The following is a 72,089-nucleotide window of genomic DNA, read 5'->3' on the forward strand; positions in this document are numbered from 1 at the left end:
ACTCATCCTTGACCGCTGGCCATGTCCCTTCCGTCTTCAAGAGAGCGAGAGTTGCTCCCCCTTCTCAAAAAACCAACACTCGATCCCACTGATGTCAACAACTACAGACCAGTATCCCTTCTTTCTTTTCTTTCCAAAACTATTGAGCGTGCCGTCTTTAGCCAACTCTCTTGCTATCTCTCTCAGAATGACCTTCTTGATCCAAACCAGTCAGGTTTCAGGACTGGTCATTCAACTGAGACTGCTCTTCTCTGTGTCACAGAGACTCTCCGCACTGCTAAAGCTAACTCTCTCTCCTCTGCTCTTGTCCTTCTAGACCTGTCTGCTGCCTTTGATACTGTGAACCATCAGATCCTCCTCTCCACCCTCTCCGAGCTGGGCATCTCCGGCGCGGCTCACTCCTGGATTGCGTCCTACCTGACCGTTCGCTCCTACCAAGTGGCGTGGCGAGAAGCTGTCTCCGCACCACGTGCTCTCACCACTGGTGTCCCCCAGGGCTCAGTTCTAGGCCCTCTCCTTTTCTCCCTATACACCAAGTCACTTGGCTCTGTCATATCCTCACATGGCCTCTCCTATCATTGCTACGCTGACGATACACAACTAATCTTCTCCTTTCCCCCTTCTGATAACCAGGTGGCGAATCGCATCTCTGCATGTCTGGCAGACATATCAGTATGGATGACGGATCACCACCTCAAGCTGAACCCTGGCAAGACGGAGCTGCTCTTCCTCCCGGGGAAGGACTGCCCGTTCCATGATCTCGCCATCACGGTTGACAACTCCGCTGTGTCCTCCTCCCAGAGTGCGAAGAGCCTAGGCGTGACCCTGGACAACACCCTGTCGTTCTCCGCCAACATCAAGGCGGTGACCCGCTCCTGCAGGTTCATGCTCTACAACATTCGGAGAGTACGACCCTGCCTTACACAGGAAGCGGCACAGGTCCTAATCCAGGCACTTGTCATCTCCCGTCTGGACTACTGCAACTCGCTGTTGGCTGGCCTCCCTGCCTGTGCCATTAAACCCCTACAACTCATCCAGAATGCCGCAGCCCATCTGGTGTTCAACCTTCCCAAGTTCTCTCACGTCACCCCCTCCTCCGCACACTCCACTGGCTTCCAGTTGAAGCTCGCATCCGCTACAAGACCATGGTGCTTGCCTATGGAGCAGTGAGGGGAACGGCACCTCTGTACCTTCGGGCTCTGATCAGTCCCTACACCCAAACGAGGGCATTGCGCTCATCCACCTCTGGCCTGCTGGCTCCCCTTCCTCTGCGGAAGCACAGCTCCCGCTCAGCCCAGTCAAAACTGTTCGCTGCTCTGGCACCCCAATGGTGGAACAAGCTCCCTCACGACGCCAGGACAGCGGAGTCACTCACCACCTTCCGGAGACATTTGAAACCCCACCTCTTTAAGGATTACCTGGGATAGGATAAAGTAATCCTTCTCCCCCAAAATTGTAAAGTGGTTATCCCACTGGCTATAGGGTGAACGCACCAATTGGTGAGTCGTTCTGGATAAGAGCGTCTGCTAAATGACGTAAATGTGCCCTTGAGCAAGGCACTTAACCCTAATTGCTCCTGTAAGTCGCTCTGGTTAAGAGCGTCTGCTAAATGACTAAAATGTAAAATGTAAATGTAAACTAACGTAGCAGGCGTAAAAGCCACTTGTTTAGTAACCTAACGTAGCAGGCGTAAAAGACACTTGTTTAGTAACCTAACGTAGCAGGCGTAAAAGCCACTTGTTTAGTAACCTAACGTAGCAGGCGTAAAAGACACTTGTTTAGTAACCTAACGTAGCAGGCGTAAAAGACACTTGTTTAGTAACCTAACGTAGCAGGCATAAAAGCCACTTGTTTAGTAACCTAACGTAGCAGGCGTAAAAGCCACTTGTTTAGTAACCTAACGTAGCAGGCGTAAAAGCCACTTGTTTAGTAACCTAACTGTCACGCCCTGACCTGTAAATGCCTGTTGTTTCTCGTTGGTTTGGTCAGGGTGTTCATTTCTATGTGTATATCTATGTGTATGATCTAGTATGTGTAGATCTATGTTGGCCGGGTGTGGTTCCCAATCAGAGGCAGCTGTCGATCGTTGTCTCTGATTGGGGACCATACTTAGGCAGCCATTTTGCCTACCTTAGTTGTGGGATCTTGACTCTTGTTGGCTTGTTTGTGTGTAGCCATTGTGAGCTTCACGTTACGTTGCTTTTGTTGTTTTGTCGTGTGTTAACTTAGTGAATAAACATGTATGCATTCCACGCTGCACCTTGGTCCAATCCTGTACTCAACGAACGTGACAGAAGATCCCACCACCAACGGACCAAGCAGCGTGAACAGGAAAAGCAAGAAACCTGGACAGGGGAGGAGATACTGGAAAGAAAAGGATCATGGACGTGGGAAGAGATCCAGGATGGTATGGATCGCCTTCCTTGGGAGCAAACAGAGGCAGCGAGGGAGAAAAGACGGCGACTCCAAAATGCGAAACGACGAAGGAGACCCGAGAGGCAACCCCAAGAAAAAAAAATTGGGGGGCACACGGGGTGGTCGACGAAGCAGCAGGAGGCCATGAAAGGGCTGACTGTAGAGGAGGAGGCCGCTATTTTAGAGGTCCTCCAAGACCTGCGGATCAGCAGTTTGAGAGAGGAGGCCACCACATTACGGGGGCTGATAGCGAGGATAGAGCAGGAGAGCTCCCTTCAAAAGGAGGCGCTGCAGGAGGCCCTTAGGGAGAAGGAATTAGTGGATACACGGAGAGAGGAGCTGGCCAGGCAACAGAAGGAGCGTGTGGTCATTGAGGAACCAAGTTATGCGGAGATACATCCAGCCAGGACGGGTTGTGCCAGCTTTACACTCCAGACCTCCAGTACGCTTCCACGGTCCATTATATCCTGCTCCGGTTCTACGCACTGTGTCACCAGTGCGCCTCCCCAGCCTGGTACGTCCCGTACCTGCTCCCCGCACCAAACCAGTGGTGCGCCTCCCCAGCCTGGTACGTCCCGTACCTGCTCCCTGCACCAAACCAGTGGTGCGTGTATCCAGTCCGATACGGCCCGTACCTGCTCCCCGCACCAAACCAGTGGTGCGTGTTGCCAGCCCGGTACGCCCCGTACCTGCTCCCCGCACCAAACCAGTGGTGCGTGTCGCCAGCCCGGTACGCCCCGTACCTGCTCCCTGCACCAAACCAGTGGTGCGTGTATCCAGTCCGGTACGGCCCGTACCTGCTCCTCGCACAAAACCAGTGGTGCGTGTCGCCAGCCCGGTACGCCCCGTACCTGCTCCCCGCACCAAACTAGTGGTGCGTGTATCCAGTCCGGTACGACCCGTACCTGCTCCTCGCACCAAACCAGTGGTGCGTTTCGCCAGCCCGGTACGCCCCGTACCTGCTCCTCGCACCAAACCAGTGGTGCGTGTTCCCAGTCCGGCACGGCCCATGCCTGCTCCTCGCACCAGACCAGTGGTGCGTGTTCCCAGTCCGGCACGGCCCGTGCCTGCTCCTCGCACCAGACCAGTGGTGCGTGTTCCCAGTCCGGCATGGCCCGTGCTTGCTCCTCGCACCAGACCAGTGGTGCGTGTATCCAGTCCGGTACGGCCCGTATCTGCTCCTCGCACCAAACCAGTGGTGCGTGTCGCCAGCCCGGTACGCCCCGTAACTGCTCCCCGCACCAAACTAGTGGTGCGTGTATCCAGTCCGGCACGGCCCATGCCTGCTCCTCGCACCAGACCAGTGGTGCGTGTTCCCAGTCCGGCACGGCCCGTGCCTGCTCCTCGCACCAGACCAGTGGTGCGTGTTCCCAGTCCGGCACGGCCCGTGCCTGCTCCTTGCTCCAGACCAGTGGTGCGTGTTCCCAGCCCGGTGCGGCCCATGCCTGTTCCTCACACCAGCCCAGTGGTGCGTGTCCCCAGCCCGGTACGGCTGGTGCCAGAGCAGTCCGCTCCACCGGTGCCTAGTCCAGCTCCGGTCAGCGGCTCCACTCCAGAACCAGACGTCAACCCCTCTCCAGGGTCGGGGCCTCCCACACCAGGGTCCAGACAGGGCTTGGTGCATCGCGGGGGGATTGCCGGTCCAGGCCCAGACATCGGCCCCTCTCCAGGGTCCAGACAGGGCTTGGTGCATCGTGGGAGGACTGAGAGGGGAAGCATCGCGCCGAGGTCCAGACCAGACCAGGGGTGCAACGGGGAGGCAGTAAGGGAGAGGACGTCACGCCCGGAGTTGGAGCCGGTCACCAAGGCTAGATGCCCACCCGGACCCTCCCCTGTTAAGTTAGGTTTTGCGGCCGGAGTCCGCACCTTTGGGTGGGGGTACTGTCACGCCCTGACCTGTAAATGCCTGTTGTTTCTCATTGGTTTGGTCAGGGTGTTAATTTCTATGTGTATGATCTAGTATGTGTAGATCTATGTTGGCCGGGTGTGGTTCCCAATTAGAGGCAGCTGTCGATCGTTGTCTCTGATTGGGGATCATACTTAGGCAGCCATTTTGCCTACCTTAGTTGTGTGATCTTGACTCTTGTTGGCTTGTTTGTGTGTAGCCATTGTGAGCTTCAGTTATGTTGCTTTTGTTGTTTTGTCGTGTGTTAATTTAGTGAATAAACATGTATGCATTCCACGCTGCACCTTGGTCCAATCCTGTACTCAACGAATGTGACACTAACATATCAGGCGTAAAATACACTTGTTTAGTAACCTAACGTAGCAGGCGTAAAATACACTTGTTTAGTAACCTAACGTAGCAGGCGTAAAATACACTTGTTTAGTAACCTTACGTGGCAGGCGTAAAAGCCACTTGTTTAGTAACCTAACGTAGCAGGCATAAAAGCCACTTGTTTATTATCCTAACGTAGCAGGCGTAAAATACACTTGTTTAGTAACCTAACGTAGCAGGCGTAAAAGCCACTTGTTTAGTAACCTAACGTAGCAGGCGTAAAATACCCTTGTTTAGTAACCTAACGTAGCAGATGTAAAAGCCACTTGTTTTGAGCATTGGTCCTTACCGCTGGCATTTTGTTTGGGGACGCATGGAGAGGCCAGAGATAGCCAGACTTGGGAATTGAACTAAGGAACAGAAGTTGGGTTTTGGAGGAAGGCCATCATTGCGTGGTCTGCAAGCAGTACAGTGGATGAAGGCGTGGCAAGAGCGTGGTGAACAGATAGACGTGGTTATGGACAGCGAGGAAGAAGGAGAAGAGCCCAGTGTAGTGGGAAGAGTTGTGTTTTGGAAGAATGGCGCCAAATATAAATCATATTCAGCTGTTTCCGATGGATCAGAAATTAAACCTGACGAGAGTGAGGATGAATGACCTGTTGTGGCAGGCATGGTGAGGACCTCCGAGTCTGAGACTCGCCCCAATGGTCATGCAAATGACTCGCCCCGATGGTCATGCGAACGACTCGCCCCGATGGTCATGCAAACGACTCGCCCCGATGGTCATGCAAACGACTCGCCCCGATGGTCATGCAAACGACTCGCCCCGATGGTCATGCAAATGACTCGCCCCGATGGTCATGCAAACGACTCGCCCCGATGGTCATGCAAATGATGATTCGGACCCAGTGGGAGTGACATTTTTTGGAGAAAGTGAATCCCTGACTTTTGGCTGATCCATATGTAGTCTCAGGCTGGGTAGAAAATAAGTTGTATACTGTTAAATCGGTGAAGGTAGCTGGAAGTGGACTTGTGATGATTATCTGTATTTCTTCTATCCAGAGGGAGCGGGCGCTTCGTGTCACGCGACTAGGGATGAGATCTTTGACTTGCTTTGCTCTCCGGAGCAGGGCACCTTTGAAAGGAGTGATACTGGGATGGCGTTAAGTGTTGAGGTGGAGCAACTGAAATGGAAAATTCCCTGTGTCTGTGACTCCCGCCATTTGTTGCGACGCAGACCCGGTGGCGAGCGTGGTGAACCTGAGAAGACGTTGCCTGTCCTTTTGAGTTTTGAAGCAGAGTCTTTACGTAATAAAGTCATGTTAGGATATGTCACTTATCCAGTGAGCGCTTTTGTGCCGAACCCACTAAGGTGTTTCAGATGCCAAGCTTATGGTCATGTTGCAGCAGTGTGTAGGAGGGAGATTCCAAGATGTGAGAAGTGTGCAGGAGGGCATGGGACAAAGGAATGTGTAGTATCGGAGGAAAAAACTGTGTGTGTCAATTGTGGGGGTGCCCATGTTGCTGGGGATCAGAAGTGTCTGGTGTGAGAGAGACAGGTTGAGGTTGCCAAGGTCAGAGTAGGACAAAATATGTCTTATGCTGAGGGAGTGAAGAGAGAAGAGGATAATGGGTCAAGGTTGAGTAGTAGGCCAAGGCCAATACAGAGTGACACGAATTTGTGCTTCAGTAAGGTTGGATTCTTAGCATTCATTGCCATGGTTATCAACTGTACCACAGAAATTGAACGTAAATCACAGAAAATAGATGTTTTGGTGGCAGCTGCGGAGAAGTACTTGGGTGTACGAGGTTTTCCTGCAGAAGAGTTACAAGGTGTGTTGAATGAAAGAGTCCCGTCCTCCCAGGCCGTCAGCGTGGTGTAGGATCAGTTAGGGTCAATAATAATAATAATAATAATAATAATAATAATAATAATAAGCACCAAGGGTTGTCCTCTGTTACTGCAGGCCGGAGCAGGATTCTGATGGGCTTCAGCTTAAAATACTTTGACTGGTGCGAACGAAGCACTCCACAGGAAAAACTGAAAATGTATCACTCAGACTACACTGGCTCTGACGCTCGTCGGATGTGGCAGGGCTTGAAAACTATTACAGACTACAAAGGGAAGCACAGCCGCGAGCTGCCCAGTGACACAAGCCTACCAGACGAGCTAAACCACTTCTATGCTCGCTTCGAGGCAAGCAACACTGAAGCATGCATGAGAGCACCAGCTGTTCCGGATGACTATGTGATCACGCTCTCCGTAGCCGATGTGAGTAAGACTTTTAAGCAGGTCAACATTCACAAGGCCGCAGGGCCAGACGGATTACCAGGACGTGTACTCCGAGCATGTGCTGACCAACTGGCAAGTGTCTTCACTGACATTTTCAACATGTCCCTGACTGAGTCTGTAATACCAACATGTTTCAAGCAGACCACCATAGTCCCCGTGCCCAAGAACTCTAAGATAACCTGCCTAAATGACTACCGACCCGTAGCACTGACGTCTGTAGCCATGAAGTGCTTTGAAAGACTGGTCATGGCTCACATCAACAGCATAATCCCAGAAACCCTAGACCCACTCCAATTTGCATACCGCCCCAACAGATCCACAGATGATGCAATCTCTATCGCACTCCACACTGCCCTTTCCCACCTGGACAAGAGGAACACCTACGTGAGAATGCTATTCATTGACTACAGCTCAGCATTCAACACCATAGTGCCCTCTAAGCTCATCACTAAGCTAAGGATCCTGGGACTAAACACCTCCCTCTGCAACTGGATCCTGGACTTCCTGACGGGCCGCCCCCAGGTGGTAAGGGTAGGTAACAACACATCTGCCACACTGATCCTCAACACGGGGGCCCCTCAGGGGTGCGTGCTCAGTCCCCTCCTGTACTCTCTGTTCACCCATGACTGCATGGCCAGGCACGACTCCAACACCATCATTAAGTTTGCCGACGACACAACAGTGGTAGGCCTGATCACCGACAACGATGAGACAGCCTATAGGGAGGAGGTCAGAGATCTGGCCGTGTGGTGCCAGGACAACAACCTCTCCCTCAACGTGACCAAGACAAAGGAGATGATTGTGGACTACAGGAAAAAAAAGAGGACTGAGCACGCCCCCATTCTCATCGACGGGGCTGTAGTGGAACAGGTTGAGAGCTTCAAGTTCCTTGGTGTCCTCATCACCAACGAACTATCATGGTCCAAACACACCAAGACAGTCGTGAAGAGGGCACGACAAAGCCTATTCCCCCTCAGGAGACTAAAAAGATTTGGCATGGGTCCTCAGATCCTCAAAAAATTCTACAGCTGCACCATCGAGAGCATCCTGACTGGTTGCATCACCGCCTGGTATGGCAACTGCTTGGCCTCTGACCGCAAGGCACTACAGAGGGTAGTGCGTACGGCCCAGTACATCACTGGGGCAAAGCTCCCTGCCATTCAGGACCTCTATACCAGGCGGTGTCAGAGGAAGGACCTCAAAATTGTCAAAGACTCCAGCCACCCTAGTCATAGACTGTTCTCTCTGCTACCGCACGGCAAGCGGTACCGGAGTGCCAAGTCTAGGTCCAAAAGACTTCTCAACAGCTTCTACCCCCAAGCCATAAGACTCCTGAACAGCTAATCATGGCTACCCGGACTATTTGCACTGCCCCCCCACCCCATCCTTTTTACGCTGCTGCTACTCTGTTAAGTATTTATGCATAGTCACTTTAACTCTACCCACATGTACATATTACCTCAACTACCTCAACTAGCCGGTGCCCCTGCACATTGACTCTGCAACGGTACCCCCCTGTATATATAGCCTCCCTACTGTCACTTTATTTTACTGTATATATAGCCTCCCTACTGTCACTTTATTTTACTTCTGCTCTTTTTTTCTCAACACTTTTTTTGTTGTTGTTTTATTCTTACTTTTTTTGTTTAAAATAAATGCACTGTTGGTTAAGGGCTGTAAGTAAGCATTTCACTGTAATGTCTGCACCTGTTGTATTCGGCGCATGTGACCAATAAAATTTGATTTGATTTGATTTGATTTGAGTTCCTCTTACGGCATCCGTACTTCAGTGTCATAAACTGAGATGAAATCTGATGGACTCCATTCAAGACTATGTGTCACTCTGATGACCTGATGCACAGAGCATATTGGAGTGACTATATGTTGAATCAGAATAAGGTCGATGTACGTACCATTGTTGACAGTTGATGTCTTATGTTCTATTTTGTCTTCATTTTATTGGACTTTAAATAACATGTGGGGATTGAAATTGAAAATGATATTGCAAAATTCCCCGTTAGAAAAGACATTAAAAGACTAGGTAAAATCCAAGGGAGGAAAGGTTTGACAATGTGAGGCATGTAGAATGGATCGGGTAATGGACAGGTATAGGCTAGTGCTAGTTTCTGCACTTATACTGGCAGTAGTGGTGAATAGCTGGTTTGACTTGCATATCCAGCACACTGGCATGTGTAGCAGGATAGCAGTAGTATAGATGTTGGTCAGTGAAATGTTGTTAGTTGTGAGATTTTGTAGTGAGAAAAGGCAGGTGGATCTGTCGGATTCAGAGGAGGTTGAACATTGTACCTGCTTCATTTGGACTTAGTCTCTGAGGGTTACATAGAAACGTACAGTGGTTCATGTTGAAACACACAGCTGTTCTGTGTTAAGAAGGTTGTTTTAACAGTGATGCTCACCTTACTTATTATGCTCACATTGAGGAGCACTCCAATGCCATATTGATTCAATATGACTAGCTAGAGTGCGTTCAGACTTGCTCCCTCTGTGGGATTGGCTGAAAGCAAGTCAAGGTAAATAGAGTTTTGTTTGTTTGTAAAACTTCTTACTGCACAGTAATACATCTAGACCATAACTTTCACTCTGATATATCTAGTTCTGCTAACACACAAATACACTCAGGATCTTATTAGAAATCAAATCAGAAATCATTTGGACACACTGTGCACATTCATGATTAGACTGCATCAACTGTTTCAGTGGGATGATAATAATGCTATTACATGATTTTGATACTATACTCATATTACAGAATTCATGACTGTGTGAATCAAACTGCACGTCTGCTATGATATGTTTGATATCCTATGTGTTGTCAGTGTCAGGGCACACTTGGTTTAATCAATTCCTTTTTTTCTTTTTTTTTAAATGAAATTAATTTTGACTGAGCTCTCTCCATGTAGTTTGTTTGTTTGGTAGAGCACGGCGCTTGTAACGCCAAGGTAGTGGGTTCGATCCCCGGGACCACCCATACTGTCACAGTTCCCTCAGCCAGAACCCAAAAGCAGACCAGGACAAGGAGAGTTGAACGAAGGTGAGGGTTTATTAGATACGACAAAAAGGTGCAGTATAATCCAGGGACAGAGCGGGCGGCGTGGTTGAGTAGTTGGGGGTGCAGTCTGGGTCCAGTGATGGCTCGGCAGCCGCCGACCATCAGGCAGAGGTGGAGTGAAGGTTCCGGACGTGTGACTGCAGGTGGAACAAAAACGGAGGTAAGAACACAAAACTCAACAAAGTACAAAATAACAAAACTCACGCAAGATACTCTCGAACTGATACACAGTACACCTACTGTTCATGGCTAACGATCCGGCAGGAACTGGATGTTGGGCCAGAGCCTAAGAAAGGTGCTGATTAGGCCCAGGTGTGCAGATTGCTAATAGGAAGCAGGTGCGGAAACCAGAGCGCTCCCCGGAGCGTTCCCGAACCCTCGGGAAACTGGAGATTACGACCAGACCCCGACTCAGACAGCCGGGATCGTTACAGTACCCCCCCTCCGACGAACGCCACCGGGCGGACTCCCGGAGCGCCAGGATGGAGGCGGTAAAAGTCCCTGATGAGATCCGCATCTAGGACCTGTCGCCGCGGAATCCAACTCCTCTCCTCAGGACCATACCCCTCCCAGTCCACGAGATACTGGAAACCCCGGCCCCGCCGTCTGGAATCCATAATGCGACGCACCGTGTAGGCAGGACCACCTCCGATCATCCGAGGAGGAGGAGGAGGAGGCGGAGGAGGCAACAGAGGACTGAGGAAGACAGGCTTGAGGCAGGAGACATGAAAGGTGGGATGGACTCTGAGCGTCCTCGGTAGTTTGAGTCGCACTGCCACTGGATTGATCACCTTCTCCACCACAAACGGACCAATAAACTTCGGTAACAACTTCCTAGACTCAGTCCGTAACGGAAGATCCCGTGTGGCCAACCAAACCCTATCTCCGATGGTATAGGTGGGTGCGGGGGTCCGGCGACGATTCGCCTGGAGCTGATACCGGTCCGAACCTCTAAGGAGTGCCTTTCTGGCCCGATGCCAGGTCCGGTGGCAACGACGAATATGGGCCTGAACAGAGGGCACTGAGAGCTCCTTCTCCTGAGAAGGGAACAGGGGAGGTTGGTAGCCATACAGGCACTGGAAGGGAGACATCCCAGTGGCAGATGTAGGGAGAGTATTGTGGGCATACTCAACCCAAGGCAACTGAGAGGCCCAGGAGGTGGGGTTGGAAGAGACCAGACAGCGTAGCGTGGATTCCATCTTCTGGTTGGCTCTCTCCGCCTGACCATTGGATTGGGGGTGAAAACCAGATGTGAGACTGACTGTAGCTCCAATGGCCAAACAGAAGGACTTCCAGACAGCAGAGGTAAACTGAGGGCCACGGTCGGAAACGACATCACTGGGCAAACCGTGGACCCTGAAAACCTCCCTAACCAGGATCTCGGACGTCTCCGAGGCAGAGGGAAGCTTGGCAATAGGCACAAAGTGGGCGAACTTGCTGAATCTGTCCACGATAGTCAGAACGACCGTGTTCCCCTCAGAAGCGGGCAACCCCGTGACGAAGTCCAGGGCCAGATGCGACCATGGACGCCGGGGAATAGGAAGGGGGTGAAGTAGTCCAGAGCTGGGCCGATTGGTACTCTTATTCTGCGCACACACTGGACAGGCAGCAACAAAACCCCGAGTATCCTCGGCCATGGCAGGCCACCAAAACGTCTGCGAAGAAACGCCATAGTCCGAGCCACGCCGGGGTGACAAGCCATCTTGCTGGCGTGGGACCATTTGAGGACAGCAGGACGAACCGACTCAGGCACAAACAACCGACCCGGGTGGACCGTTACCGGGACCGGGCTGAGTCCGAAGGGGCCGCCAGCACCTCCTCCTCAATCTTCCACATCACTGCTCCCACGACGCAGTTCCGGGGGAGAATAGTCTCGGTCTTGGACCCACTCTCCTCCGTCTTGGAGAACATCCGGGACAAGGCGTCCGCCTTGCCGTTCTTAGATCCAGGTCGGAACGTCAGGGCAAACTTGAATCGTCCGAAAAACAACGCCCACCTGGCCTGACGGGAGTTGAGACGTTTAGCCGATTGCACGTAAGCAAGATTCTTGTGGTCAGTCCAGACAATAAACGGTTGCTCCGCCCCCTCCAACCAGTGGCGCCACTCCTCCAAGGCAAGTTTCACCGCGAGAAGCTCCCGGTTACCCACATCGTAATTCCTCTCTGCCGGCGAAAGGCGACGAGAGTAGTAGGCGCAGGGATGGAGTTTACTGTCCGTGGAGCATCGCTGCGACAGGATGGCGCCAACTCCCACATCAGACGCGTCCACTTCAACGACGAACTGACGGGCCGTGTCCGGTTGAGAGAGAATCGGTGCGTTGGTGAATCGCCTCTTCAAATCCAGAAACGCTCGATCCGCCTCCGGATTCCACTTGAAGGTCCTGATACTGGAAGTCAAGGCAGTTAAAGGAGCGGCCACACGGCTGTAATCCCCGGATGAATCTGCGGTAGAAATTCGCAAACCCCAAAAATCTCTGGAGTTGCAATCTCGTACCGGGCTGGACCCATTCCAGAACCGCTCTAACCTTCTCCTGATCCATCCTAATCTCACCCCTGGAGATGATGTACCCGAGAAAGGATGTAGTGTGGGCGTGAAACTTCGCACTTCTCGGCCTTCACGAACAGACGATTCTCCAACAATCGCTGCAGAACCTGCCGGACATGCTGGACGTGGTCGGAAGGTTCCTTCGAGAAGATCAGAATGTCATCCAGGTAAACAAACACGAAGAGACCGATCATATCTCTCAGGACGTCGTTCACCATACTCTGGAATACCGCTGGAGCATTGGTCAGTCCAAACGGCATCACCTGATACTCGAAGTGACCCATCGGTGTATTGAAACCCGTCAACCACTCGTCCCCCTCTCTGATCCGGACCAGGTGATACGCATTGCGTAGGTCTAGCTTGGTGAACACCGTAGCACCCTGTAAGGAGTCGAAGGCAGAACTCATCAAGGGCAGGGGATACTTGTTCTTGACCGTGATGTCATTCAACCCCCCGATAATCAATACACGGTCGAAGAGAGCCATCCTTCTTTCCCACAAAGAAGAATCCTGCCCCCAGGGGTGATGACGAGGGACGAACGAGACCAGCAGCTAGGGACTCCTTGATGTAGGTCTCCAACGCCTCACGTTCAGGTCGGGAGATACTGTATAACCTTCCCTTGGGGTAGACAGCTCCAGGAACCAGGTTGATGGCACAATCATATGGTCGGTGGGGAGGAAGTGACAGAGCCTTCTGCTTACTGAAAACTTCCCCAAATCGTGATATGTCTCGGGAACCAGGGACAAATCTGGGGGTTTAGCCTCAATCACCTGACTGGGAACCGAATGGGGGCAGGCAGTCTTGAGACAGTTAGCATGACAATCAAGGCTCCAACTCGTTACCTTGCCCGTCGCCCAATCGAACGTGGGATTGTGTTCCTTCAGCCAGGGGTATCCAAGGACCAGAGGAACATGGGAAGACGGCAGAATGAAAAATGAAATCATCTCCGAATGATTCCCCGACAACCGCATCTTAACCGGTTCAGTCCTCATCGTGATACGTGCCAGACTACTGCCGTTCAGAGTGGTCGCTTCAATGGCTTCCGGCAATTGCTCCTTGGAAAGCCCCAGCTGTTCCACCAACTCGGCATCAAGAAAGCTTCCATCGGCACCTGAATCGATAAACGCGTTAAGCGCTAAGCTCTGATTCCTGTTCTCAAGGGTAGCCGGGAAGCGGGGTCTGACAGAGGTACTGAGAGGTTGAAACTGGCTCGCTAAAAGTCCTCCCAACTTTAGCGAGCCGGGCAGTTTGACGACCGCCGGGAACAAGTGGAGATGTAATGTCCCGAGCGACCACAGTAGAGGCAGCAGCTGGTCTTACGTCTATGTTGACGCTCCTCCTTGGTTAACCCGTGCCGCCCCACTTGCATGGGTTCAGAATCGGGAGAGAGGTCCTCTCTACTAATCCTTAGTGGTGGAGAATGATCGACGTGTTCTGGTCCACCACCCGATCCGACTGGGAACTGAGAAGCTGATCGATTGGACGGACCCCATTGCTTCTCCCTCCTTCGCTCTCGGACTCGATTATCCACCCGAATAGACAAGGCTACCAAGCTGTCCAGGTCACTAGGCTCCGGATAGGAGATCAACTCATCCTTGAGCTGCTCCGACAGGCCCTGGTAAAAGGCCGCTTGCAAAGACTCCTCGTTCCACCCACTCTCCACAGCCAACGTCTTGAACTCGATCACGAAGTCGGCTACGCTGCGAGTTCCTTGGTGAAGAGAAAACAGACGCCTAGCTGCGTCCCTCCCTCGGACGGAATGGTCGAAGAGCTTCCCTCATCTCGGCCGTGAACCCCTGGTATGAAGCCATGCAGGGATCCTGTCGTTCCCAAACGGCTGAAGCCCACTCCAGCGCTCGACCACGCAGCAACTCAATCAAAAAGGCTATCCTAGCCTTGTCAGTGGCATAAGAGTAGGGCTGTAGATCGAACACTAATCCACACTGCATAAGGAAGGAACGGCATCTTCCCAGCTCCCCCTCATATTTATCCGGCGTCGGGACCTTGGGCTCACGGAGGGACACAACTTCAGAAGCGGCAGGCGAGATGGGTGAAACCGGTAGTGAGTCCTCCACCGGACACTGGCGTTGGTTCTGGACCTCCGTCAGGCCGGTAGAAAGGTTCCGAACTGACAACGCGATCTCCTGTAGTACCATGCTATGATGGCCCAACATCTTCTCCTGCTGGGTAATGGCATGGCGAACAGAGTCCAGGTCCGCTGGGTTCATAATTGGCCGGATCGTTCTGTCACAGTTCCCTCAGCCAGAACCCAAAAGCAGACCAGGACAAGGAGAGTTGAACGAAGGTGAGGGTTTATTAGATACGACAAAAAGGTGCAGTATAATCCAGGGACAGAGCGGGCGGCGTGGTTGAGTAGTTGGGGGTGCAGTCTGGGTCCAGTGATGGCTCGGCAGCCGCCGACCATCAGGCAGAGGTGGAGTGAAGGTTCCGGACGTGTGACTGCAGGTGGAACAAAAACGGAGGTAAGAACACAAAACTCAACAAAGTACAAAATAACAAAACTCACGCAAGATACTCTCGAACTGATACACAGTACACCTACTGTTCATGGCTAACGATCCGGCAGGAACTGGATGTTGGGCCAGAGCCTAAGAAAGGTGCTGATTAGGCCCAGGTGTGCAGATTGCTAATAGGAAGCAGGTGCGGAAACCAGAGCGCTCCCCGGAGCGTTCCCGAACCCTCGGGAAACTGGAGATTACGACCAGACCCCGACTCAGACAGCCGGGATCGTTACACATACACAAAAATGTATGCACGCATGACTGTAAGTCGCTTTGAATAAAAGCGTCTGCTAAATGGCATATTATTATTAGTTAGGGTCAAGGTAGTAGAATGGGGTGGTGATTTCTATTTTTGTGAAATATGGCATGTAATAGTGGTATATAGATGTTAGTTGGTGGTATGTAATAGTGGTATATAGATGTTAGTTGGTTGTATGTAATAGTTGTATATAGATGTTAGTTGGTGGTATGTAATAGTGGTATATAGATGTTAGTTGGTTGTATGTAATAGTGGTATATAGATGTTAGTTGGTGGTATGTAATAGTGGTATATAGATGTTAGTTGGTGGTATGTAATAGTTGTATATAGATGTTAGTTGGTTGTATGTAATAGTGGTATATAGATGTTAGTTGGTGGTATGTAATAGTGGTATATAGATGTTAGTTGGTGGTGTGTAATAGTGGTATATAGATGTTAGTTGGTGGTATGTAATAGTGGTATATAGATGTTAGTTGGTGGTATGTAATAGTGGTACATAGATGTTAGTTGGTGGTATGTAATAGTGGTATATAGATGTTAGTTGGTGGTATGTAATAGTGGTATATAGATGTTAGTTGGTGGTATGTAATAGTGATCTATAGATGCTAGTTGGTGGTGCAATTCTTTCCTTTCCCCTTTCTTTTTTATTTTTGTATCACAAAATGTAATGTGATCGAACACACACTACCGCACAGAAGGAGGCGGCATGCACAAACAAAATGTGTAAACGCCTTGCTACCAAAGAAGAAGAAGAAGAAGAACCTTACCGCTCTTTTTTTCTAAAGGGGGCGCGGTGTTGTCACGTGGCAGTCAGGAACATATTCACAACAATGTGGCAGAATCTTTGGAATTGAAAGGAACATCAGTCCTGTGAGTCGAAGTTTTTACTCTGCGTGTTGCTAAATATATGGGAAAATACAACACACATGGCAGAATTGCAATGCAGCGTTCAGTTGCTTGCTATAGCTAACGTTAGTTGTCTTGATTTAGCTGTATGTAGCTAGCTACCAGTAGCCCTTTCGACACTTCGCTAGTTAAATAAATACACAGGTAGCTGTTGGCTAACTAACTAACGTTATTCGTTTCGTTTGGCTGTCCCACCTGACTTGTCCATGTGTTGTTAACTAGATAGCTAACGTACGTAGCTTAAGCGATACCGTTTTTGTCTTGTTCTTTGTATAACAGTATGTGTAACGTTCGCTGGTTAGCCAACCCCAAAAGGGCTAAATGTCTAGATGGGTTAGATTTCTGTTTGTTTGCTAGTTGATTTAGCAAATCAAAAAAGAGCCCTTATGCCGTGACATTGTGAATTCGCAATGCCGTGACCCGGATTCGAACCGGGGTTGCTGCGGCCACAACGCAGAGTACTAACCACTATACGATCACGGCGAGCTACCAGGGCCGTGTGTATGAGGGGGATTTTGGGTTACTCAAACGTGCACACACTGCCACGCAGTGATGTGTACACGCTAGCTGAACGGGTTATTTTTTTCTTCAAACGCTCACTCACGGATGTTTAGGAACCGGTGTAATTTGCTCGTGTTTGCCAGTTCAAATCAACCAATGAAATTAAGAAATTTACAAATATTAGGATGAACAATGACGGAGTCCGGAGTATGTATGTATGTATGTGATGGGATGTATAATCATTATGGACAGTAACGTTTTGTGGCTAGAATATATAGTATATCTGAAGAATACGTGGATAGAATAGTATATGTACAGCAATAGTTGAATAGGATGGCCTTGACTAGAATACAGTGTGTATGTGTATATATATATATATATATATATATATATATATATATATATATATGAATGAAATGGGTACAACAGTATGTAAACATTATTAAATTGACCAGTGTTCCATGTACATAGGGCAGCAACCTCTAAGGTGCAGGGTTGAGTAACCGGTTAGGTACTGACTAAGTTTAGCTAACACACCTTTTTTTTAGTCAGGCTATAGTTATCTAGGAAAAAAAGAGCCCGTTTGCCGTGACATTGTGTATCGCAATGCCGTGACCCGGATTCGAACCGGGGTTGCTGCGGCCACAACGCAGAGTACTAACCACTATACGATCACGGCGAGCTACCAGGGCTATGCGTCATATTGTAAGAATGTGTTTTTTAACTGATGCCTGCAGTGACGTTGTCAAGCGCAGCCATTTCACTGAGAACGTATTCTTTGCTTTGGCTGTGCACGCAACTTATCACATTGTTAGCTGTCCAAGCCTTTGTAATATTTCACTCATTGTAATTCATTTAATTTTGAAATATATATTCACCTACTATGCAAACAGTGTAGTTTATTGACAAACTATACTGTTTGCATAGCTAGCTAGTACTATATATTTATATTTACGTCATTTAGCAGACGCTCTTATCCAGAGCGACTTACAAATTGGTGCATTCACCTTATAGCCAGTGGGATAACCACTTTACAATATTTTTGAATTTTTTTTTAGGGAGGGGGTGGGGTAAGGGGGTAGAAGGATTACTTTATCCTATCCCAGGTATTCCTTAAAGAGGTGGGGTTTCAAGTGTCTCCGGAAGGTGGTGAGTGACTCCGCTGTCCTGGCGTCGTGAGGGAACTTGTTCCACCATTGGGGTGCCAGAGCAGCGAACAGTTTTGACTGGGCTGAGCGGGAACTGTGCTTCCGCAGAGGTAGGGGGGCCAGCAGGCCAGAGGTGGATGAACGCAATGCCCTCGTTTGCAACCAGAAAGAAAACATGGTCATAAATGAACACACATTCATCAGTAATAAGGTCCTCAATCAGCTTTCTGAATTGCCCTACCAAAACTTCACACTTAAGAACCCTTAACAACTAAAAGCAGATTTATCTAACTCAATAGAGACCGAAGCAATTTCCAATTAGCCATCCCTGAGACCAGGTGTGGTCTTACATTTACATTTACATTTTAGTCATTTAGCAGACGCTCTTATCCAGAGCGACTTACAGGAGCAATTAGGGTTAAGTGCCTTGCTCAAGGGCACATTTACTTCATTTAGCAGACGCTCTTATCCAGAGCGACTCACCAATTGGTGCGTTCACCCTATAGCCAGTGGGATAACCACTTTACAATTTTTTTTTGGGGGGGGTAGAAGGATTACTTTATCCTATCCCAGGTATTCCTTAAAGAGGTGGGGTTTCAAATGTCTCCGGAAGGTGGTGAGTGACTCTGCTGTCCTGGCGTCGTGAGGGAGCTTGTTCCACCATTGGGGTGCCAGAGCAGCGAACAGTTTTGACTGGGCTGAGCGGGAACTATGCTTCCGCAGAGGAAGGGAGCCAGCAGGCCAGAGGTGGATGAACGCAATGCCCTCGTTTGGGTGTAGGGACTGATCAGAGCCCGAAGGTACAGAGGTGCCGTTCCCCTCACTGCTCCATAGGCAAGCACCATGGTCTTGTAGCGGATGCGAGCTTCAACTGGAAGACAGTGGAGTGTGCGGAGGAGGGGGGTGACGTGAGAGAACTTGGGAAGGTTGAACACCAGACGGGCTGCGGCATTCTGGATGAGTTGTAGGGGTTTAATGGCACAGGCAGGGAGGCCAGCCAACAGCGAGTTGCAGTAGTCCAGACGGGAGATGACAAGTGCCTGGATTAGGACCTGTGCCGCTTCCTGTGTAAGGCAGGGTCGTACTCTCCGAATGTTGTAGAGCATGAACCTGCAGGAGCGGGTCACCGCCTTGATGTTGGCGGAGAACGACAGGGTGTTGTCCAGGGTCACGCCTAGGCTCTTCGCACTCTGGGAGGAGGACACAGCGGAGTTGTCAACCGTGATGGCGAGATCATGGAACGGGCAGTCCTTCCCGGGAGGAAGAGCAGCTCCGTCTTGCCAGGGTTCAGCTTGAGGTGGTGATCCGTCATCCATACTGATATGTCTGCCAGACATGCAGAGATGCGATTCGCCACCTGGTTATCAGAAGGGGGAAAGGAGAAGATTAGTTGTGTATCGTCAGCGTAGCAATGATAGGAGAGGCCATGTGAGGATATGACATAGCCAAGTGACTTGGTGTATAGGGAGAAAAGGAGAGGGCCTAGAACTGAGCCCTGGGGGACACCAGTGGTGAGAGCACGTGGTGCGGAGACAGCTTCTCGCCACGCCACTTGGTAGGAGCGACCGGTCAGGTAGGACGCAATCCAGGAGTGAGCCGCGCCGGAGATGCCCAGCTCGGAGAGGGTGGAGAGGAGGATCTGATGGTTCACAGTATCAAAGGCAGCAGACAGGTCTAGAAGGACAAGAGCAGAGGAGAGAGAGTTAGCTTTAGCAGTGCGGAGAGCCTCCGTGACACAGAGAAGAGCAGTCTCAGTTGAATGACCAGTCCTGAAACCTGACTGGTTTGGATCAAGAAGGTCATTCTGAGAGAGATAGCAAGAGAGTTGGCTAAAGACGGCACGCTCAATAGTTTTGGAAAGAAAAGAAAGAAGGGATACTGGTCTGTAGTTGTTGACATCAGTGGGATCGAGTGTTGGTTTCTTGAGAAGGGGAGCAACTCTCGCTCTCTTGAAGACGGAAGGGACATGGCCAGCGGTCAAGGATGAGTTGATCAGCGAGGTGAGGTAGGGGAGAAGGTCACCGGAGATGGTCTGGAGAAGAGAGGAGGGGATGGGGTCAAGCGGGCAGGTTGTTGGGCGGCCTGCAGTCACAAGTCGCAGGATTTTATCTGGAGAGAGAGGGGAGAAAGAAGTCAAAGCATAGGGTAGGGTAGTGTGAGTAGGACCAGCAGTGTCATTAGACTTAACAAACGAGGATCGAATGTCGTCAACCTTCTTTTTCAAAGTGGTTGACGAAGTCATCCACAGAGAGAGAGGAGGGGGGCGGGGGGGGAGGATTCAGGAGGGAGGAAAATGTGGCAAAGAGCTTCCTAGGGTTAGAGGCAGATGCTTGGAATTTAGAGTGGTAGAAAGTGGCCTTAGCAGCAGAAACAGATGAAGAAAATGTAGAGAGGTGGGAGTGAAAAGATGCCAGGTCGGCAGGGAGTTTAGTTTTCTTCCATTTCCGCTCCGCTGCCCGGAGCTCTGTTCTGTGAGCTCGCAATGAGTCATCAAGCCACGGAGCTGGAGGGGGAGGACCGAGCCGGCCGGGAGGATAGGGGACACAGAGAGTCAAAGGATGCAGAAAGGGAGGAGAGGAGGGTTGAGGAGGCAGAATCAGGAGATTGGAGGGAGAAGGATTGAGCAGAGGGAAGAGATGATAGGATGGAAGAGGAGAGAGTAGTGGGAGAGAGAGAGCGAAGGTTGCGGCGGCGCATTACCATCTGTGTAGGGGCAGAGTGAGTAGTGTGGGAGGAGAGCGAGAGAGAAAAGGAAACAAAGTAGTGGTCGGAGACATGGAGGGGAGTTGCAGTGAGATTAGTAGAAGAGCAGCATCTAGTAAAGATGAGGTCAAGCGTATTGCCTGCCTTGTGAGTAGGGGGACGGTGAGAGGGTGAGGTCAAAAGAGGAGAGAAGTGGAAAGAAGGAGGCAGAGAGAAATGAGTCAAATGTGGACATAGGGAGGTTGAAATCCCCCAAAACTGTGAGGGGTGAGCCATCCTCAGGAAAGGAACTTATCAAGGCGTCAAGCTCATTGATGAACTCTCCAAGGGAACCTGGAGGGCGATAGATGACAAGGATATTAAGCTTAAATGGGCTAGTGACTGTGACAGCATGGAATTCAAATGAGGAGATAGACAGATGGGTTAGGGGAAAAATTGAGAATGTCCACTTGGGAGAGATGAGGATTCCTGTGCCACCACCCCTCTGACCAGATGCTCTCGGGGTATGCGAGAACACATGGTCAGACGAGGAGAGAGCAGTAGGAGTAGCAGTGTTTTCAGTGGTAATCCATGTTTCCGTCAGCGCCAGGAAGTCGAGGGACTGGAGATTAGCATAGGCTGGGATGAAGTCAGCTTTGTTGGCAGCAGAACGGCAGTTCCAGAGGCTGCCTGAGACCTGGAACTCCAGGTGTGGGGTGCGTGCAGGGACCACCAGGTTAGAGAGGCAGCAGCCACGCGGTGTGGGGGCGTTTGTGTAGCCTGTGCAGAGAGGAGAGAACAGGGATAGGCAGAGGCATAGTTGACAGGCTGTAGCAAATGGCTACAATAATGCAGAGGAGATCGGAATGAAATGAACTAAACATCTGGGACAGTAGAGAGCAGGGCCTCCCTCACCAAAAACTTCTACTTCTAACAACTAAAATTGTTTCACTGAACCACCCGAACAAAAACTCTACCAACTTCCACCTTTAGAAATCAGAATTGTTGTGAACCACAGCGGTTCAATGTTTAAAGGAATAGACTCAACCCACTTTATTCAGCTAGCTAACTATGACACCATAGCTAACTAGCATGCTAGCATCCAAAAACACACAGTTTAGCACCAACACTTGCATCCAAAAACACACAGTTTAGCGCCAACACTTGGTCACAACAAACCACCAATAGTGTGTTAACACACTAAGCAGATAATTCGTGTCCGTGTCTGTTGGCTAGCTAGCAATGGCCACTGTGTTGACCTTGTTTGAAGAACGGCTAGCTAGCTAGCTAGCTCGTGCTACCCCGGCACCGCCGAACAACAATGCCAACCCACAGTAACTAACCACAACAGCCCACGATGCCTAGCTATGACGCCATAGCTAACTAGCATGCTAGCATCCAATAACACACAGTTTAGCACCAATACTTGGTTACAACAAACCACCAAGAGTGTGTTAACACACTAAACAGATAATTCATGTCCGTGTCTAGTTTCTTTCGTAACGCAGCAAAAAAATTAAGCGTTGGTTAGCTAGCACATTAACATTGGAAACAACTCTCCACCGTTGCACTAAACAGATAATTACCAATAAACGTTACCAGTAGCTACCCGCTAGCTAGCTAGCATACCAAGAGTGTGTTAACACACAAAACAGATCATTCATGTCCGTGTCAAGTTCCTTTCATAACGCAGCAAAAATATTAAACGTTGGCTAGCTAGCTAGCACATTAGCTAGCACATTAACATTGGAAACCACTCTCCACCATTGCACTAAACAGATAATAACCAATAAACGTTACCAGTAGCTACCCGCTAGCTAGCTAGCCTCGTGCTTCGCCGGGCTCCGCCGTAACAATACTTAAACAATACGTAAACAATACTACCTACAATAATTGCCTACGGAAACCTACAATAACTACCTAAATAAACTACCTACCTACGATCTAAATACATGGTTTAAGCTTTACTCAACACCATATGAGAAGCCAAGCTTACCTCCTGCTAGAGAAAAACACAACCTCTCCCGACGAAGTCTATAGTACACATAATCACAACACAGTCAAAATACTTTCTAAATATACCCTAAATGGGTTAACTAAGTTCCCATACAATCACGTTGTTCTGCAATTTTATCCTGCTTTACATGCAGTCTGGTCTAGGCCAATTGAGGAAAGCCCCTGAATTAGCAGTGGATGATCAACATTATCGAAGTCCTTTGACAGGTCAATGAAGATGGCACATCATACAATTAACACATCATTTACATATTTCATAGCAACACTAGCGAATATATATATATATATATATATATATATATCAATGTTTGTTATATGCCAAATAGCTGTTTTATAGTAGTTTGAATGGCTAACCATGGCTTTTTCTCAGGAGGATACTCCAGAGCTGTGGTAATGAATGGAAAACTCATCCCCCATACTCCGCTGGCTGTGGACTTCTGGCAGGTTAGGAAGTGTCAGCATGTCCGCCTGTTCTTCCTGTCCCATATGCACAGTGACCATACTGTGGGCCTGACCTCGACCTGGTCCAACAGACCCATCTACTGCTCACCAGTCTCTGCGACACTGCTCAAACTTAAACTACAGGTGAGAAAGACAAAGTATCAATTATATTCTACACAAGGCAACATGAGGAATGTAGATATGGGATAATTGTTTAAACTATTTTTGCGTGCCATTACCAATTCTTGAGCTAGCTATTGAAATATGAATGGCTGTATACACCATAGCATCTCCTTTTTATTTGCAAAGTGCTGAATCGCTTTTAGGTGTTCTATACTTCAGTTTATGATAAGGCCTCCTCTCCTCTTTTCCATGTGTTCAGGTCAGAGAGCGATGGATCCATCCTCTGGAGGTGGGGGAACCCAACATGTTGCCTCTGGATGATATAGGAAAGGAGAGGTTGACCGTCACTCTCATGGACGCTAACCACTGTCCAGGAGCGGTCATGTTCCTGTTTCAAGGATACTTTGGCACCATACTCTACACTGGTGAGAACTCTACACACCATACTCTACACTGGTGAGAACTCTACACACCATACGCTACACTGGTGAGAACTCTACACTGGTGAGAACTCTACACACCATACGCTACACTGGTGAGAACTCTACACACCATACGCTACACTGGTGAGAACTCTACACACCATACGCTACACTGGTGAGAACTCTACACTGGTGAGAACTCTACACACCATACGCTACACTGGTGAGAACTCTACACACCATACTCTACACTGGTGAGAACTCTACACACCATACTCTACACTGGTGAGAACTCTACACTGGTGAGAACTCTACATACCATACTCCGGCACTGTACTTCACGGTCTCTCACTAACTAGTCAACTTTGGCATTTAGCCAGCTTGTCTTTCCCGCGCCCTACACACGGCCCTGGTAGCTCGCCGTGATCGTATCCAACCCCGGTTTGTATCCGGGTCATGGCATTGCGATTCACAATGTCATGGCATAAGGGCTCTTTTTGAGTAAGTAGCTAGTAGCTAACAATACTCTGTACATTATGGTGCCACTGGAGTATATTATGGTGCCACTGGAGTATATTATAGTGCCACTGGAGTAATTATAGTGCCACTGGAGTATATTATAGTGCCACTGGAGTATATTATGGTGCCACTGGAGTATATTATGGTGCCACTGGAGTATATTATAGTGCCACTGGAGTATATTATAGTGCCACTGGAGTATATTATAGTGCCACTGGAGTATATTATGGTGCCACTGGAGTATATTATGGTGCCACTGGAGTATATTATGGTGCCACTGGAGTATATTATGGTGCCACTGGAGTATATTATAGTGCCACTGGAGTATATTATGGTGCCACTGGAGTATATTATGGTGCCACTGGAGTATATTATGGTGCCACTGGAGTATATTATGGTGCCACTGGAGTATATTATGGTGCCACTGGAGTATATTATAGTGCCACTGGAGTACATTATGGTGCCACTGGAGTATATTATGGTGCCACTGGAGTATATTATGGTGCCACTGGAGTATATTATAGTGCCACTGGAGTATATTATAGTGCCACTGGAGTATATTATAGTGCCACTGGAGTATATTATGGTGCCACTGGAGTATATTATGGTGCCACTGGAGTATATTATGGTGCCACTGGAGTATATTATGGTGCCACTGGAGTATATTATGGTGCCACTGGAGTATATTATGGTGCCACTGGAGTATATTATGGTGCCACTGGAGTATATTATGGTGCCACTGGAGTATATTATGGTGCCACTGGAGTATATTATGGTGCCACTGGAGTATATTATGGTGCCACTGGAGTATATTATAGTGCCACTGGAGTATATTATGGTGCCACTGGAGTATATTATAGTGCCACTGGAGTATATTATGGTGCCACTGGACTCTGGCACTCTACTACAATACTCTAATCTCTGCTTATCAATCACATTTATTTTATAAAGCACTTTTTACATCAGCAGTTGTCCCAAAGTGTTTTATAGTTTCCCGGCCTAGAGCACGAAGAGCAAGCTAAGCAGAAGCACAGTGACCTGGAACAACTCCCTAGAAGGAGGAAACCTAGAGAGGAACCGGCTAAAAGGGGTGCTCCATCCTCTTATTCGTTCTTGTGATGAAAAAAAAGGCTAAACGGACACTCCTGACCTGCAAAACTATTTCATTTCAGAATTTGTTAGGGTTCAGTTTTAGATTTTGGTTTGTCGTTTATAGCCCCCTTATGATGAGGTATGGCAGGAGTTCCCCAAATTGTTTTACTCGGGGGGCCCCCCCTCCAGCATTCGGGAACATCCCACGCCCCCCAGCACGCAAAACATCTATTTCTATGGGGACAAGCACTGTTCATGTCACAAACTTGTTGGTGGAGAGAATTTTGCAGGTTTAAAGATTATTTCCTGCAATTCTACACATTTTGTCATGGGGTGCAAAGAAAATGTTGCAGTTTTAAAGCAAATGTTCTTGCAATTCTATACATTTTGCCATGTCTAATGTGTATTCATGTGATATTTGATTGACTAAAAACACGTTAGCTGACATGGGCTAGTTGATCTGGACATTTCTGACACATTATAAATATCTCTCTAAGGTATGCAATGACTACTAACATGACAAGAGGAACTGATGATGCACTGCCCAGTTTGAAAAGTACTTTCAAGAGTACGTTTTAAAGCCGGACTGAGATATCGGGATACTCACACATGCCGTCACTAGCTAGGTTTTCATCCAATTGGCAACAGATTTTCAAGCGAATATTCTAAAATCCGCATAAAAACAATATGCACATTTTCCCACCAGATGTGTTTTCATCAAACTGACTTGTTGCTGATAAAAGTGTGTGTGTGTTGAGGTAGTGCACATAAAAATAACTTTGCCGGTTAAATTAAAATGGATTTCCATCGCATTTTCAACTCAACTGATGGTTTTGTCACACAAAAAAAGCTGATATATAGACTATTATACTAACACATTCTTGTATTTGCACGTGCACTCTAGCCAACAGCTCGCAAATACAATGCGGGTATAGCCCACATTAGATAATTTTTTTATTTGTCGAACAGCAGCCAAGCATCGATCATCATGTCACCAGAATAAGACCGTAGATATTTATTGGAAAGGAGCATCAAGCTCATCAACTTGCACCTCACCACCCCGTGAAGTTCATCATAACTTATTTCATCTGTAGCCTAATAAACTGAATGCTTTCCCAAGAGGACCCCACAACATGTCATCGCGTGACTCCAAGTTGACTTTGATATGATGGTTATTATATCAAAATTTGCGCATGAAAGCGTTTCTGACATTTCTCGCATTATACATTTTACAGACACAAAAAACATCCCACCTTGTCTAGCGTATTTAGTTTTATCGACATTTGGAAAGTTTCCATCAGGCCTGTCGTGACATTTTTTCCTTTACTCGCATTTAAAAAGGTTGGTTGGAAACCTGGTTACAGTCACGTGGATGAGGTGGCTAAACGCCAAAGTCGGGTAGTTGGTCAGTTTAGTTAATGTTACAGTTTGATGCTAGTTAGATTACAGGTAGGGCTTTTGTGTTTATATTGGGTTACTCAGGCGTTCAGTACAATAATGTGGACAGGGAGAGTGCTGACCTTCTTACTTTCCACTCCAAGGGGCCTCCCACATCACCTGGTAGCTTGCTGTGACCTGGTAGTGCCCTCAAACTCGACTCTGGACCTCGAAGCCAGTTCCATTGCATTTTTTATTTTTATTGTTCCCCTCTAATCAGGGACTGATTTAGACCTGGGACACCAGGTGTGTGCAATTTAATTATCAGGTAGAACAGAAAACCAGCAGACTGAACCTCGTAGGGTAAGAGTTGAGTACCTCTGTGTTGAGATTACGGCAACCCCGGTTCAAATCTGGGTTACGGCAATGCAATACACAATGTCACGGCAAATGGGTTATTTTTTTCCTAGATAACTATAGTCTATACCATTTTTTTAAAAACATTTTTTTCTTCTTTTTAAGCATTTCATTGTACTGTGTACACTACGCTGTATCCGCAGTTAATTTTGATAAACTATTGATCCTCTGTGGCTAAATTATGCTCTCTGGTGTATTTTGAACATTGAGAGTGGGCTTCTGTGGTTGGATAAAGAAATCTTATAATATACCAAAAAACGTGATTTTGTATGTAAATAAATCTTTGCCTCTTGGGCCCAGCTCCTGACTCACATAATTGACCAGTCACATTTATTTATTATGCTGTTTTTTTAAATTTATTAATCAGTTACCAATCAAGGCAGAGCCCCCCAGTTACCCACGTGGGCGCCCCTACCTCCTCTTCTCCCCCATCTGATGATTAGCAGAGCGGCAGGAGGCAGCAGCAGGCTGAGAGCGGGTTCATGAGTCTTCCTTTGGTTGGCGGTTGCAGGGAAAAACTATTAAATATATACTACATATACACTATATATACACTACATTTCTGCTTTAACAGCCTCCACTCTTCTGGGAAGGCTTTCGACTAGATGTTGGAACATTGCTGCGGGGACTTGCTTCTATTCAGCCACAAGAGCATTAGTGAGGTCAGGCACTGATGTTGGGCGATTAGCCCTGGCTTGCAGTCGGCGTTCCAATTCATCCCAAAGGTGTTCGGTGGAGTTGAGGTCAGGGCTCTGTGCAGGCTAGTCAAGTTCTTCCACACCGATCTCGACAAACCATTTCTGTATGGCACTCGCTTTATGCACGGGGTCATTGTCATTCTGAAACAGGAAAGGGCTTTCCCCAAACTGTTGCCACCAAGTTGGAAGCACAGAATAATCTAGAATGTCATTGTATGCTGTAGCGTTAAGATTTCCCTTCACTGGAACTAAGGGGAACAGTTATTGAGCTGACGTTGCTTCCAGAGGCAGTTTGGAACTCGGTAGTGAGTGTTGCAACCGAGGACAGACCATTTTTACGCGCTACGTGCTTCAGCACTCGCCGGTCCCGTTCTGTGAGCTTGTGTGGTCTACCACTTCGTGGCTGAGCCGTTGTTGCTCCTAGACATTTCCACTTCACAATAACAGCACTTACAGTTGACCGGGGCAGCTCTAGCAGGGCAGAAATTTGACGAAGTGGCTTGTTGGAAAGGTGGCATCCTACGACGTTAAATGTCACTGAGCTCTTCTGTAAAGGCCATTTCTACTGCCAATGTTTGTCTATGGCGATTGCATGGCTGTGTGCTCGATTTTATACACCTATCAGCAACAGGTGTGGCTGGAATAGTCGAATCCACTAATGTGAAGGTGTGTCCACATACTACATACACTATATATACACAAAAGTATCTGTGTCTGAAATGTAATAAAACATATGTTGTTTTCTCACCTTAATTATAAAGAGTATGAACCTTTTCTCTATTCCAGGAGATTTCCGCTACACCCCGTCCATGCTGCGTGAGCCATGTCTAAGGACCAACACCACTATAGATGTCCTGTACCTGGACAACACGAACTGTGACCCCACACGCACACTGCCCTCCAGACAACGAGCCACTCAGCAGATCAAAGAGATCATCCGCAGCCAGCCCAAGCACAATGTTGTCATTGGTGAGACAGATGCTTAACCGTTACTCGTTTTGTGTAGCTGTCTGTGAACTGTAGTGGTGTAGGTACAGTGAGGGGAAAAAAGTATTTGATCCCCTGCTGATTTTGTATGTTTGCCCACTGACAAAGACATGATCAGTCTATATCTATCTTTTAATGGTAGGTTTATTTGAACAGTGAGAGACAGAATAACAAAACAAAAATCCAGAAAAACGCATGTCAAAAATGTTGGAATCAGCCCAGAACTACACGGGAGGATCTTGTCAATGATCTCAAGGCAGCTGGGACCATAGTCACCAAGAAAACAATTGGTAACACACTACGCCGTGAAGGACTGAAATCCTGCAGCGCCCGCAAGGTCCCCCTGCTCAAGAAAGCACATATACAGGGCCGTCTGAAGTTTGCCAATGAACATCTGAATGATTCAGAGGAGAACTGGGTGAAAGTGTTGTGGTCAGATGAGACCAAAATTGAGCTCTTTGGCATCAATTCAACTCGCCGTGTTTGGAGGAGGAGGAATGCTGCCTATGACCCCAAGAACACCATCCCCACCGTCAAACATGGAGGTGGAAACATTATGCTTTGGGGGTGTTTTTCTGCTAAGGGGACAGGACAACTTCACCGCATCAAAGGGACGATGGACGGGGCCATGTACCGTCAAATCTTGGGTGAGAACCTCCTTCCCTCAGCCAGGGCATTGAAAATGGGTTGTGGATGGGTATTCCAGCATGACAATGACCCAAAACACACGGCCAAGGCAACAAAGGAGTGGCTCAGGAAGAAGCACATTAAGGTCCTGGAGTGGCCTAGCCAGTCTCCAGACCTTAATCCCATAGAAAATCTGTGGAGGGAGCTGAAGGTTCGAGTTGCCAAACGTCAGCCTCGAAACCTTAATGACTTGGAGAAGATCTGCAAAGAGGAGTGGGACAAAATCCCTCCTGAGATGTGTGCAAACCTGGTGGCCAACTACAAGAAACGTCTGACCTCTGTTATTGCCAACAAGGGTTTTGCCACCAAGTACTAAGTCATGTTTTGCAGAGGGGTCAAATACTTATTTCCCTCATTAAAAATGCAAATCAATTTATAACATTTTTGACATACATTCTTCTGGATTTTTGTTGTTGTTATTCTGTCTCTCACTGTTCAAATAAACCTGCCATTAAAATTATAGACTGATCATTTCTTTGTCAGTGGGCAAACGTACAAAATCAGCAGGGGATCAAATACTTTTTTCCCTCACTGTATGAAACTGCTAGTCTTGTTGTCATTGGTGAGACAGATGCTTAACCGTTACTCGTTTTGTGTAGCTGTCTGTGAACTGTAGTGGTGTTGGTATGACACTGCTAGTCTTGCCTTGCTACAAGTCCTGGTAGCTCGCCGTCATCGTATAGTGGTTAGTACTCTAGGTTGTGGCCTCCGAAACTCTGAAATAGTTAGCTAGCTGTCATCATACTGTAACCAAAGATACTGATAACAATTATGTGCTTTAACTTGAACTGGCATCTTGCCAGCGCCATCGGACAGTGACGGCATGCTTGAGTATCTCGTTATATTTTCCCCATCACTCAAGTCCTGGTAGCTTGCTGTGATTGTGTAGTGGTTAGTACTCTGCATTGTGCCCGCAGCAACCCCCAGTTTGAATCCGGGTCACGGCATTGCGATACACAATGTCACCGCGCTTTTCAAATTATTTACTATGAGTAGTAGCTAACTAACTAACAAACTATCTAACTCTCTATAGTGTGTGTGTTTTTCTCATGTATAAATTGTTTTTAAAAGCTTCAATGGGTTAGAAAACAAATTAAATCCAGTTTCCTCGTGGCCAGGGGCATCAGTTGGGTATGGCAGGGGGTAAACCATGCATGGCTCAAGACCAAACATGTAAAAGTAGGCTACAAAAAAGTTGACTAAAATCATTCCAATCCTGTTTAGCTTATTGTTGGCTGGCTTTAGAACTATTGCGCAGAGAGAAGCTGCCGGCCTGCGCACCTTTCTCTCAGAGAGCAGAGACAGCCGGTCAGCTGTTTAGGGAGTGCGCCGATTGCTTTGAACTTGATGCTGGCATTTGTAAGCCTCGCGGCCAGCTGTTTTATGCACCGGTTACTTTCACACTTTCAAATTGATGACGTCATAGGTGGCGTGTCCAATAGGCTAGGGGAAGATTCCCCTAAAGTAAATTCATTTAAATGTGCCAACATTTGCTATAAAATTACTTGTGCCTATACATAAATAAATTATATCATTTAAAATACTACACAAGAGAGCATGATTTGGCCACAGGGGATCATTAGCTTTTTTGCCTACCAAATAGCTGAATGTTGAGTTGCAGCGGTCAGTGAAAAGCAGTTAAATAGGCCTTGGCCTATCGTAATATTTGAAAATACAATCGTAGGAAAAACATAGTTTAGAAAGCAAATGGCTGTTGCTGGAAAGAGAAGACAAAGAAAATATTTAATCTGTCTCTAGTTCTCAAAATTCTCAACTCCCAATTGAGCAAACAGTGGCCTATCTCATTGGCACCAGCAGAGAGCATCGGCCATATCCTGGTGACGCATATTTACTGTCTTTATCATTGGATCAGTACCAATGGAACGTTTTTTTGGGGGGACAGTAATATCCTCCTCCAGGCTAGATGGACGTCATATTGTACAATTTCTCTCTCCCCTTTTCATAGACCTAGATTAGATAGTTGTGACAAGGTTGTCCCGTGTAGCTCAGTTGGTAGAGCAATGGCGCTTGCAACGCCAGGGATGTGGGTTCGATTCCCACGGGGGGCCAGTATGAAAATGTATGCACTCACTAACTGTAAGTCGCTCTGGATAAGAGCGTCTGCTAAAATGTAAACATTTTTGTTTTTACTAGTCAGTGTCAGCAGAGTAGGCTAGGAATTTGTGTCGTATAAAAATAAAAATAAATGATGTTGCTTGTCTCCAGTCATAAAGTGTAGTTTCATGAAATGTGTTTATTCTAAAGGCACTCGCACATCTGAGCTATCTTTGTTGCAGGTGCATGGTAACAGTTGAATAACACGCACACTGCTCTTGCTAGTATCGCTGCTCTTGCTAGTATCACTGCTCTTGCTAGTATCGCTGCTCTTTATTAAGCTTTACATATCGGCCTCAAGAGTCAGAGCTTTTGACGAAGGCCGTGAGGCCGATACGTAAAGCTTAATTAAGAGGAGCGATACTAGCAAGAGCAGCGATACTAGCAAGAGCAGCGATACTAGCAAGAGCAGCGATACTAGCAAGAGCAGCGATACTAGCAAGAGCAGTGATACTAGCAAGAGCAGCGATACTAGCAAGAGCAGCGATACTAGCAAGAGCAGCGATACAAGCAAGAGCAGTGTGAGGGTTTCTTATTTTTTCTCATGAAATGTGTTTATAAAATGCAAAATTTTCCTGTGCAAAGAAAGGAGAAGCAACGTCTCTGATTTATGCCTGTTGTGTCACTACGCGCTCAGGCATGCTTTGTTCAGAACTCTGTTTTGCTAACAGTGATTGAGTTATGTTATTAGCTTAAGTTATAACTATGCAATCTACTCATCACATTATGAATGGGAGCCTATTTTACATTAATCTACAAATGCGGTGATAGATGCATGCAATCTTTTATTATAAAGGTGCAACTTTATGGTGAAAAAATAGCTTCCCTAAACTTGAAACTCGCTCGCCGCCTATGGATGTCGGCATTTGAAGTCGGCCTTGTTGTGACTTGATAGCGTGTATAATGCATCTGTTTCACGTTGCACTGTATGCGCCGTTCCACAAGTAAATGAGCCAATTTATGATGTGGTTGACATTGTTTATGCCGTTCCACAGACCTTTAAACCTAATATTGCGGTGATAATTAATGTCTGGGATCATTTGTTTTGTTTTTTTGGCTGTTCTCCAAATAGCATTTTAGAGTGTTTTAAATTGTGTAGAAATGAGGTAAATGAGCTTCAACTTCCAAAACAGTCCCCTCTCTGGCATACCCTAGGTTTAGCTGAACTGACACCACTCCTCGTGGCATAGAGATGCTGTATATAATTGTATTTATGCATATTATGTTCTAATTCTATTTCCATGTCTGTGTGTTGTCTGCAGGCCTGTACACTCTGGGTAAGGAGTCTCTACTGGTCCAGCTGGCCATGGAGTTTAAGACCTGGGTGGAAGTGTCCGTCGAGAGGCTAGCGATTCTCAGAGCCCTGGAGCTGCCGGATGTCTTCACCACTGAGCCAGGAGCGGGCCGGATCAGGGCCGTGGACCAGTCAGAGATCCGCTCCACCAACCTCCTCCTTTGGAACAGGGAACACCCCACCCTGGCCATCCTGCCCACCAGCAGACCCCTGGTCTCCTTCCACCCTAATGTCCACGTGGTACCTTACTCTGACCACTCCTCCTACCAGGTAGGGATGAGTTTTAGATTGACCACTCCTCCTACCAGGTAGGGATGAGTTCAACATTGACCACTCCCCCTACCAGGTAGGGATGAGTTTAACATTGACCACTCCTCCTACCAGGTAGGGATGAGTTCAACATTGACCACTCCTCCTACCAGGTAGGGATGAGTTCAACATTGACCACTCCCCCTACCAGGTAGGGATGAGTTCAACATTGACCACTCCCCCTACCAGGTAGGGATGAGTTCAACATTGACCACTCCCCCTACCAGGTAGGGATGAGTTTAACATTGACCACTCCTCCTACCAGGTAGGGATGAGTTCAACATTGACCACTCCTCCTACCAGGTACAGATGAGTTCAACATTGTAGTAAAAATAGAAGTAACTCCTGCACACATGAGTTTACCTCTGCACATAATGATGTTATCATTACTGTAAATGTTTTGGTATTTCGGTATGACACCTTTTGAAAAAGGTGCTGTAGTTTTGGGACACCCTAGTTAAGGAGTCCCGACTAGTCCACCTGGCCATGGAGTTTAAGACCCGTCACAAAATTACAGCACCAAAAGGTGTCGTACAGAAACAATGACAATAAATGTTCAGAGGTCAAATCTTGTGTGCAGGAGTTATTTACATTTTTAAAACAACGTTGAACTCTAAACCAGATACGATAAGCCATAGCAGTGTGCATGTTAACCCCATTTTCTGAAGAGATGAGTTCAGAAGAGGAATTACCTTAATTCACCAAGTACATTCTGATCTTTACTTGGTGTCATGGTTCAACACAAAATCCGTTTATTTGTCATGTGCACAGGATACAGCGTAGTGTACACAGTACAATGAAATGCTTAAAAAGGGGGCTGAGATTCTAACTCAGGATCACCTGTTTACTAGACAGGCGCTTTAACCAACTAAGCGACAACGCCGGGTAGGGATAAAAGTCTGAGCCAGATTGACCCAAAGGGCAGGAACCCATCTCCTGTTACTCTAGTGCAGGGGTAGGTAACCCTGGTCCTGGAGGCCCCACTTCATGTTTTTGATTTAACCAACCTGGGAGACCAGGTGTGCTGAATTTAGGCAATCACTGAACTGATCAATTAGCTCAGTTGGTCAGGTGTGGTGCCTAGTTGGACCATAATCCTGCAGTAGCTGCAGCACTCCAGGAACAGGGTGGCCTACCGCTGCTGTAGCGTAATGTAGCTTGATGCACGAACACATCCCCCTCGACAGTATGCTAGGAGGGAGTTTAACACTAGTTGATTCAGAATCAATTAGGCCTAGCTGTTGGTTGCTAGATTAATCAAAGTTGGTCACTGTTAAACTCATCAGTGTGAAAAATGTGAAAGATGTATGCACTCACTAAAACTGTAAGTCGCTCTGGATAAGAGCGTCTGCTAAATGACTAAAAATGTTTTTTTTAAATGTAAGAGGTGTGTGTAGACTTGAAATCCAAAGTGTTTGTCATATTTTACACAGTACAATGAAATGCTTAAAAAGGCACTGCTGAGATTTGCACTCAGCTGTGTTGAGGATCAGCGTAGTGCAGGTGTTGTTTCCTACCTTCACCACCTGGGGGGGGGGGCCCGTCAGGACGTCCAGGACCCAGTTGCACAGGGCGGGGTTCAGACCCAGGGCCCCGAGCTTAATGATGAGCTTGGCGGGTACTATGGTGTTGAAGGCTGAGCTGTAGTCAATGAACAGATGGGATAGGGCAGTGTGATGGCGTGCAATTTGTGCCATGCAATGACGATACCTGGACCACCTACTGAAGTGTGCTTTTGTAGAGTAAATCACGTGAATGAGGTGAAAAGGAGCCTGGAGTGCCACTTTAATGTAAAAAAAAAAAAATGTTTCTTAACTAATAAATGAGTTTTTATTGAGATTTGAACTCAGGAGCTCCTGTTTACCAGACAGGCACGTTAACCAGCTAAGCCACAGTACCAGCACCTTGTATTGTCTTTCACAGGGGTCAAAAGCCACACATTAAATCAAAACAATTGTTTTTATTTAAAACTCATATCTCTGTACCGTAATGGAAAATATCAATCAAAATGTTGATTTCCTAATTTTGGAATCGATACGGACACTCGTTTTGACTAAGCGATTTAATGGATTAATCTAAATCATCCCTCCTAACAGGACCGGAGCCCTACACAGTCCCTCCAGGATTTCGCGACCTTTTTTTGTGATTTTTTGAAATTCTGCGATACATTTTGCTATGTTTTTCCCCCACATTAATTTCATATAAAGCAATAAAACATCATATATGCTCAATTTTAGGACGATTTTAAGCAGAATACATAATACAAAAACAATTAGAATTTTTTTTATTTTCCTGAACAAAAAAGGAGTGGAAGCTAGCTCAGAGTTCCAACATAAAAAAATAAATGCATGCATAATCTGTAGGTACTAAAAAAGATTAAACTAGGACAAAATAAACACCTGGGGTCCAATCAGCAATTAAGACATATTATATCTCAAGTCCATCTTCCATGAAAACAATTGGAGACAAAGTGCTCTTTTGGGCTGTTTCTTTTTTTGAACAAACACAGCTCTTTTTCTGAACATGCTACCACTGCGCTAAAAGTGCGGGAGTTGGTCAAAATTGCGGGCTCTCGCATAATATGCGCTGATTGGTTGATTTTGCATTGAATTATGCGATCGCAGAATCCTGGAGGGACTGCCTATACTACTAATCATGTTTGAGGAGTTCGCTTTAGTCAATGAGTTCAACTCGGGATAACCAGTACCACGAAAGTAGCTCACCTTTTAGCCAGGTACATCTCTATGGCAACGAATCCATCAGAACTAACCTGCTCCGGGGCAGGCTAACTCAGGGTTAACTCAATTTATCCTGAATTAAGTGTGTGAGCCATAAATTGAGGGCCAATTAAATCAGATACCTTCCCTCTCGCAAAGAATGTGTCATCTGCCGCGTTCAACTGCTAGTCATAACTCTGAAATTTCCGACTTACTAACTGGTTGTAGTTATACACATGCAATGTTAAAAATTTCTGAGTTTCCTAGTTCTGACTAGAACGTGAATTCGGCAATCCTCCCCTTCATTTGTGGAAGAAGATTAAATATTTTATTCATCAAATGTTTTTTTTGTGTGTAAGAAAAGTGGTAAAATTAAAAGTATCACATTACACATTTAGTAATGACAGCATTTGCTTTCGATTGTAATGAGAAATTTGCGAAAGTCAAAATGACAGCTGCAACCAACCATAGACATATAATCCATAGATGGTAGTTCCCATTCAAGTCAGGACTGGCAGCCATTGCAAGTGTACCGTCGTGTACCCATGAGTTTAACAGTCAAATTGCCAGGGTAGAAGGTTCCAAAACCCTTCTATTAATTATATGTCTATGGCCACAACGAAACAAGCTGTTCCACAAAGAGAAGAATAATCGGTAGGCATTAATGATAAGTAATCAAATAAAGATTGCATTTTTAAAAGGCAATTTCACACCATAGCCTGCTGGATTTGCAAGATAACATTTCTTTCTTTTTGATTTCAGTAGAAATGAAAATGTGGCAGTGACTCGCCCATGAATTGATGTTTCAGTATTGTCGCAATGAAGACCTCGGCGCTCGACTAGTCATGTACGACATGCACAAGGAGTTGCAAGCCTGCTAGAGTTAGCGGCAGGCAGACGAGCAATATCCACCGTGGTAGTACGGATGAATGAAGCCTCACCTGGAATGTGAAGCTAACTAGCTGGCTAGCTTTATAAAAGCCTGAGTAGATCTAGCTTGCTTCGTAGTATGCCACTCTGGTGGACAAATGCCAGAGTTGTTGAGTTACCCAGTGAATTAGTTTACACTGGTTAGATTACATTTAGCCATACTGTTTAGATTACACCAGGGATGGGCAACTGGTGGCCCGCGACCCCCCCTTTTTTAGGCACGCTTTTTGGAACTCTGTCGTAGTCTCAATTTACTTAGTTAGAATAATACAATACACAACATTTGGATGTGCATCAGCAGTCACTTAATTAGCCCATGTCGGCTACATTTCTTTTAGATTGGTAGGTTAGTCTAGCAGCCAGCTATCTATACTTGTAGTAAGCATGGTGAAATTACCGACCTGGGTGGGGGCCATTTTGATAATCAGTTATCATATTAAAAGAGCAAACATTTGCATCCACCCTATGGCAAAATGTGTAGAATTGCAGTAAATTTGCTGTAAAACTGCAAATTCTTCTCTCCGCCGCATGGCAAAATGTGTAGAATTGCATGAAATGAGTTATAAAATAGCTAAATCTTCTCTCTGCCTCATGGCAAAATGTGTAGAATTGCATGAAATTAGTTATAAAATTGCAAATCTTCTCTCCGCCGCATGGCAAAATGTGTAGAATTGCATGAAATTAGTTATACAATTGCTAAATCTTCTCTCCGCCGAATGGCAAAATGTGTAGAATTGCATGAAATTAGTTATACAATTGCTAAATCTTCTCTCCGCCGCATGGCAAAATGTGTAGAATTGCAGGAAATGAGTTATAAAACTGCTAAATCTTCTCTCCGCCGCAATGCAAAATGTGTTTCTGCGGCCACAATGCAGAGTACTAACCATTATACCATCACAGCCAGCTACCAGGATTGGGGTAGACATTAGGCCTGTTAACTCAAGCCTGCAGTGGTTTAACCTCTGTATGGCTCTGCATGCAAGGAGTGGTCCAAAACCATTTAAAGATATTGAACTGCTTCTGTCTTGATATCCGGTCGAGAAACTAGTGTACAGACGCCCTTGATTGATTTTTAATTGATTTATCTAACTCATCTCTCCTTCCTACCAGGAACTGGAGGACTTTGTCTCAGCCCTGCGGCCCACCTCCCTGGTCCCCATCGTGGGCAGGCTTACCACTGGCATCCCCTCCTTCTCTGCCCTGCTGCCTAGGAGAAAACGCCACGAGGTCCTGGTTCCTGAGTCAGTCCGGCACTACATGAAGGGCCGACCTGAGTTGCAGGTTCAAGACCCTGGTCAGTCCAGCTTCCTGGGTTACAGTAACCTGCCGCGGAGGCCTATCCGACCCCCTCCACCCAGAGGGGTGGTGTTTGAGTCCCCCCCTAAGGCCCCCTCCAGAGACTCCACGCCTGGGTCGGTGGTGGTCGAAGCCTGGGAGACAGGGTCCATGGAGCATCCTGGTCAGGAGGAAGAGATGGACACGGAGATGGATGCCGACAGAGATGGAGAAGAGTCGGACTGTATGCTGGTAGATCTGAGTGAAGACCACAGCCCTACCAAAGACACAGGACCCAGCTCCAGCCCCGACCCTAACCCCAGCCTATCCAGAGACCCCAATCCCAGCCTCAGCAGAGACCGAGACCCATGGGGCCTGAATCTGGTCCACAGGGTCTCAGAGAACCTGGATCTGGAGGAGAGTGTCCCCTTCAGTCAGTTCACCCAGAGTAACTTCACACTCATGGAGGTCCTGAGAAACACTGCCATTTCACTGAGGCCCAGAGCTGTGAGAGAGGAGACCCATCCTCAGTATTTGCCTTGTGATAATATGGCCGCCTTAAACTGTAACTTAAACGCAGTATCAATTAACATAACCAGTTCCCACAATGGAAACCCAGACCAGGAGACAGAAACTCTTCCATTACTGCAACTAAGCCTGAGCTCCTGTTCCGGTGACAGTACCTGTGCGAACGCTAGTGACCCCACTGAAACACAACCTGAGCCAACAGAAGACTGTGAGGTGACTCTCCTGCTGTCCCTCCCTTTCTCTGAGGAGGACTTGTCTGTCTCTGGCTGCTATAGCAACACGCTCCTGGAACGGAGATTTTTGGAAAAGTTCAGCCTCTCTCCTTCAGATGTGGAGTAGGGAGGGTGAAGTTACCCAGGCCTAGACACTGATCTTGCATTTTTCCCCGCTACTGGTTACGGTTATGATTGGGAGAGGTGAAGCTGATCCTAGATATGTACCTAGGGGAACCTTCCAGTGAGGGAATATTAGTTAGTCAGTTCCACTCTGCTGTTGAGAGGTACCTTAGCTGCTAACACCAGACAGAGGATAATGTGAATGCTAACCGTGTCAACATTCTTTCCTTCACATTCCTTAAGAAGACTCTTCTTGTACTGTTTTAAAAAGCACTTCTTCAGTTGTGTATATAAAAGAAAAGTATGTTAAAAGTTTAACTTGCTAGGTCAGATTTTAATTTGAGATTTTCCATTTGAGTTTGCTTTTTGGTTCAGGACTAGGCTTCATCTGTGTCCGGGAAACCGCCCCATGATGTTTACTTTAAGGGAAGTGCATATTTCACTGTGTCATTTCATTTATGACATGATTTGTGTTTATACAGGGGCAGTATTTACAAAGCTCTCACCTACTATGTTATGGCTAGGTTGTAGGCTGCATGGATTCATTTAATTTCCTGTAATGTGCCACAGTGTTTGAACCATGTTTTAAATGTGAATAATTAGTGAAATACTTCTTACTGTAGCCCACATGTTATATGCCTTTTAATGCTGCTCACAGTTCACTGTTGATTTTATATATATATAACATACACTGAGTATACCCAAACATTAGGAACCCCACCCCCAACTGGTGTCGAGCTCCCTGCCATCCAGGACCTCTATGTCAGAGGAAGGCCCGAAAAACTGCCAAAGACTCCAGCCACCAAAGCCATAGACTGTTCCCTCTGGTACCGTCCGGCAAACGGTACTGGAGCATCGGCTCCCATACCAGCAAGCGCCGAGACAGCTTCTTCCCCCCTAGCCATAAGACTGCTAAATAGTTAGTCCGGGTAACCATTTAATTATCTTCACTGACCCTATCTTGCACTGACTCTATGCACACTCAAGACTATACACTGAGTGTACAAAACATTAGGAACACCTTCGTAATAATGAGTTGCACCCCCTTTTGCCCTCAGAACAGCCTCAATTTATCGGGGCATGCACTCTACAAGGTGTCGAAAGCATTCCACAGGGATGCTGGCCCGTGTTGACTCCAATGCTTCTTCCCACAGTTGTGTCAAGTTGGCTGGATGTCCTTTTGGTAGTGGACCATTCTTGATACACACGGAAACTGTTGAGCGTGAAAAACCCAGCAGCATTGCAGATCTTGACACAAACCGGTGCGCCCGGCACCTACTACCATACCCAGTTCAAAGACACTTAAATGTTTTGTCTTGCCCATTCACCCTCTGAATGGCACACATACACAATCCATCTCTCAATTGTCTCAAGGCTTAAAAATCCTTCTTTAACCTGTCTCCTCCCCTTCATCTACACTGATTGAAGTGGACTTAACAAGTGACATCAATAAGGGATCATAGCGTTCACCTGGTTAGTCTATGTCATGGAAAGAGCAGGTGTTCTTAATGTTTTGTCTACTCAGTTTATATTCTCAGTTTACTGTTGATTAAAATGTGTTACCTTCTCACAGTCACTGTTAATTAAAAAAGTATTGTTACCATGGAATTGAAATATATGTAAAATAAAGTTTAAATGATGTTGGCATTTAATTGCTGGTTGTGGCTCCTGTAGAAAGTTACTCAGTCAAATACTGTAGTTTCCAGTGCTGTTGGAAAGCTTCTCCCAATAGCTTGTAATTGCAACATTTGGCCAAAAGGAGGCAGTAGATTGCTCATAGAGTGAATATGTTCTGGCGTTTCCCTGTTGAGAATGACAGAGGACTCAAGTTACAGAGCTCCAACATTGACTTGCTAATTGAAAATTAATAGGGTTCAGATGGAGTTTGCATTTGTGAATATATAAAGAATTTAAAGTGAATAGATGATTTAGATAGACATCAATAACATAATCTCAATTATAGTTCATACCTACCGGGGCGGCAGGTAGCTTAGTGGTTAAGAGTGTTGTGCCAGTAACCGAAAGGTTGCTGGTTCTAATCCCCGAGCCGACTAGGTGAAAAATCTGTCAATGTGCCCTTGAGCAAGCCACTTAACCCTAATTGCTCCTGTAAGTCGCTCTGGATAAGAGCGTCTGCTAAATGAGTAAAATACCTATTACCTACAGTATAACCTTCTACCTCCGGCACAAGAGCTGATGGTCATCTCATCTGAGATATGATGATAGTGGTGATGAGACGGGACTTCCACCCATATACTGACGCAAACCTGGGATCAAATAGCTTGTCTTTTCTTTCAACTAATCTATGTATCTGTATATAATGTACCTGAAAGGAAACAAATATTTTTTGAACCCAGGTCTGCTACACTACAGAGCTGTGGATCTATCTGTCACTGCAGCCTCATCCACAGCAGGTTTACCATATAGGCCGCTATTTGGGGCACAGGCTATGCTTCTCTGTGCCCTTCCACTGCCCCAGGGTGCAACACAGAGAGAAGCTCATCCTCCAACCACTAATGGAACATGTGACCTTCAGCTTTTACACTGTCAGCTGCACTGAGCACGAGGGCCTGGGTTGGTGAGGAGCCAGGAAGAGGTGGACTGGAGAATTAGAACCAGATTCAGAGAGACCGGGAAATGACAGTTATTAAGTATATCGCTATGGATTTTAAATGTATGTATAATTTATTATGCAATATGTTTTATTACGCTATGTAAATGTTGAGATGCTGACAAATGTGCTCCAATTGGCAGGAGGAGGTGTACTAGAGAGCAGGAGCCAGAGAGGTGCCAGGGAGAAAGGTGTCTGCTGTATATCTCTCTGTGGATGGATTGGGGGAAATTATGATAATTTATTGCGGAATATTTAAACGTTTGTCCTTTTAGGCACAGAGCAAGAGGACGTGGCTAGGAGGAGGAGGTGAACGGAGGAACTGAGACCAGAGAGACCAGGAAGGAACAGTTATATTGTATGGCTCCATGGATGTATTAGCAAAACTAGCATAATTTATTGTCTAATATGAATGTGATATTCTTACCAATCCGCTCGATGTGTACTATGTACAGTCGTGGTCAAATGTTTTGAGAATGACACAAGTATTGGTCTTCACAAAGTTCGCTGCTTCAGTGTGTTATGATATATTTTTGTCAGATGTTACTATGGTATACTGAAGTATAATTACAAGCATTCCATAAGTGTCAAAGGCTTTTATTGACAGTTACATTAAGTTTATGCAAAGAGTCAATATTTGCAGTGTTGACCCTTCTTTTTCAAGACCTCTGCAATCCGCCCTGGCATGCTGTCAATTAACTTCTGGGCCACATCCTGACTGATGGCAGCCCATTCTTGCATAATCAATGCTTGGAGTTTGTCAGAATTTGTGGGTTTTTGTTTGTCCACCCGCCCCTTGAGGATCGACCACAAGTTCTCAATTGGATTAAGGTCTGGGGAGTTTCCTGGCCATGGACCCAAAATGTCGATGTTTTGTTCCCCGAGCCACTTAGTTATCACTTTTGCCTTATGGCAAGGTGCTCCATCATGCTGGAAAAGGCATTGGTCATCACCAAACTGTTCTTGGATGGTTGGGAGAAGTTGCTCTCGGAGGATGTGTTGGTACCATTCTTTATTCATGGCTGTGTTCTTAGGCAAAATTGTGAGTGAGCCCACTCCCTTGGCTGAGAAGCAACCCCACATGAATGGTCTCAGGATGCTTTACTGTTGACATGACACAGGACTGATGGTAGCGCTCACCTTGTCTTCTCCGGACAAGGTGTTTTCCGGATGCCCCAAACAATCGGAAAGGGGATTCATCAGAGAAAATGACTTTACCCCAGTCCTCAGCAGTCCAATCCCTGTATCTTTTGCAGAATATCAGTCTGTCCCTGATGTTTTTCATGGAGAGAAGTGGCTTCTTTGCTGCCCTTCTTGACACCAGGCCATCCTCCAAAAGTATTTGCCTCACTGCATGCAGATGCACTCACACCTGCCTGCTGTCATTCCTGAGCAAGCTCTGCACTGGTGGTGCCCCGATCCCGCAGCTGAATCAACTTTAGGAGACAGTCCTGGCACTTGGTGGACTTTCTTGGGCGCCCGGACGCCTTCTTCACAACAATTTAACCTCTCTCCTTGAAGTTCTTGATGATCCGATAAATGGTTGATTTAGGTGCAATCTTACTAGCAGCAATATCCTTGCCTGTGAAGCCCTTTTTGTGCAAAGCAATGATGACGGCACGTGTTTCCTTGCAGGTAACTATGGTTAACAGAGGAAAAACAATGATTTCAAGCACCACCCTCCTTTTAAAGCTTCCAGTCTGTTATTCTAACTCAATCAGCATGACAGAGTGATCTCCAGCCTTGTCCTCATCAACACTCTCACCTGTGTTAACGAGAGAATCACTGACATGATGGCAGCTGGTCCTTTTGTTGCAGTGCTGAAATGCAGTGGAAATGTTTTTTGGGGATTAAGTTCATTTTCATGGCAAAGAGGGATTTAGCAATTAATTGCAATTCATCTGATCACTTCATGACATTCTGGAGTATATGCAAATTGTCATAATCAAAACTGAGGCAGCAGACTTTGTGAAAATTAGGATTTGTGTCATTCTCAAAACTTTTGACCACGACTGTACTTTAGTTGACTTTCTGTTGGTATCTGTATGAATCATATAATTGAGAACAACAGATGGTCCCAGGCTCTCAGGAAGACTGTACCAAGTACTGTATACAGTATCTTCCATTCATTCTGTCATCTGTGGGATTCAACTGTCAGAGAACTGACAAGCTGAGGCTGGCTAGAGTTGTCTTCCTCCTGCCTTCTCAATCCCAGTCCCACAAATTTAGACAGCTTCACGTCCGTACTGGATTGATTCTATACAGTCTACAGTCTTTTCAATTTTCCATTCATTCTGTGGGATTCAAATGCTATCAGGGAAATCACCAACTGAAGCTAGATTCTGTTCTCCTCCTGCCTTCTTTCTGTCTTCCTCCTGCCTTCCTCCTGCCTTCCTCCTGTCTTCCTCCTGCCTTCCTCCTGTCTTCCTCCTGCCTTCCGCCAGTCTTCCTCCTGCCATCCTCCTGCTTCCTCCTGCCTTCTGCCTGTCTTCCTCCTGCCATCCTCCTGCTTCCTCCTGCCTTCCTCCTGTCTTCCTCCTGCCTTCCTCCTTCCTTCCTTCCTCCTGCCTTCCTTCTATCTTCTTCCTGCCTTCCTCCTGCCTGCCTGCCTTCCGCCTGCCTTCCTTCTATATTCCTCCTGCCTTCCTCCTGTCTTCCTCCTGTCTTCCTTCTATCTTCCTCCTGTCTTCCTCCTGTCTTCCTTCTATCATCCTCCTGTCTTCCTCCTGTCTTCCTTCTATCTTCCTCCTGCCTTCCTCCTGCCATCCTCCTTCCATCCTTCCTCCTGCCTTCCTTCTATATTCTTCCTGCCTTCCTCCTGCCTGCCTGCCTTCCGCCTGCCTTCCATCTATCTTCCTCCTGCCTTCCTCCTGTCTTCCTTCTATCTTCCTCCTGCCTTCCTCCTGTCTTCCTCCTGCCTTCCTCCTGTCTTCCTTCTATCTTCCTCCTGCCTTCCTCCTGTCTTCCTCCTGTCTTCCTCCTGCCTTCCTCCTGTCTTCCTCCTGTCTTCCTCCTGCCTTCCTTCTATCTTCCTCCTGTCTTCCTCCTGCCTTCCTCCTGTCTTCCTTCTATCTTCCTCCTGCCTTCCTCCTGTCTTCCTCCTGTCTTCCTCCTGCCTTCCTCCTGTCTTCCTCCTGTCTTCCTCCTGTCTTCCTCCTGCCTTCCTCCTGTCTTCCTCCTGTCTTCCTCCTATCTTCCTTCTATCTTCCTCCTGTCTTCCTCTTGTCTTCCTCCTGCCTTCCTCCTGTCTTCCTCCTGTCTTCCTCCTGTCTTCCTCCTGCCTTCCTCCTGTCTTCCTCCTGTCTTCCTCCTGTCTTCCTCCTATCTTCCTTCCATCTTCCTCCTGTCTTCCTCCTGTCTTCCTCCTGTCTTCCCAGCTCCATCTAGACAGTGTCATGCAGTGACATCACAGTATTGTCAGAACGTTGTCAGATTCACATGTGGTGCCAGGAGAAGCCTCTGTAGGAGCCTCTGAGAGGTCTCTCTCTCTGTGTTGTCTCCATACAGGATGAATGACTGGGCTGGCTCCACCACACTGGGGACGGGGACAGGGATGTGTCTCTCTCTCTCTCTGTTGTCTCCATACAGGATGAATGACTGGGCTGGCTCCACCACACTGGGGACGGGGACAGGGATGTGTCTCTCTCTGTTGTCTCCATACAGGATGAATGACTGGACTGGCTCCACCACACTGGGGACGGGGACAGGGATGTGTCTCTCTCTCTCTGTTGTCTCCATACAGGATGAATGACTGGGCATTCATATAGGGAATAGGGTTTAGGAAGCAGACATTGACTCTACCACAGGACAGGGCCGTAGCCTCTCTGGATGAAAATGGGGACTAACAACTAGCCAGGGGCTCGGTGACTCCATTCCTGCAGAACCCACTCGGGGAATGCTGATCATGTCTCCTCAGTCCTCACGACCAGATGGTTGACTGGAATCCAAACTTGAATATGAGATTGTGATAATGCTGACTAATCTGTGTAAGGTAAAAGTCCATGTAGGAAAGTTAAAACAAGGCAAATAATGTGTTTTCCCTCTATATGTAGCATCATCCTTGTTGTTGTCGTCACCCCTGGATGTCAGTCAGTCATTGATCTCCTTACCGTAACAACAGTTGTTCATCCAAACAATAAGTTCACACACTACCTTCATCCTATGCCAGATTTACACAGAAAACAGATCGGGCCTTACTCAGTCCCTTTTGGTGTAGCCACTGGTCTGTTAGACTTTAGATGAAGTGCCAAAGCCATAGGCTAAGTGGCTCTTAGTTCCCTAATTGACAGAATAGAATAGGTCCAAACCAATGACTGTATAAAGAGAGGTCCAGACACTGTCTCAGTCCCAAATGGCACCCTATCCCCTATATAGTGCACTACTTTTGACCAGGGCCCTATTGGCTCTGGTCAAAAGTAGTGCACTAAATAGGGAATAGGGTTCCAGACACTTCTTCTAGTGTTCATTGCTTCTGGTTAGGGAACAGAAAAACACTCCACTTGACATTCAGTTCAGTCAGCCATTGCCTATCAGTATGATGAGGTGTTTTAACATGGGGCTAGCTGCCTAGCTCTGTCAGTATGATGAGGTGTTTTAACATGGGGCTAGCTAGCTGCCTAGCTCTGTCAGTATGATGAGGTGTTATAACATGGGGCTAGCTGCCTAGTTCTATCAGTATGATGACGTGTTTTAACATGGGGCTAGCTGCCTAGCTCTGTCAGTATGATTAGGTGTTATAACATGGGGCTAGCTGCCTAGTTCTATCAGTATGATGACGTGTTTTAACATGGGGCTAGCTGCCTAGTTCTATCAGTATGATGACGTGTTTTAACATGGGGCTAGCTACCTAGTTCTATCAGTATGATGATGTGTTTTAACATGGGGCTAGCTGCCTAGTTCTATCAGTATGATGACGTGTTTTAACATGGGGCTAACTGCCTAGCTCTGTCTGTCAGTATGATGAGGTGTTTTAACATGGGGCTAGCTGCCTAGCTCTGTCAGTATGATGAGGTGTTTTAACATGGGGCTAGCTAGCTGCCTAGCTCTGTCAGTATGATGAGGTGTTTTAACATGGGGCTAGCTAGCTGCCTAGTTCTATCAGTATGATGAGGTGTTTTAACATGGGGCTAGCTGCCTAGCTCTGTCAGTATGATGAGGTGTTTTAACATGGGGCTAGCTAGCTGCCTAGCTCTGTCATTATGATGAGGTGTTTTAACATGGGGCTAGCTGCCTAGCTCTGTCAGTATGATGAGGTGTTATAACATGGGGCTAGCTAGCTGCCTAGCTCTGTCAGTATGATGAGGTGTTTTAACATGGGGCTAGCTAGCTGCCTAGCTCTGTCAGTATGATGAGGTGTTTTAACATGGGGCTAGCTGCCTAGCTCTGTCAGTATGATGAGGTGTTATAACATGGGGCTAGCTGCCTAGCTCTGTCAGTATGATGAGGTGTTATAACATGGGGCTAGCTGCCTAGTGCCTAGCTCGGTCAGTATGATGATGTGTTTTAACATGAGGCTTGTGCCTAGTTCTATCAGTATGATGACGTGTTTTAACATGGGGCTAACTGCCTAGCTCTGTCAGTATGATGACGTGTTTTAACATGGGGCTAACTGCCTAGCTCTGTCAGTATGATGATGTGTTTTAACATGGGGCTAACTGCATAGTGCCTAGCTCTGTCAGTATGATGATGTGTTTTATTTATTTATTTTATTTTTTATTTAACCTTTATTTAACTAGGCAAGTCAGTTAAGAACAAATTCTTATTTACAATGACGGCCTACACCGGCCAAACCCGGACGACGCTGGGCCAATTGTGCGCCGCCCTATGGGACTCCCAATCACGGCCGGTTGTGATGAAGCCTGGAATCGAACCAGGGGGTCTGTAGTGACGCCTCAAGCACTGAGATGCAGTGCCTTAGACCGCTGCGCCACTCGGGAGCCCAACATGGGGCTATCTGCCTAGTGCCTAGCTCTGTCAGTATGATGAGGTGTTATAACATGGGGCTAGCTAGCTGCCTAGCTCTGTCAGTATGATGAGGTGTTTTAACATGAGGCTAGCTAGCTGCCTAGTTCTGTCAGTATGATGAGGTGTTTTAACATGGGGCTAGCTAGCTGCCTAGTTCTATCAGTATGATGAGGTGTTTTAACATGGGGCTAGCTGCCTAGCTCTGTCAGTATGATGAGGTGTTATAACATGGGGCTAGCTAGCTGCCTAGCTCTGTCAGTATGATGAGGTGTTTTAACATGGGGCTAGCTGCCTAGCTCTGTCAGTATGATGAGGTGTTTTAACATGAGGCTAGTGCCTAGCTCTGTCAGTATGATGATGTGTTTTAACATGGGGCTAGCTGCCTAGCTCTGTCAGTATGATGAGGTGTTTTAACATGGGGCTAGTGACTAGTTCTATCAGTATGATGAGGTGTTTTAACATGAGGCTAGTGCCTAGCTCTGTCAGTATGATGATGTGTTTTAACATGGGGCTAGCTGCCTAGCTCTGTCAGTATGATGATGTGTTTTAACATGGGGCTAGTGACTAGTTCTATCAGTATGATGATGTGTTTTAACATGGGGCTAGCTGCCTAGTGCCTAACTCTGTCAGTATGATGAGGTGTTTTAACATGGGGCTAACTGCCTAGCTCTGTCAGTATGATGAGGTGTTTTGACATGGGCCTAGCTGCCTAGTTCCTAGCTCTGTCAGTATGATGAGGTGTTTTGACATGGGGCTAGCTGCCTAGTTCCTAGCTCTGTCAGTATGATGAGGTGTTTTAACATGGGGCTAGCTGCCTAGTTCTATCAGTATGATGAGGTGTTTTAACATGGGGCTAGCTGCCTAGTGCCTAGCTCTATCAGTATGATGAGGTGTTTTAACATGGGTTTAGCTGCTTAGTGCCTAGCTCTCTCACATTATATCCCACACACCCTTATACAGTACCAGTCAAAAATTTGGACACACCTTCTCATTCCAGGGTTTTTCTTTTATTATTACTAGTTTCTACATTGTAAAATAATAGTGAAGACTTCAAAACTATGAAATAACACATATGGAATCATGTAGTAACCAAAAAAGTGTGAAACAAATCAAAATATATTTTATATTTGAGATTCTTCAAATTAGCCACCCTTTGCCTTGATGACAGCTTTGTACACTCTTGGCTCCTCTCCTCCAGTGTGGGAAGAGGGTGCCATTTTGGGAAGCAGACCCAGACAGCAGGCAGTTGCAGACTTTCCTTATTCTGGATCCAAAAATGAACATGATACTTTTCCCTCCTGGGCTATGCACAAACATCTAGCTGGGCCAGAAGCATCAATCACTGCTGGTGAATGGATGGGTGGTTGAGTAGTTAAACAGAGAGGGCTGCCTTGCTTCTAGCTCTTAGGAAACAATTTAGTTTTTTACTGTATTATTTCTTACGTTATTAGCCCAGACATTTTTTTGTTTATTACATACAGCCGGGAAGAACTATTGGATATCAGAGTGGCGGTAAGTCATCAGCACTACAAGCATTACGACCAGGAATACGACTTTCCCGAAGCGGATCCATTGTTCGCACCCCCCAGGGCAATTGAACTGATTCCAGAGGTTGACCCAAAACAACGCCGGAGGAGAGGTACTCGGAGGGGCCTTCTAGTCCGACTTAGGAGGTGCACACCATCCACCGCTTTCGAGTATATTACTCGCTAATGTTCAGTCTCTGGATAATAAAGTTGACGAGCTCAGGGCGAGGGTTTCTTTCCAGAGAGACATCAGGGATTGTAACATCCTCTGTTTCACGGAAACATGGCTCTCTCGGGATATACTGTCTGAGTCGGTCCAGCCAGTTGGGTTCTCAGTTCATTGCGCAGACAGGAATAAATATCTCCCCGGGAAGCAGAAGGGCGGAGGTGTATGTTTATGATTATCGACTCATGGTGTAATTGTGATAACATACATGAACTCAAGTCCTTTTGTTCACCCGACCTAGAATACCTCACAATCAAATGCCGACCATATTATCGCCCAAGATAATTTTATTTGGTTATAGTCACGGCCATGTATATCCCCCCTCAAGCCAATACCACGACAACCCTCAAAGAACTTCACTGGACTCTATGCAAACTGGAAACCACACATCCTGAGGCTGCATTTATTGTTGCTGGGGATTTTAACAAAGCAAATTTGAGGAAAAGGTTGCCGAAGTTCTATCAACACATCGACTGTAGTACTCGCGCTGCTAAAACACTCGACCACTGCTACTCCAACTTCGGGGATGCACACAAGTCCTCCCCCGCCCTCCTTTCGGCAAATCTGACCACGACTCCATTTTGCTCCTCCCTTCCTATAGGCAGAAACTCAAACAGGAAGTACCCATGCTAAGGACTATTAAACGCTGGTCTGACCAATTGGAATCCACGCTTCAAGATTGTTTTGATCACGTGGACTGGGATATGTTCCGGGAAGCTTCAGAGAATAATATCAAGGAATATACTGATACAGTGACTGAGTTTATCAGGAAGTGTATAGGAGATGTTGTACCAACTGTGACTATTAAAACCTACTCTAACCAGAAACCGTGGATAGATGGCAGCATTCGCGCAAAACTGAAATCGCGAACCACCACATTTAACCATGGCAAAGTGACTGGGAATATGGCAGAATACAAACAGTGTAGTTATTTACATTTTAGCCATTTTAGCAGACGCTCTTATCCAGAGCGACTTACAGTTAGTGATTACATATTTATTTTTTTATACTGGCCCCCCATGGGAATCGAACCCACAACCCTGGCGTTGCAAACGCCATGCTCTATCAACTGAGCTACATCCCTGCCGGCCATTCCCTCCCCTACCCTGGACGACGCTGGGCCAATTGTGCGCCGCCCATGAGTCTCCCGGTCGCGGCCGGCTGCGACAGAGCCTGGATTCGAACCAGGATCTCTAGTGGCACAGTTAGCACTGCGATGCAGTGCCTTAGACCACTGCGCCACTCAGGAGTGTGTTATTCCCGCCACAAGGCAATCTAACAGGCAAAACATCAGTATAAGGACAAAGTGGAGTCGCAATTCAATGGCTCAGACACGAGACGTATGTGGCAGGGTCTACAGACAATCATGGATTACAAAGGGAAAACCAGCCACGTCGCGGACACCGACGTCTTGCTTCCGGACAAGCTAAACACCTTCTTCGGCCGCTTTGAGGATAATGCAGTGCCACCGACGCGGCCTGCTACCAAGGACTGTGGGCTCTCCTTCTCCATGGCCGACGTGAGTAAGACATTTAAGCGTGTTAACCCTCGCAAGGCTGCCGGCCCAAATGGCATCCCTAGCCGGGTCCTCAGAGCATACGCAGACCAGCTGGCTGGTGTGTTTACGGACATTTTCAATCTCTCCCTATCCCAGTCTGCTGCCCCACATGCTTCAAGATGGCCACCATTGTCCCTGTACCCAAGAAAGCAAAGGTAACTGAACTTAATGACTATCGCCCCGTAGCACTCACTTCTGTCATCATTAAGTGCTTTGAGAGACTAGTCAAGGATCATATCACCTCTACCTTACCTGCCACCCTAGACCCACTTCAATTTGCTTACCGCCCCAATAGATCCACAGACGATGCAATCGCCATCACACTGCACACTGCCCTATCCCATCTGGACAAGAGGAATACCTATGTAAGAATGCTGTTCATTGACTATAGCTCAGCATTCAACACCATAGTACCCTCCAAGCTCATCATTAAGCTCGAGGCCCTGGGTCTGAACCCCGCCCTGTGCAACTGGGTCCTGGACTTCATGACGGGCCGCCCCCAGGTGGTGAAGGTAGGAAACAACAACTCCACTTCGCTGATCCTCAACACTGGGGCCCCACAAGGGTGCATGCTCAGCCCCCTCCTGTACTCCCTGTTCACCCATGACTGCGTGGCCAAGCACGCCTCCAACACAATCATCAAGTTTGCAGACGACACCACAGTAGTAGGCTTGATTACCAACAATGAATAGACAGCCTACAGGGAGGAGGTGAGGGCTCTGGGAGTGTGGTCGAGCAAAATAACCTCTCACTCTCTGTCAACAAAACAAAAGAGATGATCGTGGACTTCAGGAAACAGCAGACGGAGTACCCCCCTATCCACATTGACGGGAACGCAGTGGAGAAGGTGGAAAGCTTCAAGTTCCTCGGCGTACACATCACTGACAATTTAAAATGGTCCACCCACAGAGACGGTGTGCTGAAGAAGGCGCAATAGCTTGTGGTGAAGGAGGTGTGGTGAAGGAGGCTGAAGAACTTTGGTGTGGCACCAAAAACCCTCACAAACTTTTACAGATGTACAATTGAGAGCATCTTGTCGGGCTGTATCACCTTCCTGGTACGGCAACTGCACCACCCGCAACCGCAGGGCTCTCCAGAGGGTGGTGGTGTTCTGCCTTACGTATCACCGGGGGCAAACCACCAGCCCTCCAGGACACCTACAGTAACCGATGTCACAGGAAGGACAAAAAGATAATCAAGGACAACAACCACCCGAGCCACTGCCTGTTCACCCCGTTATCATCCAGAAGGCGAGGTCAGTACAGGTGCATCAAAGCTGGGACCAATCCTCGAGGCGACTAGAAGAAAAATCTGTCGATGTGTCCTTGAGCAAGGCACTTAACCCTAGTTGCTCCTGTAAGTCGCTCTGGATAAGAGTGTCTACTAAAATGTAAATGTCTCTGCCTCTAGACGCTGAAGTCCTCTAAAATAGCAGCCTCATATCAGGGCTGCTATAGGGAGCTAGCTGTCCCGTAGCATGTTAAGTTAAGCCCCGGGGCTCAAAGGTCTGATTGCATCGCTGTGATATTCCACAGTAAGGTTTGTTTACTTGAAATTTGCATAGAAGTAAACCTCCACTGTGTGCCATTACATTGCACAGCGCGTTATCGACCCAGAACATATCGGTTTTTCTGCCGGAATCACTGAATCACTGGACCTTTAACACCGGATTCATCGCTACCAGCTAGCTGCAACAAAATGGCCGTTGTGGTTTGGCTAATCAGCCTGAGCTAGCTATGAGCCAGGCCCATGAGATGAGCCAGGCCCATCTCCCGGCTATCTACCGCTCTGTCAACCGGACGGGGACCACCTAGTGTTGACACGGAGCCCCGCCGATCCAACACGACTGGTCTGCCGACGAAATCGTCTGATGTGGTTACAACAGGCTTCCCGTTACGACGTCGACCACGAAGATTCATTCTGCTAGCCCCGGCCCGCTAGCACACGCTAGCCATGGCCTCTTGCTCGCTAGTGCTTTAGCAGCCCCCGAACTACCTCCGAACTATCCTATTGCTGTTCACCGGACCTTACGATAACTCAGCTATACAGCTGATGCCTGCTGGACTGTTCCTTTTTACGGTACCGCATCCTGTTTACGTTTAGCCTCTGCCCAAACTGTGTCGCCATTACCAGCTGTTGTCTTAGCTCTCTCAAATTACACCTGTGATTGCTTTATGCCTCTCTCCCATGTCAATATGGTTTGCTTATTGCTGTTTCGGTTATTTCTTATTGTACTATTTCACTGTAGATCCCCCAGCCCAGCTAAACCTGCCTTAGATAGCTCCTTTGTCCCACCCCCCATACACGCGGAGACCGACTCAATCGGTGCCTCCAGTGATGCTATCTCTTTCATTGTTACCCAACGCTTAGGTTTACCTCCACTGTATTCTTATCCTTCCATATCCTTGTCTGTACATAATGCCCTGAATCTTTTCTACAACGCCCGGAAATCTGCCCACTTTATTCTCTGTACCCAACGCACTAGAAGACCAGTTCTTAAAGCCTTTAGCCGTATCCTTATTCTAGTCCATTCTGTTCCTCTGGTGATGTAGAGGCTAACCCAGGCCCTGCAGCCCCCAGTATCACTCCCCAGGCGCTATCATTTGTTGACTTCTGTAACCGTAAAAGCCTTGGTTTCTTGCATGTTAATATCAGAAGTCTCCTTCCTAAGTTTGAGTTATTCACTGCATTAGCACACTCCGCCAACCCTGATGTTCTAGCAGTGTCTGAATCCTGGCTTAGGAAGGCCACCAAAAATGCAGAAATGTCCATCCCCAACTATAACATTTTCCGTCTAGATAGAACTGCCAAAGGGGGTGGAGTTGCAATCTACTGTAGAGATAGCCTGCAGAGCTCTATCATACTATCCAGGTCTGTGCCCAAACAGTTTGAGCTTCTACTTCTAAAAATCCACCTTTCCAGAAATAAGTCTCTCACTGTTGCCGCTTGCTACAGACCCCCTCAGCCCCCAGCTGTGCCCTGGACACCATATGTGAATTGATTGCCCCCATTTATCCTCAGAGTTCGTACTGCTTGGTGACCTAAATTGGGATATGCTTAACACCCCGGCCATCCTACAATCCAAACTAGATGCCCTCAATCTCACACAAATTATCAACGAACCTACCAGGTACAACCCTAAATCCGTAAACATGGGTACCCTCATAGATATCATCCTGACTAACTTACCCTCTAAATACACCTCCGCTGTCTTCAACCAGAATCTCAGCGATCACTGCCTTATTGCCTGCGTCCGTAACGGGTCCGCGGTCAAACGACCACCCCTCATCACTGTCAAACGCTCCCTATTACACTTTAGCGAGCAGGCCTTCCTAATTGACCTGGCCCAGGTATCCTGGATGGATATAGATCTCATTCCGTCAGTAGAGGATGCCTGGTTGTTCTTTAAAAGTAATTTCCTCTCAATCTTAAATAAACTTGCCCCATTCAAAAAATACAGAACTAAGAACAGATATAGCCCCTGGTTCTCCTCAGACTTGACTGCCCTTGACCAGCACAAAAACATCCTGTGGCGTACTGCATTAGCATCAAATAGCCCCTGCGATATGCAACTTTTCAGGGAAGTTAGGAACCAATATACACAAGCAGTTAGGAAAGCAAAGGCTAACTTTTTCAAACAGAAATTTGCATCCTGTAGCACTAACTCCAAAAAGTTTTGGGACACTGTAAAGTCCATGGAGAATAAGAGCACTTCCTCCCAGCTGCCCACTGCACTGAGGCTAGGAAACACTATCACCACCGATAAATCGAAAATAATTTCAACAAGCATTTTGCTACGGCTGGCCATGCTTTCCACCTGGCTACCACTACCCTGGCCACCAGCTCTGCACCCTCCGCTGCAACTTGCCCATTCCCCCCCCCGCTTCTCCTTCACACAAATTCAGACAGCTGATGTTCTGAAAGAGCTGCACAATCTGGACCCCTACAAATCAGCTGGGCTAGACAATCTGGACCCTTTCTTTCTAAAACTAGCCGCCGAAATTGTCGCAACCCCTATTACTAGCCTGTTCAACCTCTCTTTCGTAACGTCTGAAACCCCCAGAGATTGGAAAGCTGCCGCGGTCATCCCCCTCTTCAAAGGGGGTGACACTCTAGATCCAAACTGTTACAGACCTATATCCATCCTGCCCTGCCTTTCGAAAGTTTTTGAAAGCCAAGTTAACAAACAGATCACCGACCATTTCGAATCCCACCGTACCTTCTCCTGTCACGGTTTACTAAGCCAGAACCCAGAAGCAGACCAGGACAAGGTAAGTGGTGTCAAAGGTGAGTGTTTATTTAACTGATCCACGAGTGCTGCTGAATAATCCAGGGAACCGAGCGGGCGGCGTGGATGAGTTGTTGAGGGTGCAGTAGTTGGTCTAATGATGGCTCGGCAGCCGCCGACCATCAGGCAGAGGTTGGGTGAAGGTTCCGGACGAGTGACTGCAGGGAGAACAAAACGGAGGTAAGCATACAACAAGCAAACAAGGTGCAAAACAACAAAACTAATGCTCTAAGCTCTAAGACTGATCCGCTGATAAACATACTGTTCATGGCTACCGATCCGGCAGGGAATGGATGTTAGGCCAGAGCCTAAGAAGGGTGATGATCAGGACCAGGTGTGCAGATTGCTGATGGGATGCAGGTGCGGAAATCAAGAGAGCTCCCGCCTAGCAATGTTGCCCGGCAACCAGGCAGGGAGCGTTCCAGAACCCTCGGGAAACTGGAGATCACGAGCAGAAAAACTAGTACACAGACAGGACCCGACTCAGACTGCCGGGATCGTTACAGTACCCCCTCCGACGAACGCCACCGGGCGGACTCCCCGGAGCGCCAGGATGGAGGCGGTAGAAGTCACGAATGAGGTCAGCATCTAGGATCTGTCGCCGCGGAATCCAACTCCTCTCTTCAGGACCATACCCTCCCAGTCCACGAGATACTGGAAACCCCGGCCCCGCCGTCTGGAATCCATGATGCGTCGCACCGTGTAGGCAGGACCACCTCCGATCATCCGAGGAGGAGGAGGAGGAGGCGGAGGAGGCAACAGAGGACTGAGGAAAACAGGCTTGAGGCAGGAGACATGAAAGGTGGGATGGACTCTGAGCGTCCTCGGTAGTTTGAGTCGAACTGCCACCGGATTGATCACCTTCTCCACCACAAACGGACCAATGAACTTCGGTAACAACTTCCTAGACTCAGTCCGTAAAGGAAGATCCCGTGTGGCCAACCAGACCCTATCTCCGCTGGTATAGGTGGGAGCGGGGATCCGGCGACGATTCGCCTGGAGCTGATACCGGTCCGAAACTCTAAGGAGTGCCTTTCTGGCCCGATGCCAGGTCCGGTGGCAACGACGAATATGGGCCTGAACAGAAGGCACTGAGAGCTCCTCCTGAGAAGGGAACAAGGGAGGTTGGTAGCCATACAGGCACTGGAAGGGAGACATCCCAGTGGCAGATGTAGGGAGAGTATTGTGGGCATACTCAACCCAAGGCAACTGAGAGACCCAGGAGGTGGGGTTGGAAGAGACCAGGCAGCGTAGCGTGGATTCCATCTTCTGGTTGGCTCTCTCCGCCTGACCATTAGATTGGGGGTGAAAACCAGATGTGAGACTGACTGTAGCTCCAATGGCCAAACAGAAGGACTTCCAGACAGCAGAGGTAAACTGAGGGCCACGGTCGGAAACGATATCACTGGGCAAACCGTGGACCCTGAAAACCTCCCTAACCAGGATCTCGGACGTCTCCGAGGCAGAGGGAAGCTTGGCAATTGGCACAAAGTGGGCGAACTTGCTGAATCTGTCCACGATAGTCAGAACGACCGTGTTCCCCTCAGAAGCGGGCAACCCAGTGACAAAGTCCAGGGCCAGATGCGACCATGGTCGCCGGGGAATAGGAAGGGGGTGAAGTAGTCCAGAGCTGGGCCGATTGGTACTCTTATTCTGCGCACACACTGGACAGGCAGCAACAAAACCCCGAGTATCTCGGCCATGGCAGGCCACCAAAAACGTCTGCGAAGAAACGCCATCGTCCGAGCCACGCCAGGGTGACAAGCCATCTTGCTGGCGTGGGACCATTTGAGGACAGCAGGACGAACCGACTCAGGCACAAACAACCGACCGGGTGGACCGTTACGGACCGGGCTGCGTCCGAAGGGCCGCCATCACCTCCTCCTCAATCTTCCACATAACTGCTCCCACGACGCAGTTCCGGGGGAGAATTGTCTCGGTCTTGGACCCACTCTCTTCCGTCTTGGAGAACATCCGGGACAAGGCGTCCGCCTTGCCGTTCTTAGATCCAGGTCGGAACGTCAGGGAAAAAATTGAATCGTCCGAAAAACAACGCCCACCTGGCCTGACGGGAGTTGAGACGTCTAGCCGATTGCACGTAAGCAAGATTCTTGTGGTCAGTCCAGACAATAAACGGTTGCTCCGCCCCTCCAACCAGTGGCGCCACTCCTCCAAGGCAAGTTTCACCGCGAGAAGCTCCCGGTTACCCACATCGTAATTCCTCTCCGCAGGCGAAAGGCGACGAGAGTAGTAGGCGCAGGGATGGAGTTTACTGTCCGTGGAGCATCGCTGCGACAGGATGGCGCCAACTCCCACATCAGACGCGTCCACTTCAACGACGAACTGACGGGCCGTGTCCGGTTGAGAGAGAATCGGTGCGTTGGTGAATCGCCTCTTCAAATCCAGAAACGCTCGATCCGCCTCCGGATTCCACTTGAAGGTCCTGATACTGGAAGTCAAGGCAGTTAACGGAGCGGCCACACGGCTGTAATCCCGGATGAATCTGCGGTAGAAATTCGCAAACCCCAAAAATCTCTGGAGCTGCAATCTCGTACCGGGCTGGGCCCATTCCAGAACCGCTCTAACCTTCTCCTGGTCCATCCTAATCTCTCCCCTGGAGATGATGTACCCGAGAAAGGATGTCGTGTGGGCGTGAAACTCGCACTTCTCGGCCTTCACGAACAGGCGATTCTCCAACAATCGCTGCAGAACCTGCCGGACATGCTGGACGTGGTCGGAAGGTTCCTTCGAGAAGATCAGAATGTCATCCAGGTAAACAAACACAAAGAGACCGATCATATCTCTCAGGACGTCGTTCACCATACTCTGGAATACCGCTGGAGCATTGGTCAGTCCAAACGGCATCACCTGATACTCGAAGTGACCCATCGGTGTATTGAAACCCGTCAACCACTCGCCCCCTCTCTGATCCGGACCATGTGATACGCATTGCGTAGGTCTAGCTTGGTGAACACCGTAGCACCCTGTAAGGAGTCGAAGGCAGAACTCATCAAGGGCAGGGGATACTTGTTCTTGACCGTGATGTCATTCAACCCCCGATAATCAATACACGGTCGAAGAGAGCCATCCTTCTTACCCACAAAGAAGAATCCTGCCCCCCAGGGGGTGATGACGAGGGACGAACGAGACCAGCAGCTAGGGACTCCTTGATGTAGGTCTCCAAAACCTCACGTTCAGGTCGGGAGATACTGTATAACCTTCCCTTGGGGTAGACAGCTCCAGGGAACAGGTTGATGGCACAATCATATGGTCGGTGGGGAGGGAGTGACAGAGCCTTCTGCTTACTGAACACTTCCCCAAATCGTGATATGTCTCGGGAACCAGGGACAAATCTGGGGGGTTTAGCCTCAATCACCTGACTGGGAACCGAATGGGGACAGGCAGTCTTGAGACAGTTAGCATGACAATCAAGGCTCCAACTCGTTACCTTGCCCGTCACCCAATCGAACGTGGGATTGTGTTCCTTCAGCCAGGGGTATCCAAGGACCAGAGGAACATGGGAAGACGGCAGAATGAAGAATGAAATCATCTCAGAATGATTCCCGACAACAGCATCTTAACCGGTTCAGTCCTCATCGTGATACGTGCCAGACTACTGCCGTCCAGAGTGGTAGCTTCAATGGCTTCCGGCAATTGCTCCTTGGAAAGCCCCAGCTGTTCCACCAACTCGGCATCAAGAAAGCTTCCATCGGCACCTGAATCGATAAAGCGTTAATCGCTAAGCTCTGATTCCTGTTCATAAGGGTAGCCGGGAAACGGGGTCTGACAGAGGTATTGAGAGGTCGAAACTGGCTCGCTAAAAGTCCTCCCAACTTTAGCGAGCCGCGCAGTTTGACGACCGCCGGGAACCAGTGGCGAGGTAATGTCCCGAACCACCACAGTAGAGGCAACCGTTAGTCCTACGTCTGTGTTGGCGCTCCTCCTTGGTTAACCCGTGCCGCCCACTTGCATGGGTTCAGAATCGGGAGACAGGACCTCTCCACTAATCCGTGTGGTGGACGATGATCGACGTATTCTGGTCCAATCCCGACCCGACTGGAACCTGAGAAGCTGATCGGTTGGACGGGACCCATTGCTTCTCCCTCCTTCGCTCTCGGACTCGATTATCCACCCGAATAGACAAGGCTACCAAGCTGTCCAGGTCACTAGGCTCCGGATAGGAGATCAACTCATCCTTGAGCTGCTCCGACAGACCCTGGTAACAGGCCGCTTGCAGAGACTCCTCATTCCACCCACTCTCCACAGCCAACGTCTTGAACTCGATCACGAAGTCGGCCACGCTGCGAGTTCCTTGGCGAAGCGAAAACAGGCGCCTAGCTGCGTCCCCTCCTCGGACGGAATGGTCGAAGAGCTTCCTCATCTCGGCCGTGAACCCCTGGTATGAAGCCATGCAGGGATCCTGTCGTTCCCAAACGGCTGAAGCCCACTCCAGCGCTCGACCACGCAGCAACTCAATCACAAAGGCTATCCTAGCTTTGTCTGTGGCATAAGAGTAGGGCTGTAGATCGAACACTAATCCACACTGCATAAGGAAGGAACGGCATCTTCCCAGCTCCCCCTCATATTTATCCGGCGTCGGAACCTTGGGCTCACGGAAGGACACAGCTCCAGAAGCGGCAGGCGAGATGGGTGAATCCGGTAGTGGATCCTCCACCGGAAACTTGCGCTGGTTCTGGACCTCCGTCAGACCGGTAGAAAGGTTCCGAACTGACAACGCGATCTCCTGTAGTACCGTGCTATGATGGCCCAACATCTTCTCCTGATGGGTAATGGCATGGCGAACAGAGTCCAGGTCCGCTGGGTTCATTACTGGCCGGATCGTTCTGTCACGGTTTACTAAGCCAGAACCCAGAAGCAGACCAGGACAAGGTAAGTGGTGTCAAAGGTGAGTGTTTATTTAACTGATCCACGAGTGCTGCTGAATAATCCAGGGAACCGAGCGGGCGGCGTGGATGAGTTGTTGAGGGTGCAGTAGTTGGTCTAATGATGGCTCGGCAGCCGCCGACCATCAGGCAGAGGTTGGGTGAAGGTTCCGGACGAGTGACTGCAGGGAGAACAAAACGGAGGTAAGCATACAACAAGCAAACAAGGTGCAAAACAACAAAACTAATGCTCTAAGCTCTAAGACTGATCCGCTGATAAACATACTGTTCATGGCTAACGATCCGGCAGGGAATGGATGTTAGGCCAGAGCCTAAGAAGGGTGATGATCAGGACCAGGTGTGCAGATTGCTGATGGGATGCAGGTGCGGAAATCAAGAGAGCTCCCGCCTAGCAACGTTGCCCGGCAACCAGGCAGGGAGCGTTCCAGAACCCTCGGGAAACTGGAGATCACGAGCAGAAAAACTAGTACACAGACAGGACCCGACTCAGACTGCCGGGATCGTTACATCTCCGCTATGCAATCCTGTTTCCGAGCTGGTCATGGGTGCACTTCAGCCACGCTCAAGGTCCTAAACGATAGTATAACCGCGATCGATAATAGACAGTACTGTGCAGCCGTCTTCATCGACCTGGCCAAGGCTTTCGACTCTGTCAACCACCGCATTCTTATTGGCAGACTAAATAGCCTTGGTTTCTCAAATGACTGCCTCGCCTGGTTCACCAACTACTTCTCAGATAGAGTTTAATGTGTCAAATCGGAGGGCCTGTTGTCTGGACCTATGGCAGTCTCTATGGGGGTGCCACAGGGTTCAATTCTTGGGCCGACTCTTTTCTCTGTGTATATCAATGATGTCGCTCTTGCTGCTGGTGACTCTCAGATCCACCTCTACGCAGACGACACCATTTTGTATACATCTGGCCCTTCATTGGACACTGTGTTAACAAACCTCCAAACGAGCTTCAATGCCATACAACACTCCTTCAGTAGCCTCCAACTGCTCTTAAACACTAGTAAAACTAAATGCATGCTCTTCAATCGAACGCTGCTGGCACCCGCCCGACTAGAATCACTACTCTCGACGGGTCTGACCTAGAGTATGTGGACAACTACAAATACCTAGGTGTCTGACTGTAAACTCTCCTTCCAGACTCACATTAAGAATCTCCAATCCAAAGTTAAATTCAGAATCGGCTTCCTATTTCGCAACAAAGCCTCCTTCACTCATGCTGCCAAACATGCCCTCGTAAAACTAACTATCCCACCGATCCTTGACTTTGGCGATGTCATTTACAAAATAGCGTCCAACACTCTACTCAGCAAATTGGATGTAGTCTATCACAGTGCCATCCGTTTTGTCTCCAAAGCCCCATACACTACCCACCACTGTGACCTGTACGCTCTTGTTGGCTGGTCCTCATTACATGTTCGTCGTCAAACCCACTGACTCCAGGCCATCTATAAATCACTGCTAGGCAAATCCCCGCCTTATCTTAGCTCATTGGTCACCATAGCAACACCCACCCGTAGTGTGCGCTCCAGCAGGTATATCTCACTGGTCATCCCCAAAGCCAACACCTCCTTTGGCCGCCATTCCTTCCAGTTCTCTGCTGCCAATGACTGGAACGAATTGCAAAAATCTCTGAAGCTGGAGACTCTTATCTCCCTCACTAACTTTAAGCATCAGTTGTCAGAGCACCTTACCGATCACTGCACCTGTACACAGCCCATCTGAAATCAGCCCACCCAACTACCTCATCCCTATATTGTTACTTATTTTGCTCATTTGTACCCCAGTATCTCTATTTGCACATAATCTCTTGCACATCTATCATTCCAGTGTTAATACTAATTGTAATTATTTTGCACTATAGCCTATTTATTGCCTTACCTCCATAACTTGCTACATTTGCACACACTGTATATATATTTTCTGTTGTATTTTTTGACTTTATGTTTTGTATTACCTCATATGTAACTCTGTGTTGTTGTTTTTAATCGCACTGCTTTGCTTTATCTTGGCCAGGTCGCAGTTGTAAATGAGAACTTGTTCTCAACTGGCTTACCTGGTTAAATAAAGGTGAAATAAATAAATAAATTAATTAATTACGTCAGAGGCAAAATTCCCTCTAATTATGGGCGTTCTGCCCTTTTGAAATGTCATTACTGTACTTTGTCCATCATCGGTTCTGCATGCACAGTAAAAGTGGTTATCTTAATAATCCCATTTGGACACTTTCTACAGTACACTATCTCCTGTGAACAATATTAGTGTGAGATATGGCTGTTCTGTGGCTGCCTGTGTGTCTGTACTGTAGATTGTTTTTGCAAAGGTGTGTGTGGGTTTTCTGTGTATCATCATCATGCGGAGGTAGGATATTACCCTGACAGCCAGGTAATATTGAGGGGGTTACTACAGTAGGAAGCTGTTAATTGGATGGTGAAAGGAAGATTCAAAGTCAGCCTATTCTACACATCCACCACCCACCGTTGTTCACACCTGTTGTAAGTAAATTGGTTCACTCCTTTGTTAAAGCCATCACACACACGTATGCACATGTATGAACACACACATACACGTATGCACGCCTACACAAACACAGGCATGCATGCAGTGCACACACACGTATACAGATGTAGGATCTTAATTTGAGCCAGATTGCTACAGTAGGAAATATTGCCAAAGCAAAAGGAAATGTGAATTATTAGTTAGTGTCTGTCAGCGATAGTGTCTGTCAGCGATAGTGTCTGTCAGCGATAGTGTCTGTCAGCGATAGTGTCTGTCAGTGTTAGTGTCTGTCAGCGATAGTGTCTGTCAGCGATAGTGTCTGTCAGTGTTAGTGTCTGTCAGTGTTAGTGTCTATCTGTCAGTGTTAGTGTCTGTCAGTGTTAGTGTCTGTCTGTCAGTGTTAGTGTCTGTCAGTGTACAGTGCACATGAATAGGAGGCTGAGATATTGATTACAATCTATCTGGATCAGGATGGGGAGTTAAGGTTACTGTAGTAGTAGGTTACTGGTATTAACAGTTTGGACTGGAACAAATACTTTGGATGCATCAAAAAGGATAATGATCCATTCCTCAACGATTGATTTCCTTCTCCATGCTGTCTCTGGTCCCTATAGTAGGCAGCTACTCACAATATGGATACTATTTACATATTTATCTCACTATATCTATCTATTTCCTTCGTCCATGCTGTAAGTTATGGGATAGTGGTTTCTATGGTTACTTTGGTCTTGAATGGAGTGTTTGAAAACCATGTATTTCCTTATCCTTGCTGTCACTCTATTCACTGGTCTGTGCTCTCTCTATTGGTGAACACGTGTCTTGGTGCCATCAGTTATTTGGTGACACTATTTCTGATCACAAGGTAGTGTAGCTACCCGCAACATGGATCCTTTGATTTGGATCCATTCCTGAACTATCAATTTCCTTGCTGTCATTCTGTTCACTGGTCTGTGTCGTTCAGTTGGTGAACACTTGTCTTGGTGACAATGGCTATTTGTTAAATTCTGGTGTAGGGTTTGTTGCGGAGTAAGTGTTCTGAGCTGTATTCATTACTCTTGCTCTGATTGGACAACTAGCTACAACATGTCATGAATATGCAGACTTGGGTGGAGGAGGTGTCTCCATTAGCGAGCATCACCATACACTGAGTGTATAAAACATTAAGAACAACTGCTCTTTCCATGACATAGACTGACCAGGTGAATCCAGGTGAACGCTATGATCCCTTATTGATGTCATTTGTTAAATCCACGTCAATCAGTGTAGATGAAGGGGAGGAGACAGGTTAAAGAAGGATTTTTAAGCCTCGAGACAATTGAGACATGGATTGTGTATGTGTGCCATTCAGAGGGTGAATGGGCAAGACAAAATATTTAAGTGCCTTTGAACGGGGTATGGTAGTAGGTGCCAGGCGCACCAGTTTGAGTGTGTCAAGAACTGTAATTATTTTGGGATTTTCACACTCAACAGTTTCCCGTGTGTATCAAGAGTGGTCCACCACCCAAAGGACATCCATCCAACTTGACACAACTGTGGGAAGCATTGGAGTCAACATGGGCCAGCATCCCTGTGGACCGCTTACGATACCTTGTAGAGTCCACGCCCCGACAATTTGAGGCTGTTCTGAGGGCAAAAGGGGGTGCAACTCATGTTTTGTACACCCAGTGTATAGTCTTGAGTGTGCATAGAGTCAGTGCAAGATAGGGTCAGTGAAGATAGTCCGGGTAACCATTTAATTAACTATTTAGCAGTCTTATGGCTAGGGGGGAAGAAGCTGTCTCGGCGCTTGCTGGTATGGGAGCCGATGCTCCAGTACCGTTTGCCGGACGGTACCAGAGGGAACAGTCTATGGCTTTGGTGGCTGGAGTCTTTGGCAGTTTTTCGGGCCTTCCTCTGACATAGAGGTCCTGGATGGCAGGGAGCTCGAGACCAGTGATGTATTGGGCTGTCCGCACCACCCTCTGTAGCTTTGCTTTGCGGTCGAGGGTGGTGCATTTGCAATACAAAGCGGTGATGCAGCCAGTCAAGATGCTCTCGATGGTGCAGCTGTAGAACTGAAAGCTAAGATACAGCACCACATGGCGTAATTAAAAAGTCAAGCCATGGCTTAATTCTGTTGCTGCAGTTATGCCACGTTTTGGTTTGGCCACAACACACAGTGTATATCTCCATTCCCATCAGCGGCTGGCTGCTGTTCCTGGTGTGGTAATGAGGAAAGCCATGATTACATGCTGTGTGGAATGGAGCTCTAGCTCTGAGTGTGACTGGAGGTTATGACGAAGGGTACTGTACTGTGGGGAGGCTTCAGCTGCTGTGTTGAAAAGGCCCCCCTCTCATTAGAGGTGCCCCCAACTCACAGGCAAAACATTTTTGTGCCCCCCTCTAAAATGTTTTAGACTCCATGTATTTGTTGTTGTTGCCATGTGGCGTAGAGAAAATGTTGCAGTTTTAAACCAAGTTTGCTGCAATTCTACAAATTCTTCCATGGGCCAGAGAGAAGATTTTGCAACTTCATAACACATGTCTCGCAATTCTACTCATTTTACCGTGGGGTGGAGAGAAACGTTTGCAGTTTTACAGCTAATTTCTTGCAATTCTACACATTTTGCCATGACTTATGCCATGTTAATATGATATAGTCCGAGTTGATATTCACGTAATAATAAGGAATTCCCCTCAAGCACGCCAACAAATTGGGGAAAACAAACATTCTTTCCAATTGACCCCCATTGTAAAAGGGCCATCGATTATTTACAGATATACAGATGTAACAATACGTGCCGAAAAGCTGCTGTGTTGTTCAATGTACATGTAACCAGGTGAAAAATCCATACCTACGGTTGGCAACGCTCCCACGTAGGGAAATATAGGCTGCGAGAAGAGCCCTGTGGCTTCAGGCTATTCGGTTTGGGAGAGTGGGAAATGTGGGGAACCGGTGTCCAAGTAGGCTACATGTAGCTGTGTGTCCTAGTAGGCTACATGTAGCTGTGTGTCCTAGTAGGCTACATGTAGCTATGTGTCCTAGTAGGCTACATGTAGCTATGTGTCCTAGTAGGCTACATGTAGCTGTGTGTCCTAGTAGGCTACATGTAGCTATGTGTCCTAGTAGGCTACATGTAGCTATGTGTCCTAGTAGGCTACATGTAGCTATGTGTCCAAGCAGGCTACATGTAGCTATGTGTCCTAGTAGGCTACATGTAGCTATGTGTCCAGGCAGGCTACATGTAGCTATGTGTCCTAGTAGGCTACATGTAGCTATGTGTCCAAGCAGGCTACATGTAGCTATGTGTCCAGGCAGGCTACATGTAGCTATGTGTCCAGGCAGGCTACATGTAGCTACGTGTCCTAGTAGGCTACATGTAGCTATGTGTCCAGGCAGGCTACATGTAGCTATGTGTCCAGGCAGGCTACATGTAGCTATGTGTCCTAGTAGGCTACATGTAGCTATGTGTCCAGGCAGGCTACATGTAGCTATGTGTCCAGGCAGGCTACATGTAGCTATGTGTCCAGGCAGGCTACATGTAGCTATGTGTCCTAGCAGGCTACATGTAGCTATATGTTTGGAAAACATTTCATCACAGGTAAGACATTTAACTTGTTTAGTACAGTCCGTTTGTAACTCCACTCATAACTTGTAGCTGTTTAGTCCGTTCGTTTGTGTTATTCGTCTTGGCTGGAGATGGGAGAGAGAGATGAGATGAGAGAGAGATGGGAGAGAGAGATGACATGGTAGAGAGAGATGGTAGAGAGAGAGATGGGAGAGAGAGATGAGATGGTAGAGGGAGAGATAAGATGGGAGAGAGAGATGGTAGAGAGAGAGATGACATGGTAGAGAGAGAGATGGTAGAGAGAGAGATGAGATGGTAGAGAGAGAGATGGGAGAGAGATGGTAGAGAGAGAGATGGGAGAGAGAGAGATGGGAGAGAGAGATGAGATGGTAGAGAGAGAGATGGTAGAGAGAGATGGTAGAGAGAGATGGGAGAGAGAGATGAGATGGGAGAGAGAGATGAGATGGTAGAGAGAGAGATGGGAGAGAGAGATGAGATGGTAGAGAGAGAGATGGGAGAGAGAGATGAGATGGGAGAGAGAGATGAGATGGGAGAGAGAGAGATGGTAGAGAGAGAGATGGTAGAGAGAGAGATGGTAGAGAGAGAGATGACATGGTAGAGAGAGAGATTACATGGTAGAGAGAGATGGTAGAGAGAAAGATGGGAGAGAGAGATGAGATGGTAGAGAGAGAGATGGGAGAGAGAGATGAGATGGTAGAGAGAGAGATGAGATGGGAGAGAGAGATGAGATGGGAGAGAGAGATGAGATGGGAGAGAGAGAGATGGTAGAGAGAGAGATGGTAGAGAGAGAGATGGTAGAGAGAGAGATGACATGGTAGAGAGAGAGATGACATGGTAGAGAGAGATGGTAGAGAGAGAGATGGGAGAGAGAGATGAGATGGTAGAGAGAGAGATGGGAGAGAGAGATGAGATGGTAGAGAGAGATGGTAGAGAGAGAGATGGGAGAGAGATGAGATGGTAGAGAGAGAGATGGTAGAGAGAGAGATGAGATGGTAGAGAGAGAGATGGGAGAGAGAGATGGGAGAGAGAGAGATGGGAGAGAGAGATGAGATGGTAGGGAGAGAGATGGGAGAGAGAGATGAGATGGTAGAGAGAGAGATGGGAGAGAGAGAGATGAGATGGGAGAGAGAGATGAGATGGGAGAGAGAGAGATGGGAGAGAAAGATGAGATGGGAGAGAGAGAGATGGGAGAGAGAGATGAGATGGGAGAGAGAGAGATGGGAGAGAGAGAGATGAGATGGGAGAGAGAGAGATGGGAGAGAGAGAGAGATGGGAGAGAGAGATGAGATGGTAGAGAGAGAGATGGGAGAGAGAGATGGTAGAGAGAGATGGGAGAGAGAGAGATGAGATGGTAGGGAGAGAGATGGGAGAGAGATGGGAGAGAGAGAGATGGGAGAGAGAGATGAGATGGTAGAGATAGAGATGGTAGAGAGAGAGATGGGAGAGAGAGATGAGATGGGAGAGAGAGAGATGGGAGAGAGAGATGAGATGGGAGAGAGAGAGATGGGAGAGAGAGAGATGAGATGGGAGAGAGAGATGGGAGAGAGAGATGAGATGGTAGAGAGAGAGAGAGAGATGGGAGAGAGAGAGATGAGATGGTAGAGAGAGATGGGAGAGAGAGGGATGAGATGGGAGAGAGAGAGATGGGAGAGAGAGATGAGATGGGAGTGAGAGAGAGATGGTAGAGAGAGAGATGAGATGGTAGAAAGAGAGATGGGAGAGAGAGATGGTAGAGAGATGTGAGAGAGAGATGAGATGGTAGAGAGAGATGGGAGAGAGAGATGGGAGAGAGAGATGAGATGGTAGAGAGAGAGGTGGTAGAGAGAGAGATGGTAGAGAGAGAGATGGGAGAGAGAGATGAGATGGGAGAGAGAGATGAGATGGTAGAGAGAGAGATGGTAGAGAGAGAGATGGGAGAGAGAGATGAGATGGGAGAGAGAGATGAGATGGTTGAGAGAGAGATGGGAGAGAGAGATGGGAGAGAGAGATGGGAGAGAGATGAGATGGTAGAGAGAGAGATGGGAGAGAGAGATGAGATGGGAGAGAGAGATGAGATGGGAGAGAGAGAGATGGGAGAGAGAGATGAGATGGGAGAGAGAGAGATGGGAGAGAGAGAGATGGGAGAGAGAGAGATGGGAGAGAGAGAGATGGGAGAGAGAGAGAGATGGGAGAGAGAGATGAGATGGTAGAGAGAGAGATGGGAGAGAGAGATGGTAGAGAGAGATGGGAGAGAGAGAGATGAGATGGTTGGGAGAGAGATGGGAGAGAGAGAGATGGGAGAGAGAGATGAGATGGTAGAGATAGAGATGGTAGAGAGAGAGATGGGAGAGAGAGATGAGATGGGAGAGAGAGAGAGATGGGAGAGAGAGATGAGATGGGAGAGAGAGAGATGGGAGAGAGAGATGAGATGGTAGAGAGAGAGAGAGAGATGGGAGAGAGAGATGAGATGGTAGAGAGAGATGGGAGAGAGAGGGATGAGATGGGAGAGAGAGAGATGGGAGAGAGAGATGAGATGGGAGCGAGAGAGAGATGGTAGAGAGAGAGATGAGATGGTAGAAAGAGAGATGGGAGAGAGAGATGGTAGAGAGATGTGAGAGAGAGATGAGATGGTAGAGAGAGATGGGAGAGAGAGATGAGATGGTAGAGAGAGAGATGGTAGAGAGAGAGATGGTAGAGAGAGATGAGATGGTAGAGAGAGAGATGGGAGAGAGAGACGAGATGGGAGAGAGAGATGAGATGGTAGAGAGAGAGATGGTAGAGAGAGAGATGGGAGAGAGAGATGAGATGGGAGAGAGAGATGAGATGGTAGAGAGAGAGATGGGAGAGAGAGATGGGAGAGAGAGATGGGAGAGAGATGAGATGGTAGAGAGAGAGATGGGAGAGAGAGATGAGATGGGAGAGAGAGATGAGATGGGAGAGAGAGAGATGGGAGAGAGAGATGATATGGGAGAGAGAGAGATGGGAGAGAGAGATGAGATGGTAGAGAGAGATGGGAGAGAGAGAGATGAGATGGTAGAGAGAGAGATGGGAGAGAGAGATGAGATGGTAGAGAGAGAGATGGGAGAGAGAGATGGGAGAGAGATGAGATGGTAGAGAGAGAGATGGGAGAGAGAGATGAGATGGGAGAGAGAGATGAGATGGGAGAGAGAGAGATGGGAGAGAGAGATGAGATGGGAGAGAGAGATGAGATGGGAGAGATAGAGATGGGAGAGAGAGAGAGATGGGAGAGAGATGAGATGGTAGAGATGGGAGAGAGATGAGATGGGAGAGAGAGAGATGAGATGGTAGAGAGAGAGATGAGAGAGAGATGAGATGGTAGAGAGAGATGGGAGAGAGAGAGATGAGATGGTAGAGAGAGAGATGGGAGAGAGAGATGGTAGAGAGAGAGATGGGAGAGAGAGATGAGATGGTAGAGAGAGATGGGAGAGAGAGAGATGAGATGGTAGAGAGAGAGATGGGAGAGAGAGATGGTAGAGAGAGAGATGGGAGAGAGAGATGAGATGGGAGAGAGAGAGAGATGGTAGAGAGAGAGATGAGATGGTAGAAAGAGAGATGGGAGAGAGAGATGGTAGAGAGAGAGATGGGAGAGAGAGATGGGAGAGAGAGATGAGATGGTAGAGAGAGAGATGAGATGGTAGAGAGAGAGATGGGAGAGAGAGAGATGGGAGAGAGAGAGGTGAGATGGTAGAGAGAGATGGAAGAGAGAGAGATGGGAGAGAGAGATGAGATGAGAGAGAGATGAGATGGTAGAGAGAGAGATGGGAGAGAGAGATGGTAGAGTGAGAGATGGGAGAGAGAGATGGGAGAGAGAGATGAGATGGGAGAGAGAGTTTTTTGTTTCTTCTCACTATTGTTTATTGTTTATTTCCCTTACTTTGGCAATGTAAACATATGTTTCCCATGTCAATAAAGCCCATTTGATTTGATTTAAATTTAATTGAGACAGAGAGAGAGAAAGAGAGGGGCGAGAGAGGGGATTAATATCGGTGAATAGCACTTAAGTGGTTGGACTCAACCTGTCATACATATGTACAGTCCAACTGGAAGACCAGGGGTTCACAAGATTGGATAACAGTATCATGGAAGTCTTGTCTGTTTTGGTCCATCATCTAAAGTAGAAACGACCTAGCCCAGGAGCTATAATTCTGACAACATCCTGGTAAGTCTATCATTATGATTACGGCTACCTATATGTTTGTTTTCCTTGCAGCTGAGCCTTGTTTTCAAAGCATTCACCAACACCTGAATCTTCCATGTTGAAGCTGGTGGATTTGTCCTCTGTGTGGGTTGGCTATCCCTCCTTCCTTGTTGATCATTTGATGGTAGCAACAACCCTCCCATGACAGTGAGACGTTTCCATCTACATCATGCATACTGCAACAGGAGCTTCAATCTTCAACGTAATCATTTGCATGGATATAGCTTTGGGAGATTCCTTTCCTCTCCCCTCCTTCCTGTCTTCCTCCCGTGATGAAATCATCCCTGGCTTCTGATCCAGGTATCAGAGAGAGAGAGAGAGTATGCATCTCAAATGACATCCTATTCCCTATCGACCTCATTTTCGAAATGCTTTTAAAAACACGGATGCCAAACGCGGAAACTATTGATTTAACTTCCTCTGCGCTCCTGCATTATCATAATTCAAATGCGCACCAATAGAAATCCCTGCATTAGCATGTTTCTGTTAGCTGATACATCCTGAAAAAAAGACACCATATTACCAAAGATTGTTCAATCTGTGATATTACTGGCTTGATCATGTGCCTGGACCTTGTAGAAGAAAAAAAACAAAAACATAACTGATCCAAATGGTTGCCCAATCAGGCAGGCTAGATACAGTTATTTCGAAATGAACATGCATTCAAAACGCCAGGCTTTAGAGGGGTTTATTCAAACAACATAGGCTATTCACTGCAGTTTTCAGCCTAGAGTTTTGTACTCACTTGAAAACAATAACATTCTTTATTACGTTGTGTTATTGTAGCCTAGGTAGGATAAATATATTGTCCCTAAAAAACAGAAGAGAAAAAAATAGGATCGCTTTTCGAACCGCATACATGGAGATTGGGTGGGCGCGCACTCAGCGCAGCCTCGGGAGCACACTAGGCTACCTATGATCAACTTTTTTTTTATTTCACTGTGTAAATGGACTGGATATATTCACTGCAGTATGAAGCCTAACATTGAGCTGATGAATTATGGGATAATATGCGTACGCTTCTAACATAGGCTATAGGCTACATCTCCAGCCTGTCTGTCATCATGAAACAAACCAGGACGTGTGAGCGGTTATTCAAATCAGCCTAGGCTTATACATCACTGCAGTTTACAGCCTATGGATAATCATTGTGTATTCACTTGATCACAATAATACATGTGTTGTTGTAGCCCAGGTATAATAATTTTCTTGTCTAAAAACGTAGGCCTATGCCTAATCAATAGTGGAGCTTTGCGTGCCCGGGGACCACAGAGTGCAGCCTGGAGGAATAAACTACAGAAATGCCATTTCATAATCTGTTAACCTCTTAAGGATCTGACCCTTCTTTTCAATCTTCGCCTAAAATGACATACCCAAATCTAACTGCCTGTGGCTCAGGACCTGAAGCAAGGATATGCATATTCTTGATAGCATTTGAAAGGAAACACTTTGAAGTTTGTGGAAAACAAACAAAAAACATGCATAAAAAATAAAAAAAATGGAAGAGAAAGGCCACAATATAATATTGGAGTTTAGACACAATTTAAATGGTGACCACTAGATGGCAGCAGTGTGTGTGCAACGTTTCAGATTGATCCAGTGAAGCATTGCAATACTGGACTATTTTGTATCAATATAATATATATATATAATAATAATAATAATAATATAATAAAATATTATGTGCCGAATTGGTCAATTGATACATTTTCAAGTACATAACTATAGAGAACATACAAAAATGATATGGTAATACAAAATGTAAGTTTACACACTCCCAGGGATGTCATACATCGTGTATCAGCTAATGATCCATCAACTTTCACACATCTAGATGGCCGGGCAGGTTGGGTCTGGAGCCAGAGACAACAGGGGTTCAAACTGTAGAACCCAGTTC

General features: G+C 47.4%; 1 protein-coding gene and 2 non-coding genes across 3 annotated transcripts; 1 reads left to right on the forward strand and 2 right to left on the reverse strand.

Annotated features, from left to right (window-relative positions):
* Window positions 1-16,109: 16,109 nt before the first annotated feature.
* Window positions 16,110-39,811, forward strand: dclre1b (DNA cross-link repair 1B). The gene is made up of 6 exons (XM_041845306.1): window positions 16,110-16,191; window positions 22,945-23,159; window positions 23,398-23,563; window positions 28,450-28,632; window positions 32,715-33,016; window positions 37,813-39,811. The coding sequence occupies exons 2-6, from the start codon at window positions 22,968-22,970 to the stop codon at window positions 38,842-38,844; spliced, it is 1,875 nt and encodes a 624-aa protein (XP_041701240.1). The 5' UTR covers window positions 16,110-16,191; window positions 22,945-22,967; the 3' UTR covers window positions 38,845-39,811.
* trnah-gug lies at window positions 16,639-16,710 on the reverse strand. Its single transcript has one exon. It is a non-coding gene; the product is annotated as a tRNA-His (tRNA).
* trnah-gug lies at window positions 17,336-17,407 on the reverse strand. Its single transcript has one exon. It is a non-coding gene; the product is annotated as a tRNA-His (tRNA).
* Window positions 39,812-72,089: the final 32,278 nt, after the last annotated feature.

This window comes from Coregonus clupeaformis, chromosome 24 (assembly GCF_020615455.1).
Source record: "Coregonus clupeaformis isolate EN_2021a chromosome 24, ASM2061545v1, whole genome shotgun sequence".
Lineage (NCBI taxonomy): Eukaryota > Metazoa > Chordata > Actinopteri > Salmoniformes > Salmonidae > Coregonus > Coregonus clupeaformis.

What these genes read in the sequence shown, in the direction of transcription:
- dclre1b (XM_041845306.1), top strand. Translation starts at nt 22,968, where the DNA reads ATGAATGGAAAACTCATCCCCCATACTCCGCTGGCTGTGGACTTCTGG. An exon ending in TGGCACCATACTCTACACTG is followed by an intron (nt 23,564 to 28,449) that starts GTGAGAACTCTA and finishes TCTCTATTCCAG; the next exon opens with GAGATTTCCGCTACACCCCG. An exon ending in CAAGCACAATGTTGTCATTG is followed by an intron (nt 28,633 to 32,714) that starts GTGAGACAGATG and finishes TGTTGTCTGCAG; the next exon opens with GCCTGTACACTCTGGGTAAG.